Raw genomic sequence first — 72089 nt, forward strand, 5'->3', positions numbered from 1 at the left:
CAGAACAGCAATTATAACGTATACATCAAATTTAAACCACTATCTACCACTAACAATATTGTTTTCATAAGATAGGTCTAAAATAGTATGTTTACTTCAAATTCCGTACACATACCTTACGAAATAGGTAAGATAATCATAAGGTTATTATGCCATATTATGTTTGTGTTTACTTAGATATATTTTGAATTGATTTATATCGTTCAGATTTCAAACGTTTCATATATATCGGTTTTATCGGTTTTATCTAAAACGTTCCTGAAATGTATTGCAGATACCTTATACTGCAGACAATATTTCTTATTTTTGTTTACATACGGAAAGTTATAGTTCGATATTTAATTTGAGATAATAGATTGTTTTATTGTGTTTTTTGACGACGTAAGCGTGCAGTTAAGTCCTTGTGTAGATCAGCTGCAGATATTATTGATATGCTCATAATTATAAATTAACTGTTAACAAAACTTTGAATCTTTGAAATACAAATGATTTTCTACCTTAGGAATAGATTACCTTAGCTGTATTTCGCAAAACGTTTCGAAATTGATGGTCCTCAATGCTCTTTAACTTCGTACTTTATTTGGCTTTTTTAACTTTTTTAATTCGAGCGTCACTGATGAGTCTTTTGTAGACAAAACGTGCGTCTGGTGCAAACACAAAATTTCATTCCTAGTATCTTTGATGGTTTTTTTTTAAACCAAAGAATGATGTTGGAATATTTAAATATTGAAAATTTGAAATATTTCTGTAATGATACCACAAGTCAAAATGAAAAGACTTTTTGCAACGAAGCGGGGCCTATTGGTTGCTTTTTTTAAAAGTTACAATTTGGAGGTTTTAAATATTTAATGTTAAGTTAACAATCAATGTCCGAATCCATTGTATTTTAGTATACTTGACCTTAATTAGTTTTTGCACGCATTTGATTTTTTTTATACAAGTATATGATTGTCACAGCTACATGATTATTTAAAAAAAAAACTGAATTGACAATACGATCGGGAACATTCTCTTTAAAGAATATTTAGATAACACACTTTGATAATTGAAATGATGTAATATCATATGTATCGCAATTTTGATTATGTATTTGGTCACATAGTACTTCAGACTCAATGAAGCGTTGAAAACAAATTCAGTGTTATACATAAGTCATGTGAATGAAGTATATATTGATAATGGGTAGCATACTTTCAAAACATGAAACACGTTCACTTAAGATTACTTCCCAGATGAGAAGTAAGAAAATGTTGGACACATAATAGGTTTCTAATACAGAATAACTGTAGTCAAAGAACTTAAAATTTGTTATATGATTTGAATTCATATTAAATATTTTGCTTTTGTGCAATACACTATGCTGTTTTTGAACTGCCCATCCCCCCCCCCCCCCCCCCATTTTCCCCATAACAAAATTAATAAAAAAAGCTGTAACCCGTTTTTTACGTCTGTGCAATACACTATGCTGTTATCTATTAACCAAATCAAAACGTATAAGTTGCACGTACACATTTTGATGCCCTCCAAGCGACAAATAAGTATGTTTTCCCCTTATACTTCACATTATTATTATATTTTGATGTCAAAATAAAAGTAGTAATGATGATGATATATACTCACCATTTCAAATACAAACTATTAATTTATATCATTTGTCAATATAAATTTACAAACTGTTCAAACAGAATCAACATATCTAATATATCCGAAAGGTAATCTTTATCTACGGCCATTGAATAAAGGTAGAAAATACATAGTAAAATATATAAAATTAAATGAGGTCATAAAGATAACAACATAACATGTGCAATAAAGTTCGTTTACACCAAGTAAGAATATTGCATGTAAATTGATTTCGTTTTACTCACCGTGGCAGAAATGTGTAAACCTGTACAAAATTTGCAGAAACGAAACTTTTGGTGAAAGAGAAATATATCTGGACTATTTTGAGCTAAAATCTACTTGTCTATAAGTTTGCATTAAAATTTGAGGAAAAATGCGCTCCATTATACTAATTTAAGATTTCCAGAAAACCAGGGATTATATTTGAAGTACCTCTGTTCGAAGGTCAGTTATTTTGTTAGAAGATTTTAAAGGTATGATGAAAATTGCATGTAGAAAGCTGACACATGTACAATTCAGGATATACTTGGTTTCTATGAAGTTAATCTTAAGGAAAAGTATTTATTAAGCTGTGAAAATTGCAAAATTTGGTTGAACAGATAGGGACTTTTTATTGGTTGTATGACACCTACAACTTTAATTTTGCGTTAAGGTTGAAATAATTTGCATATATGCTAAGGGCGTATTCATGATTCTCAGTTATACAAGAGAAATTATTTTACACATTACAAAGACAAACAAGTGAGCATATAAAAAAAATTAGAAAATGATTCGGGACACAGATAAAATTTGTCCCTGGAAACTGATTGGAGAATGTGTTAAAGGGACAACAACCCGACCAAAGAGCAGAAATCACCCGAAAGTCACTAATGGATCTTCAAAACAGCCGGAAATCTTGCACCCGGAGTCGTGCTTCAGTTGCCGCCTAAAAAATATGTACTAGTTTTTCTCGTGCTAGCAACATCAGCCGAGATGAACTTTTACAATATAAATTCAAAAAGGTCAACAGGAGGGTGCCTATTGTGTTGACTTACCATCCAAAATTTGACAACTTGTCTCACCTTATCCGCGAAAGTTGGAAAGATATCGAAAAACATCCTAAACTATCCAAGATCTTTCCCGAGCCACCTGTACTGGCTTTCCGCAGGCCCAAAAGCCTTAAAGACTTGCTGGTGAGAGCTGAGTTATCCTCTCAAGCAGGCTCTTCGTCAGTGGGCTCCTGTAAGGGTTGTGGAAACAAACGATGTCTGACTTGCTAATACTTACAAATACTGGATACCCAGACTTTTAAAAGTCACTCCACTGGTACAGAATACACCATATTTTGCAATGTTAATTGCAAGACTACAAATGTTGTGTATCTCCTACAGTGTAAATGTGGTAAACAGTTTGTAGGCGAGTCAGAACAGCCGTTTCACAAACGAATCAACGGTCATCGTAGCGACTACCAATGCAAGCCAGACCTCCCTCTTAGTCGACATTTGAGATCCCCTGGCCACATTAAGATAAGAAAATTAACAACTTTGGCACCAAATGGGATAAATGAAAATATGTAGTTCGATACCATGCAGTGCTTCACATCTTGGTTATATTACTTATTATTACAGTCTCCGTTTCTATTTCTTTACCTTACTCATCTCTAAAATAAATCTGTTGAATATAACAATTTAAATTGCTTAATTTTTTGAGGGATGTATAAGTACCAAGCCACGTCCAACTATTTTACTTTAGTCAAAATTTGTTATTGTATTTTAACGGCCGTTTGTTTTAAACATCGCAGACTCTAATGTAACTACACTACAGTTGTCAAATCTGCAATATTTAGAAATTTAGACCGTTCAGTGCTGTTTATTTGGAATTCTTATTGACGCAATCTTTCTTGTAACATCATAATATCGACACCGTTACAGCTTTAAAATTGTGCTAGTTCACATCGCATATTATTATTTTTATTTAAAGCATATATTTGAACTCTCTGATGTAATTAGTCATATAACCTATGTCATATTCAACAAATGTTTAGAATGGTGCAAGCGTCTTAACTGATGTTCGGTTTGCCTTTTTTATTGTATAAAGGAGTAAGTTCGGTAAGGGCCATATTTGGCCCCAATTATAAAGTTCATAGTTACAAGACAATGAAATGTTTTAAGTTGCCTTAAAGACATTTTAGAAAGATAAACAGAACTATTTTTTGTCAAAGTTTAATTCTAACACGTTGATTTATACATCCAAAAAAGGTCAAGATAAGGGATTTGGTGAAATTCGACAAAATCAGCTAGATTTCAACCAAATAAAGGACCAGGAAACATAGAGCGCAGGCGTCGACAAGCTTAAGATTCAAATAAGACATGTGAAATGTCTTCACAAACATTATTTTAAAAGATCTTTGTTGTCGACGTATGCGCTCTATGTTTCCTGTCCAATAATCTATGGAAATTCACCCATTTTCATAGATTTTTTCGTGAAAAATCAATATGAGTACAACGTGTGACGTCATAATGAAACGCAGAAACGTAAAATTTCCAACAAAATGGTTTGTATCCTAGCTAGTCAATGTATTAGTTATAATTTATTGTGATATTGGTGGTTAAATCCGAATTTGAAATTTACGCTAAAAAAAGGGGCCATTTTAGGACCTTATCGAACATACTCCTTTCAAGATTTAGTAAAAGTCTAATCTAAGGAGACTTAAAGATGATTCATTTAACATCAGAATCTGACTGACGAAGGATATCTGTTATCCAAAATATTTATAAATAATTACATTAATAGTTCCTTTTTATATCATTGGTGTTGTTATGTACACTTTTTAGGCGTTTATATAATTTATTTCATTGTGTACATGTATCGTTACTTGTAACGATCCAGCTCCCACGTAGGAAAAATCGTTGACTATTATTCAGACGTTATATATATATATATATATATATATATATATATATATATATATACAAAGGTAAATTCAAGAAGTGAAAGTCCAATAAAAATGGCAACTTCGAATGCTTTGTACTGTCTCTGGCCTTTTGACTTTTTTAACAAGTTTCAATGATCAGTCTATCGAAACGGACCATGCTTTGGAAGTTTACAAGTTTTTTTTTTATAATAACCCGCGAAAAGACTGGAAAACATGAGTCATATTAACGACTCGATGCAACAATGATGAATGGGTTATTGGTCTAGAATGCTAAATTCAACAATTTTGGTTTTAACACAACGGCTAGTTTGAGATGGTACAGGGAACCGGCCGCAATAATCAAGGTAAGACATTAAATGTCAGCACCAGAACTGGTGTACCTAGTCAAAGAAGGTCTGAATCGAAGTCATAATCCTTATGTTATGATTTTGCCAAATTAAAGCATTTTTTGTTATGATATTGTAATTATTATATTTATTAAAGTTGGCCTAATTTGTTTTGTGTGGCATGATAGTTGTTAACAAAATAATCTTATAACTGTGCAGTTTAGAAATCACTGGAACAATCACAGAATGATTGGAACTTTCCATTTGACATACATAATGATTCCAGAATGATCCAAATAAAAGATGCGTAATTTAAACTTCTACATTTTACTACAATCTTCCGTTGTAACTATCTAGGACGTTCAATTTCTAGAGTGTTCTAGAATATTCCGTGACAACTATATATATACAGACACTAAAGTTAAACTTTCAGACTTAGACATCGATAGACATTAGTATTCACAGCATTTGGATTGACAAAGACTTGCCTTCAAAATTCCTTTGTGAGAACCCTGGTGCTACTGAACTTTGCTAATTTTTCAATAAAACATTTGTGAACGTTTTTTTGTATTGTAGGATCGAATCTAGAATGTGCAATAGAATAACGGACTAATATAACATATTGATTTTACTATTTTTTAATGATATTCATTGAACTATGAAAACAAATGTAACATATTCTAGCATATGAGCGCATAGATGGATTGTGATTAATACAAATCAGTGTGTCTAAAACATTCCTGCAACTTTCTTGTCGAGCATACTAAATTGATAAACAACTGTACAATGTTTCTTACATTCATCACCAATAGTTGCTTGCACGATGGCAAATGTCGCTATTCTCCATATTTCATTATCACATCTGTACTTGTACTTTATATGACAATTATTCCAAATGTTTCTGTTCTTATCCTTTCATCTGCTGTTCACTATTTCTAACAAGTTGTCGATCTATATCTTGTTATGTTATATTAAAAATGCATGTTTCTCTGGTCTTTATTGTTTTGTCTTATTTGCTTTGTTTATATTGTGAGTTTAATCTAAATGTTCCTATTCTAAATGTTTCATTATTTATTTTATTTCTAAATATTGGTAAGTTATCTTATCTTTATCGTAAACTCTAATAATTTCTGTGTTCTTTATATTTTGACAACTTTCCCTCAATTCGTTGTATTTGCATTTTTTTATTCCTTCATTATTTATCGGTTGTTCTCTTAGCTGTCAGACATTTACTACTAAATTAAAGTACGTCCGGTTGCATACGAAAATATGTGTATTTTTTTGTCTGTTTGATTATTATTAAAATCATTAGGTCTTTCCACCTTTCCATGGAAAGACCTATTGAATTTGTTCTGATTATTAGGTCTTTCCACCTTTCCGTGGAAAGACCTATAGGTTTTGTTCTGATTATTAGGTCTTTCAACCTTTCAGGTGAAAGACCTATTGTTTTTGTTCTGATTATTTTTTTTTTTTTTCTTCCGCCAAATTTTTTTTCCTTCACTGTTTTTTTGTTCCCCAAGATGTCGCTTAGATATATGATATATGATATCGAACAGTTAATACGCTTCTGAAACTGACACCGCGTAACAAAAAACTGTACCTTGTAAGAGTTATCTCCCCGAACACTGTTTTTCTTGTGGCCACTACTCCTTCGCAACCGTATAAGAAACCGACAAATTTATTTTTCCAAATTGCTCGTTATATCATTAGGATGTTCTGTTTCATTTCAACTGAAGCTATCCGGAGACTCCATATGAGAGTAATCCCCCCTTTTATATATGATATCAGTGATATGCATTTCTAACTGGTAAACTATAAGTGATAGAGACCTAGGGTCTTTTGATTTAAGATCCTTGGTCCAAAAAAATGAAAATTAGGTCAAGGTCAAAGGTCAAGGTCAAATTCTTAATTTTGATTTTGGCTTATTTTCACCTTTTTTCATTAACCTTATAAGATATCGACAATTTCTTTTCACTAAATTGTTAGTTGCGACATGTCGTAACTTATAAATTTTGGTTGCGAGGGTGCGTAAACAATAAAAGAGAGTTTTCGCCCCTCTTATATTAAGAATTATGCGTAAAGTGATTTTACTCATGAACCATACATATTAAGGAACTAGTGTCTTTTTATTTGAGATGTATAGTCTATGACCTTGAAATTGAGGTCAAGGTCATAGGTAAATTGGACGTTCTAGATTTTGACCTTTGCTTAAAATTCATATTTATACATCATTAAGCCATAGGAACTGACATTTTCAACTGAATTTTAATATTTTCATATCAAAATAGATCTTTATTAGTTGAAAGACCTTCAATTGTTCTTTGAACAATTGGTTTTTAATTATTAGGTCTTTCAACCTTTCAGTTGAAAGACCTATTGTATTTGTTCTGATTATTATTATTATTATTATTATTATTAGGTCTTTCACCTTTCGGATGAAAGACCTATTGTTTTTGTTCTGATTATTATTTTTTTTCTTCCGCCAACTTTTTTTCCCTTCGCTGTTTTTTTGTTTCGCAAGATGTCGCTTAGATAAATGAAATATGATATCAAACAGTTTATGCGCTTTTGAACCTGACACCGCGAAACCCAATACTTTCCCAGATAAGAGTTATCTCCCCGAACACTGTTTTTTTTGTTATCGCTTAAACTTCACAACCATTTAAGAAACCGACAAATTTATTTTTCCAAATGGCGCGTTACATCCTCAGGATGTTCTGTTTTATTTTGACCGAAGCCATAAAGAGATTCCATATGAGAGTTATTTCCCCTTTTGTTTTTGAATTTTGAAATGTATTTTAAACTGGAAAACCATAAGTGATAGAGACCTCGGGTCTTTTGATTTAAGATCCTTGGTCCAAAAAAATGAAAATTAGGTCAAGGTCAAAGGTCAAGGTCATGATCTAAATTTTGACATTCACTTCAAACTGCTTTTTCTTTGAAAAAAGTTAGGGGTAAATTTGAAAAAAATGTGAGCAAACTGTTAGTCGTGACATTATTTATGTTGTGAAATTTTATCGAAAAAATACGCGTAGTATTTTGGGTGTTTTCATGCCACTGAAATGGGAAAATCAACAAATTGACTAATTATAGCTCCAAACTATACAGCTTTCATGATGCGTACATGCAATTTATCTTTGTAAATCATACAATCATACAATGCCCACACACAACTACCCATCTGCCCCCCCCCCCTTTTTTCTTTTAGGAATCTTATTTCTATTCTATTATAAAAATGCTAATCCATCTTTTTTATGAATAAGCTTTCCGAAATGCAAATCTATTCCTGCAAAATGAAATATCTGCTCCATATCATGTACATGTATTTCTGAAAATTAATCGATAAGCGTTTTGTTAAAGTACTATATAACACCAGCATTATTTTTGTGTGCATGCAATGAATGAGTCGACCAGTGGTCAGCGGTCAGTGATTGGACAATAGTCTACCTGTAAAATAAATCGAGAAAATATATTTTCCGTTAGCAGTATATTTCACGTGCAGTCCGCTTAACGTTCCAATCTGGATTGAGAAATTAAAATCAATGACGTAGAAATCAATCCAAAGTTCGTAAATAGTAGTAAAATCCTAGATTCAAACTTCTAAACAAAAAGTCATGTATTAAAAATCCAAAATCTGTGTTCCCGTTGATACGTGTACGAAAAAAGCATGCACGATCCCACATCAATGACCTGTAAGTGAAAGAAAATTAAATCCGTTTGCACATTCTTTATACATAGTTGTGATCAGGACGACGTCTCTCTCTGCAAAGGATTATAATAAACTATCTGTTTGACTATATCAGCTTGGTGACGTCACAATCGCTGCATCCGGTACTACCTAAAATGAAAAAGGGGTTTTCCCCTTTTCGAAATTTTTTTAAATGTGCACGTACATTTCAAACCATGCAGCTGGTCAGGTTCGATTTACTTTACATACAAAATTGAATACAATGCACACACAATAAGATTAATAAGTAAATAAGACACACATCCTGGGAAACCCTATAAAAAAAAAAAAAAAACATTTATAAAGGAAGATGCAAGGATTTTTTTTATAGGCGTGTATATATCCTTCCATGTTCCTACAAATATCATAATTTCAATACAACTAAAATGTTGCACAGACCCGTTTTCACGTGTTCACAGAGGCTAGGTCTCAAGTGTTTAAACACGGGCACTAGGCTCTCAATGCCGTTTTCAAGTGTTCACAGAGACTAGGTCTCAAGTGTTTAAACACGGGCACTAGGCTCTCAATGCCGTTTGCAAGTGTTCACAGAGTCTAGGTCTCAAGTGTTTAAACACGGGCACTAGGCTCTCAGTGCCGTTTTCAAGTGTTCACAGAGTCTAGGTCTCAAGTGTTTAAACACGGGCACTAGGCTCTCAACGCCGTTTTCAAGTGTTCACAGAGTCTAGGTCTCAAGTGTTTAAACACGGGCACTAGGCTCTCAGTGCCGTTTTCAAGTGTTCACAGAGTCTAGGTCTCAAGTGTTTAAACACGGGCACTAGGCTCTCAATGCCGTTTGCAAGTGTTCACAGAGACTAGGTCTCAAGTGTTTAAACACGGGCACTAGGCTCTCAATGCCGTTTTCAAGTGTTCACAGAGACTAGGTCTCAAGTGTTTAAACACGGGCACTAGGCTCTCAATGCCGTTTGCAAGTGTTCACAGAGTCTAGGTCTCAAGTGTTTAAACACGGGCACTAGGCTCTCAGTGCCGTTTTCAAGTGTTCACAGAGTCTAGGTCTCAAGTGTTTAAACACGGGCACTAGGCTCTCAATGCCGTTTTCAAGTGTTCACAGAGTCTAGGTCTCAAGTGTTTAAACACGGGCACTAGGCTCTCAATGCCGTTTGCAAGTGTTCACAGAGTCTAGGTCTCAAGTGTTTAAACACGGGCACTAGGCTCTCAACGCCGTTTTCGAGTGTTCACAGAGTCTAGGTCTCAAGTGTTTAAACACGGGCACTAGGCTCTCAACGCCGTTTTCAAGTGTTCACAGAGTCTAGGTCTCAAGTGTTTAAACACGGGCACTAGGCTCTCAATGCCGTTTGCAAGTGTTCACAGAGTCTAGGTCTCAAGTGTTTAAACACGGGCACTAGGCTCTCAATGCCGTTTTCAAGTGTTCACAGAGTCTAGGTCTCAAGTGTTTAAACACGGGCACTAGGCTCTCAATGCCGTTTTCAAGTGTTCACAGAGGCTAGGTCTCAAGTGTTTAAACCTCTATCTGGCGCGCGCGCTGTACATAAAATAAAATAAAAACTTTCCAAACAAAACATGAAACTTCTCCGGTAACACAATAATATAGACCCCATACCGAAACAAACAAAAGAACAAACAAATACCCCCCCCCCATATAATCAATTTCAAAGGGGGAAAGACCGTGTACAATTGCTTTTTAAAAGCAATTGATTTATATTTATTATTATTAGGTCTTTCAACCTTTCGGTTGAAAGACCTATAGGTTTTGTTCTGATTATTATTATTATTTTTTTTTTTCTTCCGCCAACTTTTTTTTCCTTCACTGTTTTTTTGTTTCGCAAGATGTCGCTTAGATATATGTTATATGATATCGAACAGTTAATACGCTTCTGAAACTGACACCGCGTAACAAAAAACTTTACCTTGTAAGAGTTATCTCCCCAAACACTGTTTTTCTTGTTATCTCTAAGGCTTCGCAACCGTATAAGAAACCGACAAATTTATTTTTCCAAATTGCTCGTTATATCCTCAGGATGTTCTGTTTTATTTTGACCGAAGCTATCCGGAGACTCCATATGAGCGTTATCCCCCCTTTTGTATATGATATAAGTGATATGCATTTCTAACTGGTAAACCATAAGTGATAGAGACCCAGGGTCTTTTGATTTAAGATCCTTGGTCCAAAAAAATGAAAATTAGGTCAAGGTCAAAGGTCAAGGTCAAATTCTAAATTTTGATTTTGGCTTATTTTCACTTATTTTCATTAACCTTATAAGATATCGACAAATTATTTTTACTAAATTGTTAGTTGCGACATGTCGTAACTTATAAATTTTGGTTGCAAGGGTGCGTAGACAATAAACGGGAGTTTTCGCCCCTCTTATATTTAGAATTATGCGTAAAGTGATATTACTCATGAACCATACATATTAAGGAACTAGTGTCTTTTGATTTGAGATGTTTAGTCTATGACCTTGAAATTGAGGTCAAGGTCAAAGGTTAATTGGACGTTCTAGATTTTGACCTTTGCTTTAAATTCATATTTATACATCATAAAGCCATAGGAACTGACATTTTTAACTGAATTTTAATATTTTCATATCAAAATAGATCTTTATTAGTTGAAAGACCTATTGTATTTGTTCTGATTATTATGGCACCCTAAACGGAGTTTGGGTGACATATTGTTATTCTACGTTTCTTTTTGTTTTTTTTATTATTTTTCTTCCACACATTTTTGTCCAGTCTGGAACTCTCATATGAATGGCCACAAGAAGATGGAACTATCCCATTTTGTTAACCACCAAATGAAGATTTGCTTTTTGGGGGTGGTACTTTCAAGATGGCTGCCGTTACCATGGAAACGGAACAAATGTGAAAAAATCCAGTTTTTTGTTTTGGTGAACTTTTTGGATACTATTTAACTCAGAATCATTATATTTTAATACAATGTAGGTGCCCACTATATACAGGTGTTGGATGATTTTGGCACTCATTGGAACTACTATGTTGCCATGGAAACTACTCCAAAAAATTCAAAAATCTCAAAATGTTCCAAACTTAATGAAACTTCACAGTAACGATGAGCAACATTGGAAGATGTGGAATTTGGCGTTGGAATTTCCAAAATCGCTGTTGTTACCATGGAAACAATGCAAAAAGGTCAAAACTTTGAATTTTCACAGAACATTCTAGAACATCAATGTTTAATTTATTCTAGAGACATTAAATGGTATATGATTGTGGAGGGAAAAAATTGCAGCGGGGGTATGACTTTGGAATATTCAAAATGGCCGCCGTTACCATGGAAACAGCAAAAATACAAAAAACTTCAAAATGCTTCAAATTTATTGAAACTTATAACAAATGTTGCTCAGCTAGTGTAGACTTGACTTTTGAGTTTGGAATTTCCTAAATGGCCGCCGTTACCATGGCTACCGCTCACCTGGCAATAGGGGAAGGGTGCCATCCGCTATTGCTTGCAATCGCAAATCTAGTTATTATTATTATTATTAGGTCTTTCAACCTTTCGGTTGAAAGACCTATAGGGTTTGTTCTGATTATTATTATTTTTTTTTTTCTTCCGCCAACTTTTTTTACCTTCGCTGTTTTTTTGTTTCGCAAGATGTCGCTTAGATATATATTATATGATATCGAACAGTTAATACGCTTCTCAAACTGACACCGCGTAACAAAAAACTGTACCTTGTAAGAGTTATCTCCCCGAACACTGTTTTTCTTGTTATGTCTAAGGCTTAGCAACCGTATAAGAAACCGACAAATTTATTTTACCAAATTGCTCGATACATCCTCAAGATGATTTGATTTATTTTGACCGAAGCTATCCGGAGACTCCATATGAGAGTTATCCCCCCTTTTGTATATGATATAGGTGATATGCATTTCTAACTGGTAAACCATAAGTGATAGAGACCCAGGGTGTTTTGATATAAGATACTTGGTCCAAAAAAATGAAAATTAGGTCAAGGTCAAATTCTAAATTTTGTTTTTGGCTTATTTTCACTTATTTTCATTAACATTATAAGATATCGACAAATTATTTTTACTAAATTGTTAGTTGCGACATGTCGTAACTTATAAATTTGGGTTGCAAGGTTGCGTAGATAATAAATGGGAGTTTTCGCCCCTCTTGTATTTAGAATTATGCGTAAAGTGATTTTACTCATGAACCATACATAATACAGACCAAGGGCCTTTTGATTTGGGATCCTAGGTTGATGACCTTGAAATTGAGGTCAAGGTCATAGGTTAATTGGACGTTCTAGATTTTGACTTTTGCTTGAAATTCATATTTATACATCATTAAGCCATAGGAACTGACATTTTCAACTGAATTTTAATATTTTGATATCTAAATAGATCCTTATTGGTTGAAAGACCTTCAATTGTTCTCTGAACAATTGGTTTTTAATTAGGTCTTTCAACCTTTCGGTTGAAAGACGTATAGGTTTTGTTCTGATTATTATTATTATTTTTTTTTTTCTTCCGCCAACTTTTTTTTCCTTCACTGTTTTTTTGTTTCCCAAGATGTCGCTTAGATATATGGTATATGATATCGAACAGTTAATACGTTTCTGAAACTGACACCGCGTAACATAAAACTTAACCTTGTAAGAGTTATCTCCCCGAACACTGTTTTTCTTGTTATCTCTAAGGCTTCGCAACCGTATAAGAAACCGACAAATTTATTTTTCCAAATTGCTCGTTATATCCTCAGGATGTTCTGTTTTATTTTGACCGAAGCTATCCGGAGACTCCATATGAGCGTTATCCCCCCTTTTGTATATGATATAAGTGATATGCATTTCTAACTGGTAAACCATAAGTGATAGAGACCTAGGGTCTTTTGATTTAAGATCCTTGGTCCAAAAAAATGAAAATTAGGTCAAGGTCAAAGGTCAAGGTCAAATTCTAAATTTTGATTTTGGCTTATTTTCACTTATTTTCATTAACCTTATAAGATATCGACAAATTATTTTTACTAAATTGTTAGTTGCGACATGTCGTCACTTATATATTTTGGTTGTAAGGGTGCGTAGACAATTAATGGGAGTTTTCGGCCCCTCTTATATTTAGAATTATGCGTTAAGTGATATTACTCATGAACCATACATATTAAGGAACTAGTGTCTTTTGATTTTAGATGTTTAGTCTATGACCTTGAAATTGAGGTCAAGGTCATAGGTTAATTGGACGTTCTAGATTTTGACCTTTGCTCGAAATTCATATTTCTACATCATAAAGCCATATGAACTGACATTTTTAACTGAATTTTAATATTTTCATATCAAAATAGATCCTTTTTCGTTGAAAGACCTTCAATTGTTCTCTGAACAATTGGTTTTTAATTATTATTATTATTATTAAGGTCTTTCCTTTCTTAAATGGAAAGACCTTACTGTATTTCGTTTGTTTATTATTATTATTATTATTCTTTTTCCTCGTCCGTTTTCAAAGTCCAAAATCAAGAAAAGTACGCAACATATCCAAATGATCTTTGGTATCATGTATCGGAGGTATAATATCTATCTTGTATTAGAATAACCAAGGTTTACTGTTTACCTTATAGGAGTTATCTCCCCAATTACAAAAAACACTGTTATCACTACTCCTCATAAACTATAAGACTTAGCGGCAAATGGTTTTTTTTTAAATGTTCCTTGCCAAAAGTTACAACTTCAAATAACTTTAACCGAAGCGATCCAGTGACCTTTTATAGGAGTTATTTCCCCTTGAATATTTAAATTTTCGATATGCATATAAATCTCATGAACCGTAAGTCATAAAGACTGCGGGTCTTCAGATTTGAGTTCATTGGACCAAAACTAGAAAATATAGGTCAAGGTCAAAGGTCAAGGTCATATTTTAGATTTTCAAAAGTTTTTCATTTCCCTATAACTATTGAACGGTTATAGATACAGAAAAATTAAGCAGTTGAAAATGATTGGTACTTCAAGGGGCAACTTTTTTACATTATGACTATACTGATTTTACCATCATGTAAGGGACATAACTCCCATTGATGGTTTTTAAAAAGCCATTTTTAGGCAAAACTCATTAACAAAAGGTCCTTGACCCATACGGTCTTTTGCAATGACCTTGTGGAGCAATGACCTTGACGAAGGTCACAAGGTCAAAGGTCAAGGTCATCAAATTATGTGTTTTTTGGCACTATTTAAACAGTTTTATGTGTGTTTGAATTCCAACCAATCAATCAATCAATCAATCAATCAATCAATCAATCAATCAATTAATCAATCAATCAATCAATCAATCAATCAATCAATCAATCAATCAATCAATCAATCAAAGCAAGTTTCCGTTTCATGTGTTTAATACGGGATCCAAGGTCTCTTTTTTTCGCTTGTTTTAATTGACACTTTCCAACGTGTTTAACCAACGTGTTTAACCAACGTGTTTTACCAACATGTTTTACCAACGTGTTTAACTAAACAACCAACCAACCAACCAATCAATCAATGCATGTTTCTGTTTCATGTGTTTCATACGGGATCCAATGTTGTTTTTTTTCGCTTGTTTTAATTCAGCCTATCCAACCAACATGTTTAACCAACGTGTTTAACCAACGTGTTTAACCAACGTGTTAAACCAACGTGTTTAACCAACGTGTTTACCTAACCAACCAACGTGTTTAACTAACCAATCAATCAATGCATGTTTCCGTTTCATGTGTTTCATACGGGATCCAAGGTTTTTTTTCGCTTGTTTTAATTGAGCCTATCCAACCAACGTGTTTAACCAACGTGTTTAAACAACGTGTTTAACCAACATGTTTAACCAACGTGTTTAACTAACCAACCAACGTGTTTAACCAACCAACCAATCAATCAATGCATGTCACGTTTCATGTGTTTCATACGGGATCCAAGGTTGTTTTTTTTTGCTTGTTTTAATTGACCTTTTCCAACGTGTTTAATCAATCAACGTGTTTAACCAACGAGTTTCACTAACATGTTTAACCAACGTGTTTAACTAACCAACCAACGTGTTTAACCAACCAACCAATCAATCAATGCATGTCACGTTTCATGTGTTTCATACGGGTCCAAGGTTTTTTTTTTCGCTTGTTTTAATTGAGCCTATCCAACCAACGTGTTTAACCAACGTGTTTAACCAACGTGTTTAACCAACGTGTTTAACCAACATGTTTAACCAACGTGTTTAACTAACCAACCAACGTGTTTAACCAACCAACCAATCAATCAATGCATGTCACGTTTCATGTGTTTCATACGGGATCCAAGGATTTTTTCCCGCTTGTTTTCATTGAGCCTATCCAACCAACGTGTTTAACCAACGTGTTTAAGCGACGTGTTTAACCAACGTGTTTAACTAACCAATCAACTTGTTTAACTAACCAACCAACGTGTTTAACCAACCAACCAATCAATCAATGCATGTCACGTTTCATGTGTTTCATACGGGATCCAAGGTTTTTTTTCGCTTGTTTTAATTGAGCCTATCCAACCAACGTGTTTAACCAACATGTTTAACCAACGTGTTTAACTAACCAACCAACGTGTTTAACCAACCCACCAATCAATCAATGCATGTCACGTTTCATTTGTTTCATACGGGATCCAAGGTTTTTTTTTCGCTTGTTTTAATTGAGCCTATCCAACCAACGTGTTTAACCAACGTATTCAACCAACGTGTTTAACCAGCATGTTTAACCAACGTGTTTAACTAACCAACCAACGTGTTTAACACAACCAACCAACCAAACAATCAATGCATGTCACGTTTCATGTGTTTCATACGGGATCCAAGGTTTTTTTTCGCTTGTTTTAATTGAGCCTATCCAACCAACGTGTTTTACCAACATGTTTAACCAACGTGTTTAACCAACATGTTTAACAAACGTATTTAACTAACCAACCAACGTGTTTAACCAGCCAACCAATCAATCAATGCATGTTTCCGTTTCATGTGTTTAATACGGAATCCAAGGTCTCTTTTTTTTTCGCTTGTTTCAAGAGACCCTATATCAAGTGTTCAATTAATAAACCAATCATCCAACCAACCAACCAACCAACTAATCAATAAATTAATCAATCGATATATATGATATATTTATTTATGACAGTATAATTAAAAGAAAATGGAAGGAAAGACCTATCAATTATTCAAGAAGAATTGAACTTTAATTATTATTTTTTTTCTTCCGCCAACTTTTTTTTCCTTCGCTGTTTTTTTGTTTCCCAAGATGTCGCTTAGATATATGGCATATGATATCGAACAGTTAATACGCTTCTGAAACTGACACCGCGTAACAAAAAACTTTACCTTGTAAGAGTTATCTCCCCGAACACTGTTTTTCTTGTTATCTCTAAGGCTTCGCAACCGTATAAGAAACCGACAAATTTATTTTTCCAAATTGCTCGTTATATCCTCAGGATGTTCTGTTTTATTTTGACCGAAGCTATCCGGAGACTCCATATGAGCGTTATCCCCCCTTTTGTATATGATATAGGTGATATGCATTTCTAACTGGTAAACCATAAGTGATAGAGACCCAGGGTCTTTTGATTTAAGATCCTTGGTCCAAAAAAATGAAAATTAGGTCAAGGTCAAAGGTCAAGGTCAAATTCTAAATTTTGATTTGGGCTTATTTTCACTTATTTTCATTAACCTTATAAGATATCGACAAATTATTTTTACTAAATTGTTAGTTGCGACATGTCGTAACTTATAAATTTTGGTTGCAAGGGTGCGTAGACAATAAACGGGAGTTTTCGCCCCTCTTATATTTAGAATTATGCGTAAAGTGATATTACTCATGAACCATACATATTAAGGAACTAGTGTCTTTTGATTCGAGATGTTTAGTCTATGACCTTGAAATTGAGGTCAAGGTCAAAGGTTAATTGGACGTTCTAGATTTTGACCTTTGCTTTAAATTCATATTTATACATCATAAAGCCATAGGAACTGATATTTTTAACTATATTTTAATATTTTCATATCAAAATAGATCTTTATTAGTTGAAAGACCTTCAATTGTTCTTTGAACAATTGGTTTTTAATTATTATTTTTTTTCTTCCGCCAACTTTTTTTTCCTTCACTGTTTTTTTGTTTCCCAAGATGTCGCTTAGATATATGGTATATGATATCGAACAGTTAATACGCTTCTCAAACTGACACCGCGTAACAAAAAACTTTACCTTGTAAGAGTTATCTCCCCGAACACTGTTTTTCTTGTTATCTCTAAGGCTTCGCAACCGTATAAGAAACCGACAAATTTATTTTACCAAATTGCTCGTTACATCCTCAAGATGATTCGATTAATTTTGACCGAAGCTATCCGGAGACTCCATATGAGAGTTATCCCCCCTTTTATATATGATATAGGTGATATGCATTTCTAACTGGTAAACCATAAGTGATAGAGACCCCGGGTCTTTTGATTTAAGATCCTTGGTCCAAAAAAATGAAAATTAGGTCAAGGTCAAAGGTCAAGGTCAAATTCTAAATTTTGATTTGGGCTTATTTTCACTTATTTTCATTAACCTTATAAGATATCGACAAATTATTTTTACTAAATTGTAAGTTGCGACATGTCGTAACTTATAAATTTTGGTTGCAAGGGTGCGTAGACAATAAATGGGAGTTTTCGCCCCTCTTATATTTAGAATTATGCGTAAAGTGATATTACTCATGAACCATACATATTAAGGAACTAGTGTCTTTTGATTCGAGATGTTTAGTCTATGACCTTGAAATTGAGGTCAAGGTCATAGGTTAATTGGACGTTCTAGATTTTGACCTTTGCTTTAAATTCATATTTATACATCATAAAGCCATAGGAACTGACATTTTTAACTGAATTTTAATATTTTCATATCAAAATAGATCTTTATTAGTTGAAAGACCTTCAATTGTTCTTTGAACAATTGGTTTTTAATTATTATTTTTTTTTTTCTTCCGCCAACTTTTTTTACCTTCGCTGTTTTTTTGTTTCACAAGATGTCGCTTAGATATATGGTATATGATATCGAACAGTTAATATGCTTCTCAAACTGACACCGCGTAACAAAAAACTTAACCTTGTAAGAGTTATCTCCCCGAACACTGTTTTTCTTGTTATCTCTAAGGCTTCGCAACCGTATAAGAAACTGACAAATTTATTTTACCAAATTGCTCGTTACATCCTCAGGATGATTTGATTTATATTGACCGAAGCTATCCGGAGACTCCATATGAGAGTTATCCCCCCTTTTGTATATGATATAAGTGATATGCATTTCTAACTGGTAAACCATAAGTGATAGAGACCTAGGGTCTTTTGATTTAAGATCCTTGGTCCAAAAAAATGAAAATTAGGTCAAGGTCAAAAGTCAAGGTCAAATTCTAAATTTTGATTTTGGCTTATTTTCACTTATTTTCATTAACCTTATACGATATCGACAAATTATTTTTACTTATTTGTTAGTTGCGACATGTTGTAACTTATAAATTTTGGTTGCAAGGGTGCGTAGACAATAAATGGGAGTTTTCGCCCCTCTTATATTTAGAATTATGCGTAAAGTAATATTACTCATGAACCATACATATTAAGGAACTAGTGTCTTTTGATTCGAGATGTTTAGTCTATGACCTTGAAATTGAGGTCAAGGTCAAAGGTTAATTGGACGTACTAGTTTTTTTTTTTTTTCTTCCACCAACTTTTTTTTCCTTCACTGTTTTTTTGTTTCCCAAGATGTCGCTTAGATATATGGTATATGATATCGAACAGTTGATACGCTTCTGAAACTGACACCGCGTAACAAAAAACTTTACCTTGTAAGAGTTATCTCCCCGAACACTGTTTTCCTTGTTATCTCTAAGGCTTTGCAACCGTATAAGAAACCGACAAATTTATTTTTCCAAATTGCTCGTTATATCCTCAGGATGTTCTGTTTTATGTTGATCGAAGCAATCCGGAGACTCCATATGAGAGTTATCCCCCCTTTTGTATATGATATAAGTGATATGCATTTCTAACTGGTAAACCATAAGTGATAGAGACCCAGGGTCTTTTGATTTAAGATCCTTGGTCCAAAAAAATGAAAATTAGGTCAAGGTCAAAGGTCAAGGTCAAATTCTAAATTTTGATTTTGGCTTATTTTCACTTATTTTCATTAACCTTATAAGATATTGACAAATTATTTTTCCTAAATTGTTAGTTGCGACATGTCGTAACTTATAAATTTTGGTTGCAAGGGTGCGTTGACAATAAATGGGTGTTTTAGCCCCTCTTATATTGAGAATTATGCGTAAAGTGATATTACTCATTAACCATATATATATATATTTTATCATGTCATCATTCTCTACTCTTTGTTTGATGATAACTTTTTCTTTATAATGTTAACCTACATCCACACCCATATAGCTTAACAATATTTGTTCAACTGGAACAGAAATTATGGCATGATTAAAGATAGACAAAAAACTAAAGGACATTCAATATAAGGTACGAAATAAAAGAGGTACGAACGGACCTGATACCGAGACAAGGTACGAACTGACGGGAAGGTCTATTAACAGGACAGATAAAACCAGGACAGTTATTTTCGATACGTTTTATCTGTAACTTTTGTTTTACTCAACATATTGTTAAAATTTAAATTGCATAATAAAGAACATGGTATTTACTTATATTATTTGCAAAAAATATAAAAATAAATAATAACTAAGTTAAAAAAAATCTGCCAGGACAGTTTAATTTTATGAAAAAAATGGCTGAAATTGCCGAGAAAAGTTTACTTATAATTGAAATATTTTTCCCAAAACAACTGTCTGGCATAATATTTTTGTACGATTATAAAGATTATGAAATAATCATTCTAAAAATCTATAATTTAATATTTTTTTCAGCTTTTAAAGGTAAAAAAATCTGCCAGGACAGTAGCCTTTCACGTTAGAAATTTTGTTGAAATTATTCCAAATACAAATACAAAGTTAAATAACTTCGTCAAAATAAATGTCTGGTAAACAAATGTTAGTTCAATGGAAAGTTTAGAATATAAGCTTTATGAAAATATAAAATTATATGAACTTTTATGTCATTAACACCAAAAAAATCTGCCAGGACAGTAGCCTACTCCGCTAAATTTTAAGAAACAAATGGCTGAAATTGTCGAGAAGAGTTTACCTATAATTGTTATATTTTCGACAGTACAACTGTCTGGCATAATATTTTTGTATGATTAGAAAGATTATGGAATAATCTTTCTAAAAACCTATGAATTAATATTTTTTTCGTCTTTTAAAGGTAAAAAAATCTGCCAGGACAGACGAATTTTATGTTAGAAATTTTGTTGAATTTGTTCAAAATCAAAATATAAAGTTTAATATCTTCTTCAAAAAAAATTTCTGGTAAACAAATGTTAGTTCATTTAAAAGTTTAGAACATAAGCTTTGAGAAAATATAAAATGATATGGGCATTTAATTCATTAACGACAAAAAATCTGCCAGGACAGTAGCCTACTCCGTTTGAATTATCAGCTGGACATTAGCTTAATATGCTACATGTTTTATAAATGGCAGAAATAAACATTATTTTTAATCATAAATAAAATGGTATATTTATTAACTTGTCTGGCTCTTTTTTGAAATAATAATTAGGACTAAATCATTAAAAATAAAACTATAAAATAAAAACAAATTTGCCAGGACAGTACTATTACATAGGAAGAAGTGAAGAATTCTCAAAGATTTTTTTTATTCTATTCAAAGTGTTCAGTTTGAAATTTATCCGTGATAGAGTCATTAAAGTGAATATTTCTAGAAAACATAATTATATTGGTGTGGTTATTAAAACACTATTTGTTGATTTAATTCGATTTCTATTCATTGTATCAAAGGCAGAAGATATATATCGGAATTATGTTTTGACAGTAATAAAAACTTCAAAGTCACTGATTGACCAGTGTCAAATACTCAAAAGGTGTTTATTCACTAATAAGTAATGTGTTTAGAGCACAGGAAAGTGTCACTTTTTTATCCTCTTACATAAAACTGGAGAGTTTCCAAATGTTGCATTTTTTAACTTCTTTTTGCAATTTACACCTTTACATGTTTTCTAATGAATCAAATTTGCCATGCACAGTCACAATTCAGTACATTCCACAACACTAGTTAACCTTTTTCAAAAAAAAAATCACGAGATAATCTATACTAGTTCTAGTTGTTCTACATGTACCCAACCTGAAAAACTTGTAAAAACAAAATTATAGAGCATTTGCAATTGCGAATATCCCACAATCTATTGCATTAAATTTTATCTTTAAAAGCTTTTCCTAAAATTAAAGTAAATATCTTCATTACCACACACTCGCTTTACGGTTGACATGACAGAATATACAAATACACAGATTCGATGACAGATCGTTAAGTTTAGCACGTGCCAACTAAATATTTAGCTATACGACGACTCATGGGACACTTTTTATGAAATTCATCTATTATCGAATTAATATTTTTTATCTTTTCCCAAAATTTAATGCTAAAACTTAACAACGAATTATAATAACAAAAAGTAATAATCTATCCAACTTTCGATTTTGATTTGAAACAAATTTGTCCATAAGTTGAGACATAATAAGTAACTGTCCTGGCAATTTTTTTTATTCACTTTTTTTTCTTAATTTTATGATTGGGTCTAGCTTTTACTTAATGGTAGTATCAAAATTGTACTTTAGACAATCGCAAAAAAAAACTATTCCAATAATATATTTATAAAAAAATAATTGCGTTGTTAATTTCTGCAATTGATTCAGAAATTTAACGGAGTAGGCTACTGTCCTGGCAATTTTTTTTGGCTTTAAGGAAATAAATGTCCATATTATTTTATATTTTCATCAAGCTTATATTTCAAACTTTTAAATGAACTAAAATTTGTTTACCGGACTTTTATTTTAAAGAAGATATTAAACTTTATACTTTGATTTTGAACAAATTTCAACAAAATTTCTAACGTAAAAGGCTTCTGTCCTGGCATATTTTTTTACCTTTAAAAGACGAAAAAAATATTAAATCATAGGTTTTTAGAAAGATTATTCTATAATCTTTATAATCATACAAAAATATTATGCCAGACAGTTGTACTGAAGAAAATATAACAATTATAGGTAAACTCTTCTCGACAATTTCAGCCATTTGTTTCTTAAAATTTAGCGGAGTAGGCTACTGTCCTGGCAGACTTTTTTGGTGTTAATGACATAAAAGTTCATATAATTTTATATTTTCATAAAGCTTATATTCTAAACTTTCCAATGAACTATCATTTGTTTACCAGACATTTATTTTGAAGAAGATATTTAACTTTGTATTTGTATTTTGAAATAATTTCAACAAAATTTCCAACGTGAAAGGCTACTGTCCTGGCAGATTTTTTTACCTTTAAAAGCTGAAAAAAATATTAAATTATAGATTTTTAGAATGATTATTTCATAATCTTTATAATCGTACAAAAATATTATGCCAGACAGTTGTTTTGGGAAAAATATTTCAATTATAAGTAAACTTTTCTCGGCAATTTCAGCCATTTTTTTCATAAAATTAAACTGTCCTGGCAGATTTTTTTTAACTTAGTTATTATTTATTTTTATATTTTTTGCAAATAATATAAGTAAATACCATGTTCTTTATTATGCAATTTAAATTTTAACAATATGTTGAGTAAAACAAAAGTTACAGATAAAAACGTATCGAAAATAACTGTCCTGGTTTTATCTGTCCTGTTAATAGACCTTCCCCGAACTGACCTCCTACCATTTCCGGTGCATGTTGTACGATTTTGATATTCTTTCGTTATCAACTTATTGATATTTATTATTGAAAAGTGTTGGGTGGTAGACTTCGAGGTGTTTTGAAAAGACTTTTCTGGTATATACCACGTATTTGAAAAAAAGAGACTGAGAGTATCGTCATTTGTCGTTCAACAGTGACACTGACAACAGGTAAACATACATGTACACATCATTTGCCATAATTTCAAATTTGACAAAATAATTTGTATACATGACTTCACTAAAGAAGGATAAACACAATAAAATTGAGAATGGAAATAGGGAATGTGCCGAAGAGACAACAACCCGACCATAGAGCAGACAACACCAGAAGGTCACCAACAGGTCTTCAATGCAAGGAGAAATTCCCGTACCCGGAGTCGTCCTTCAGCTGGACTCTAAACAAAAATATACTAGTTCAGTGATAATGAACGCCATACTAAACTTTAAATTGTACACAAGAAACTAAAAAGTTAAAATAATACAAGACTAACAAAGGCCAGAGGCTCCTGACTTGGGACAGGCGCAAAAATGCGGCCGGGTTAAACATGTTAAACACAAGCATTTGTTTTTAATTTGGGAGGTCGACCTATCAGTGTATTGAAAAAAAGTGCCTGTGACTAGTGTGAGCCTGTCAGGGGGGTCTCATTGGGAGTTCTGATCCTGAATCCCACTTGCTGTTTTGTCAGATTCCTATATCCCGCTTACGCCATGTACACATGTATTTAAGCAATTCTCATTGTTTTGTTATTTCCCATGTACGTTCGACTTGATTTCCTGTTTTTACGGCACAATAATTTGACTTTCACGTGTCACCCTTACAAAAAATCGGCTATCCTGTGTCACGCTTAGACCGAAATGAGACCCACTGTGAGGCTACATTGTAAATTATTTGACCAGATATTTCATAAATTATTTCAGGTCACCGCCACTGATATTATAATTTACCTTTTATAGATGCCATAGGTCTGTACATGTAAATCTGAGTCAGTCAAAACTATTATCACCTGATTTGAACCCTGTACAGTTGTACAAACATGATCACACAATTATGTTTGTTTTCATTCCTGTTACTGTAGTACATGATAGATTTTGTTTATTTTTAACTTGGCATGAACTTGATTGTCCAAATCAATGCAAATCATTATGACGTCTTGAAAGGCTATTAATATTTATACTTTTTTTCTTTGACGCCTGCCTTAAATTGACGTCAAAACACCAAACTCATATTTTCAGAGTGAATTTACAGCTGTATCATTATATAAAAAAGAAGATGTAGAATGATTGCCAATGAGACAACTATCCACAAAAGACCAAAATGACACAAACATTAACAACTATAGGTCACCGTACGACCTTCAACAAAGCCCATACCGCATAGTCAGCTATTAAAGGCCCCGATTATAAGACAATGTAAAACAATTCAAACGAGAAAACTAACGGCCTTATTTATGTAAAAAAATGAACGAAAAACAAATATGTAACACATAAACAAACGACAACCACTGAATTACAGGCTCATGACTTGGGATAGGCACATACATAAATAATGTGGCGGGGTTAAACATGTTAGCGGGATCCCAACCCTCCCCTAACCTGGGACAGTGGTACATGTATAACAGTACAACATAAGAACGAAATATAAAAATCAGTTGAAAAAGGCTTAACTCATCAGTTAGACAAAAAATACAAATGGACCTGGCCGGGTACATTATGTTTATGTTTATTAAAATGTTTAGCCGATTTCTCTGTAATATGCCTCCTTTAAGGAGGGGCAGTAAGGGGGTATCTGTACAAAAGAACATGAAATAAAATTGCCATTTCACGTTGAACTAACAATTAAACATGTCTTGAACGTAGAAATTTATACTGATTTCACGAAACACAGTGAATAACGAACTGCTGCACATGAAATAAAAATGACAAAACACGTTACACGTATTAACCCTTTTTTTGTAACCACCCTCTTTTAGGAATATAAAATATATTTTTTGCATTAAACTCAGTAAAATTTGACGGAACTATCTAAATAAAAGAAAATGGAAATTCTGCAAAATTTGGCATGTTTGGGTGTTTCAAATCAGAGTTTGTTGCGAACATTTATTTTTATATTCTCCTAAAAAGAAATCAGATGACATGGATAAACATTTTTAAAATAGCAGAAAATAATCATCGGCCTCGGATGGAATTGTAAATTATTTTTTCATTACAAGAGGGATTTATTGAAAATTTTGTACAAACACACGCAAACATTGTGTGAGTATTGCATGGCAATACATAGTCCACTTCTGGTTAAAAATTTAATTTTTGGAACAAAATTCTAATTTGAGCTATATATATATATAACATCAAACAGGATGTAAAAGAGGGGCAAAAGATACCAGATGAACAGTCAAACTCATAAATCGAAAAATAAACTGACAACTATATGTACACTATATTAAACAAATATCAAATCAATATCTTTTAGCAAGATGAAAAAAATGTTGAAAACTGATTATTTCAGTATATTTTCCATGTCCAAGCACCATAACTCTGCACAAAATCATCAGACTAGAACAAAATCTGTAAATTGTTATGATAAAACTATAAACCAATTATCAAATCAATATACATTGTATTTAAGCATAACAAAATAAAGGTGGAAAAAAAGATAAACATGTTATGTTATTGTTAACACTGCTACATGTATTAATACTATTTACAGGTATTTCATCAGTTTGTGTTGTTGGAGTGGCAACTTTAGGTTCTTGACTACATTTTGACTACATTGGAAGCTGAATGTAAAACTGGTTACATTTATTTTGTAACGTAAAGTTAACATTGTGGTAAGCTTATTAAGATTTCAAAGCACTTAACCCCCATATCTGGTCCATGACCATGTTAACTAAAGAAATTTCATCCCGAAAATTTAAAAATTGGTTATAAAAAATATATAGTGCATAAACTCACCATACATGTACGTCATGTATGTACAAGCAACCCTGAATTTTATTTAAAGGTCCTCATTCGCAGATTTTATTTGCCAGGTGTGTGGTACAGCCTCAAGTACTAGTTAGTCTCTTGTTTTAAACAGTAATTGTTATAGATGTTAAAAAAAAGAAAAATTGAAATAAAAGTAAATTGATTTTTTTTTTAAATCTTGGTTGAAAATAATAAAATTTGAAAAAGATAAACATGATAAAGTAAAGTACCGTGTACTGATAACACCTCTTTTTACAGGTATTTCTTCAGTTCTAACTTGTTGGAGTGACAAAGGTTTTTGCTTACATTTGAATCCAACTATAAAAGATCATTTATATCAAGAACTGATATAGTTGTGGTAAGTTAATACAGCTTTTTCAGATGTTGAAGGAACATTTGATTTAGTTATATAGTTTACAAAAATTCAAATACAATTATTTGTTTGTTTCAAAACTTTCTAAAAGTGAAATTGTGAAATACTTTTTGTTACCAGTCTGTTTTGATTCTAATTTGTAAAAGTAATCTTAAAAACATTGATGTATTATTGACTTGAAAGTAAAAAGTTATTAAAAAGGAAAGAGAAACTAGGCAGCCACTGTGATGATTCCTTTTTAGCTCACCTGGCCAGAAGGGCCAAGTGAGCTTTTCTCATCACTTTGCGTCCGTCGTCGTCGTCCGTCGTTGTTAACTTTTACAAAAATCTTCTTCTCTGAAACTACTGGGCCAAATTAAACTAAACTTGGCCACAATTATCATTGGGGTATCTAGTTTAAAAAATGTGTGGCGTGACCCGGCCAACCAACCAAGATGGCTGCCATGGCTAAAAATAGAACATAGGGGTAAAATGCAGTTTTTGGCTTATAACTCAAAAACCAAAGCATTTAGAGCAAATCTGACAAGCAGTAAAATTAATTATCAGGTCAAGATCTATCTGCCCTGAAATTTTAGATGAATCGGACAATCTGTTGTTGGGTTGCTGCCCCTAAAATGGTAATTTTAAGGAAATTTTACTGTTTTTGGTTATTATCTTGAACATTATTATAGATAGAGATAAACTGTAAACAGCAATAATGTTCAGCAAAGTAAGATTTACAAATAAGTCAACATGATCGAAATGGTCAATTGACCCCTTTAGGAGTTATTGCCCTTTATAGTCAATTTTAACCGTTTTTCGTAAATCTTAGTAAAAGAGATGATTTCAGCTTTCCAATTGTGAACTTTCCATTTCTAAGTAGCAACATTCCAGCAGCCCCTGCATACGGGGTATATATCTCCCAATTGATACGATATTCCCGTGCTTGCATTTCCTATCATGATTTTCTTGATAGAGGTTTGCTGCTCACAAGGAAGCTATTAAACCAAGAGTTCCAAATAGTGAAGTTGAAATCATCCCTTCGTAAATTTTACGGACGCCATCACGAGTTGGTTGACCGTTATGGAATAACCGTTTCACAAATGATATCGGATATGTTCCTTACGTCGTAACTACAATCCCCTTCCCTTTCATGAATATGACCTACCGAATTAGACTATTTACCGGATTTGTAATCACATAAGCAACACGACGGGTGCCACATGTGGAGCAGGATCTGCTTACCCTTCCGGAGCACCTGAGATCACCCGTAGTTTTTGGTGGGGTTCGTGTTGTTTATTCTTTAGTTTTCTATGTTGTGTCGTGTGTACTATTGTTTTTCTGTTTGTCTTTTTCATTTTTAGCCATGGAGTTGTCAGTTTGTTTGAGATTTATGAGTTTGACTGTCCCTTTGGTATCTTTCGTCCCTCTTTTACAAAAATCTTCTCCTCTGAAACTACTGGGCCAAATTAAACCAAACTTGGCCACAATCATCATTGGGGTATCTAGTTAAAAAATGTGTGGCGTGACCCGGCCAACCAACCAAGATGGCCACCACAGCTAAAAATAGAACATAGGGGTAAAATTCAGTTTTTGGCTTATAACTCAAAAACCAAAGCATTTAGAGCAAATCTGACAAGCAGTAAAATTAATTATCAGGTCAAGATCTATCTCCCCTGAAATTTTTAGATGAATCGGACAATCTGTTGTTAGGTTGCTGCCCCTGAATTGGTAATTTTAAGGAAATTTTGCTGTTTTTGGTTATTATCTTGAATATTATTATAGATAGAGATAAACTGTAAACAGCAATAATGTACAACAAAGTAAGATTTACAAATAAGTCAACTTGACTGAAATGGTCAGTTGAGCCCTTTAGGAGTTATTGCCCTTTATAGTCAGTTTTTAACCATTTTCGTAAATCTTAGTAATCTTTTACAAAAATCTTCTCCTCTGAAACTACTGGGCTAAATTAAACCAAACTTGGCCACAATCTTCATTGGGGTATCTAGTTTAAAAAATGTGTGGTGTGACCCGGCCAACCAACCAAGATGGCTGCCATGGCTAAAAATAGAACATAGGGGTAAAATTCAGTTTTTGGCTTATAACTCAAAAACCAAAGCATTTAGAGCAAATCTGACATTGGGTAAAATTGTTTATTAGGTCCAGATCTATGTGCCCTGAAATTTTCAGATGAATCCGACAACCCGTTGTTGGGTTGCTGCCCCTAAAATGGTAATTTTAAGGAAATTTTACTGTTTTTGGTTATTATCTTGAATATTATTATAGATAGAGATAAACTGTAAACAGCAATAATGTTCAGCAAAGTAAGATTTACAAATAAGTCAACCATGATCGAAATGGTCAATTGACCCCTTTAGGAGTTATTGCCCTTTATAGTCAATTTTTAACCGTTTTTCGTAAATCTTAGTAATCTTTTACAAAAATCTTCTCCTCTGAAACTACTGGGCCAAATTAAACCAAACTTGGCCACAATCATCATTGGGGTATCTAGTTAAAAAATGTGTGGTGTGACCCGGCCAACCAACCAAGATGGCCACCACAGCTAAAAATAGAACATAGGGGTAAAATTCAGTTTTTGGCTTATAACTCAAAAACCAAAGCATTTAGAGCAAATCTGACAAGCAGTAAAATTAATTATCAGGTCAAGATCTATCTCCCCTGAAATTTTCAGATGAATCGGACAATCTGTTGTTGGGTTGCTGCCCCTGAATTGGTAATTTTAAGGAAATTTTGCTGTTTTTGGTTATTATCTTGAATATTATTATAGATAGAGATAAACTGTAAACAGCAATAATGTACAACAAAGTAAGATTTACAAATAAGTCAACTTGACTGAAATGGTCAGTTGACCCCTTTAGGAGTTATTGCCCTTTATAGTCAGTTTTTAACCATTTTCGTAAATCTTAGTAATCTTTTACAAAAATCTTCTCCTCTGAAACTACTGGGCCAAATTGAACCAAACTTGGCCACAATCATCAGTGGGGAATCTAGTTTAAAAAATGTGTGGTGTGACCTGGCAGACCAACCAAGATGGCCGCCACGACTAAAAATAGAACATAGGGGTAAAATTCAGTTTTTGGCTTATAACTCAAAAACCAAAGCATTTAAAGTAAATCTGTTTATCAGGTCAAGATCTATCTGCCCTGAAATTATCAGATGATTCGGGCAACCTGTTGTTGGGTTTCTGCCCCTGAATTGGTAATTTTAAGGAAATTTTGCCGTTTTTTGTTATTATCTTGAATATTATTATAGATAGAGATAAACTGTAAAAAGCAATAAATGTCGGCAAAGTAAGATCTACAAATAAGTCAACATGACCGAAATGGTCAGTTGACCCCTTTAGGAGTTATTGCCCTTTATAGTCAATTTTTAGCCATTTTTCGTAAATTTTAGTTATTTTTTACAAAAATCTTCTCCTCTGAAACTACTGGGCCAAGTTCATTATAGATAGAGATAATTGTAAGCAGCAAGAATGTTCAGTAAAGTAAGATGTACAAACACATTACCATCACCAAAACACAATTTTGTCATGAATCCATCTGCGTCCTTTGTTTAATATTCACATAGACCAAGGTGAGCGACACAGGCTCTTTAGAGCCTCTAGTTTTTTTTTAACTTGTCCAATCACAAAAAAAATAATTAAATACAGTCGACTCTCGTTATGTCGAAGTCAGCCGGACCAGAAAAATATTTCGAGATACACGTAGTTCGACTCAAACGAACACCGGAAGTTCGACAATCTAAGGGACACAACTCTTGCTTAGCTTGGTAAAGCTAAAATAAATCCGGGTGAATATGACGAGGGGATCGATATTCTAGTATCAGATCGATGTATTTGTATGTCACAGTCTTTTATTATTATAATGACTGTTATTTTTACTTATTCAATTGTTTCATAAAAAAAAAATCCTATGGCTTTTCCAAGAGAGTAATTTCCAATCGACAGTTTCGTAATTCAGGTCGATAATAGCTGACAAAATTGTTTATTCTCGGATACAAGAGATTTAAGAAAATTTTGATTTCTATTCATTTTGTTTTATCTCACTCTTTGTTTTCAAAAGAACATATAATAAGATTAAAGACGCCGTTTGAGTAGTTTTTAGGTGATCATCCACGGAAGCCATAATCCTCACTTTATACACACCCAAGCTCATTAGTGTAAATCACAAATTAATTGTTTTGTAAACAATTAAAATACTTTTTCATGAACATTAACAATTTATCACTAATTATTTATAAAAATTCTACAAAAGATAATCTTAGGAAAACACTCATGGAAATAGCATGTCATAAATCAATACAGTTGTCAGTGACCGGAAATTTAATTACACGTGTATTGTCAGATTAACTCTTCAATCCATTTAAATCCCGGAGGTCATGTTTTGACATATGTGTATTAGTTCGAGATAAAAAATGATTTTTGAATGCTTTTGTTAACCTTGGGACCGTAAATTTAGTTCGACTCAACCGAAATTTCGACTCATCCAATTTCGACTCATCAGGAGTCAAATTACATACTTTTGTATGGAATAAAGTTCGGGACCACGTGAAAACTTCGACTCATCCGAAATTTCGAGTCAACCGAGTTCGAGACAACGAGACTTAACTGTACATGTAAAACGATACATACATTTTTTATTAATATTATGACATGAAATCAAACCTAGAAAAATTGTCAATTTACTTACACCATTGCATGTGCTTGCTGGTGTATCATGTGAATTGATATTTATGTTTACATCATGATGTATTTGCTATACAATTCTTTGAAGATCTTCTTGAAGTTACTTTTATGGTGTCTATTCTATTTATATATACTTTATTCTGATAAACCGCTTTATCATTCATAACTCTAATACTATTGCACAAATTTTCTTAGCTTAGGTTGTTAAGATGTACTCATAAGTTCCCTGAACTTATGAATATTACAATGGTTTGTGAATTTTTTATCTAAGTATTTACATGATTTATTTATACAATGAATTGATATTCCAGGAATTTTACTCTATTTTTATTCATTCTAATTCTCTAATAGTTGATATCATGGTTTTTGTTTTATTTTTTAGACAATGCCACGTAGAGGTAGTAAAAAAAGTGATTTGACAAAAAGGAAAGAGCAAAGAGATAGAATGAGAGAGAGAAGAGTTAAGCAGACTGATGACAAGAACCTCATCTCCACGGTCAATCAGAGCGGCACCTCTCTAAACTGTCCGATACTTAATGATCAGAGCGTCATCTCTCAAAACTGTCCTATCAATAATGATCAGAGCGTCATCTCTCAAAACTGTCCTATACATAATGATCAGAGCGTCATCTCTCAAAACTGTCCTATACATAATGATCAGAGCGTCATCTCTCAAAACTGTCCTATAAATAATGATCAGAGCCTCAACTCTTTAAACTGTCCTATACAACAAGATCAGAGCGTCAACTCTATAAACTGTTCTATAAATATTGATCAGAGCATCAACTCTATAAACTGTTCTAAAAACAATGATCAGAGCATCAACTCTATAAACTGTCCTACAAACAAAGATCAGAGCGTGAACTCTATAAACTGTCCTATACAACAAGATCAGAGCGTCAACTCTATAAACTGTCCTACAAACAATGATCAGAGCGTCAACTCTATACACTGTCCTATACAACAAGATCAGAGCGTTAACTCTATAAACTGTTTTACAAGCAATGATCAGAGCGTCAACTCTATAAACTGTTTTACAAGCAATGATCAGAGCGTCAACTCTCTAAACTGTCCTTTTGAACAAGATCAGAGCGTCAACTCTATAAACTATCCTACACACAATTTTCAGAGCGTCAACTCTATAAACTGTTCTACCAACAATGATCAGAGCGTCAACTTTCTAAACTGTTTTACAAACAATGATCAGAGTGTCAACTCTCTAAACTGTCCTTATGATACTGAAACAATCAAATTAAATCCATCAATCAAATCAGAATCAAATCGATCAATCAAATCTGAATCAACTATATCAATAAAATTAAACAAAACAACTAAATCAATCAAACTAAATGAATCAATGAAATCAAAAGTAGATCCTGAATCATCTACATCAAAACTAGATTATGAATCAGTTGAATCAATTAAAAATAATCTGGATAATGAATCAGTTAGAATAAATCTGGATTTTGAATCTGTTGAAACAATTTATGCTTTTGAATCAAATGGAACAAATCGGGATCATGAAGTGGTTAATAGAACTCTGGATAATGAAAAGGTTAAAACAAATCTGGGCTATGAATCAAGGAAACCAAAACAGAGTTCGAAAAGCACATACAATTTAAAAGAAACTATGGTTTCAAATTTAAATGATACAATCCAATTGGGTACAAACTTGGAAAAAAAATCAAGTGATGCAAAAAATGAACACACAAATAGTCTTGAATTCTTGAAGAATATTGGGAGCATAATTAATGAAAAAGAAAATATACAGATGGATTTTAACGATTTTTTAGAATTTGAACAAGATGACAATTTGCTGAAACTATATAGTCAAAGGAACAAAAGAACAATACCTGAAAACAGTATAGAGGCTCGTAGATCACTTTTTGATAATTGGGTAATTCAAGGTAGTTTTCATCAAGGAGATATCAGATTTGGAATTAACAGTGGGAAGCAATGTGTTGCAAACTGTTTATCAGCTCTGGCCCATAGTAAATTTAAAGATCTAAATGATTGGAATCAGATTTATTTAGACAATGTTTTGATAGATGGAAACAAAATATATAGCCGTATTCATGGTGATAATATTCATTTACTTGTATCAGACCTACCAGACATGATTGACATGTCAGGAATGTTACTGAAAATATCAAGAAAAGAATCAATAACAGCTGTTGTAGATACTTCTGGAACTATAAATTTTAGTGAATTTGGAAATTCTTTACCTTTAGACCAAGCTTTACAAGAGTCTCTCGTAGACTATGATGCTTGCTTTATATGTGCATATGACACTACTTTTTTAGCCTTGAAACATAATCAAGATTTACTTTTGTTTGATTCTCATGCATGAAATAAGCTTGGCTTTAAGGACAGCGATGGTAAAAGTTTACTTTTAAAGTTAAGTAATCTGGATCACCTATACCAATACTGTTGCAACATGATGGCTGGTGCAAGTCAAAATCAATGGTTTGAAGTGACAGGAGTCAGTATTTGTATTTTTGGACAAGAACCTAAGATCAAAACTAACGATGAACTTTCCGGAAGTCATAAACCATTAATCACCAGTGAATTTAGATTGTCTGAAATTTTAGAAACTGTAAACAAAGATGAGATTCCTAAAAGTCAAGAAAATGTTACTCAGATCAGCAATATATCACCAGAAATACTCCAGTTGAACATTTGCAGTAATGACATTGAGAACGTTAATGAAGTACACATTAATGAGGTTATTAATGATGATGAATCTGATATTGAGATATTATCTACAGCAGAATGTTTTTATGATTTCATACCCTTGAAGACTTTTTTAAAGAGGAAGCTTTGTAAATTTGTTAATATACGAAGCAAGAAAATATCCAAACAGAATTCTACAAATTTTTATAACATAGGCCAACCAACTGCTTGCAAGACTATCACAGGTGATGGAAATTGCTTATTTAGAGCCATTTCATATTCACTCTCTAATAGACAAGAATATTTTGGAGACATACGAAGGGCAATAGTTGATCATTTGTTAAGAAATGCAGAAGTTTTCAAGTCATTTTTACAGCCAAGATTTAAAACTGTAGAAGAGCATATACAAACTCTCAGAATGGAAGAAAATAATGTATGGGGAACTGAACTGGAAATAGTAGCTTGTGCTGACCTCCTTAAAACAGACATTTATACTTTTTTTAATGGTACATGGATTAAATATTCTTCATCTCAAATAAACAGCAATAATTGTGTTAATGATCAAGCAATTTATCTTCAACATAATGGAGATATCAATCATTATGAAGTTGTCACAGCTGTAAAACAAAAGACTATATCACCAAATGGATTACAATCTAGACAAGAACATGAGTATGACATTTCAAGGAAATCTGAGGTATCAACAAAGAAAATGAAAATTGACGAAAATCAAATGAATGACTCCCTCAACAATACTGATTCAAAAGTCTTAAAAAATGAAAAAGAAAGGATCAGGTACATGACAGATGATAAATTTAGAGCTAGAAAGATAGACACATCTAAAAGAAAATATCAGGAGAATGAAGGAATACGTTCAAAAAAAATATGTTCAGGTATTAAAAAATATGAAGAAAATGAAACATACAGAGAGAATTTGATACAAGCAGGTATTCAGAAATATGAAGAAGATGAAGATTACAGAAATATCTTAATACAAGCAGGAATTGAGAAATATAAAGAAGACAATGAGTACAGGGAACAGCTGAAACAAGCTAGTATACACAAGTATAAAGGAAATGAAAAGCACAAAGAACATGTAAAACAAGAAAGTACACACAAGTATAAAACAGATGAAAAGCACAAGGAACATGTCAAACAAGAAAGTATACACAAGTATAAAACAGATAAAAAGCACAAGGAACATGTCAAACAAGAAAGTATACACAAGTACGCAAATGATGATGCACACAGAATTAAGATTAAACAACAAACATCAGTACGTCGTGAAAATCTTCAGGTAGAAAACAAGCAAATAAATGAGGTAATTAGAAAATTTAAAGTTGAAATTAACAAAGGTCCAGAATGTGTGTGTGCTTGTTGTTTGAGGTTGTTTTTTGAAAAACAGGTTCAGATCTGCAAGAAAGAGTATTATGATAATTCCATATTTGATTTAGTTACAACAGATAAATACCAACACAAATGTACAGATGATTGTAAGACAAATTGTGCTTTTGAAGGAACATGTAGAACAAGTCTGTGGATCTGTTATACTTGTCATCGTAAAATGTTGAAAGGTAAAATACCTGCAGACTCCTTTTCAAATGGTCTATTACTAGAAGATGTTCCAGTAGAGTTAAAACAGCTTAATTCAATCGAGCAACAACTTATCGCCCAGAACATTCCTTTTATGAAAATAATGGCTTTACCAAAAGGAGGACAAAAAGGGGTTCACGGACCTGTAGTGTGTGTGCCATCTGATTTAAAAAAAGTAACTTCTATATTACCCCGATCTGAAGATGAAAGTCTATTACTGAAAGTTAAGTTAAAGAGAAAGCTTAGCTACAAAGGATATGACAAATATCAATTTGTAAGACCAAACCATTTAGAGCAAGCTCTTTTGTATTTAAAGGATCAAAACATATGGTATAAAGATGTGGCAATCAACAAAGAATGGTTGAATCCAATTCCTGAATTAAATGATGATCAAGTAGTAGATGATGAATCGGAATCTGATGATACTGAGCTAGTGAGGGAAAACATAAAAGAGGAAGAAAAAATTCAAACAACATCCTCTACAACAGGTAATGAAAGAGAAATTGAAAGCGAACCTGCTAGCTATATTGATGATAGACTACGTGGTGTTCAGTTAGATACTTGTTTACAACCTGCTGATATTGGACAAGAGGCTTTAGATTTATGCTTTGACCAAGTTTTTAACATTGCTCCAGCAGAAAATAACAGTCCTCTTAGTGTTCTCCAAGAATCAGGAATTGAAGCTAAAACTTTTCCTGTACATTTTCCAACCGGTAAAAATACATTTGATGAAATCCGTGAAGAAAAACTGACAATTGGAAGGTACTTTAATCTTCGATTGATGAGTGTTGAAAATAGATTTGCAAGGGATACATCCTACATATTTTTCAGTCAATATTTAACAGAACTCAACAGTGTGATTTCAAATGTACAGATATCTCTCAGAAAAGAATGCCCTTTTTCTAAAGAGGGAAATAAAATAACTGGAGAAATGCTGTGCAATAAGGAAACCTTGAAAGAGTTGTTTAAAAAAGATGAAGCTATTAAATATTTAAAACCTATTAGAGGAACTCCCCCATACTGGCAAAGCTCACAGAAAGATATATTTGCAATGATCAGACAGTTAGGTGTGCCAACATTCTTCTGTTCTTTTTCTTCAGCAGACTTCAGATGGTCTGAAATTGTTAATACAATTTTAAAACAACAGGGTGACATAAGAAATACTGAAAATATGACATGGGATGAAAAATGTAAAGTTCTTTGTAGCAATCCTGTTACAGCAGCAAGAATGTTTAATAATAGATTCAATACATTTCTAAAGGATGTTATCATGTCAGAAGCTGAACCAATCGGGAAAATAATTGACTATTTTTACAGAGTTGAATTCCAACAAAGAGGTTCTCCTCACACCCATTGTTTGTTTTGGGTAGAAAATGCTCCAAAATATGGTGAAGATAGCAATGAAGAAGTTATGAATTTTATTGACAAGTATGTTACATGCGAGATACCAGATGAAAAGGTAGATAAAGAATTACATGACATTGTTATGGCAGTACACCAACACAGCAAAAATCATTCAAAAACCTGTAAGAAAAAAGGAACAGTATGTCGTTTTAATTTCCCAAGACCTCCTTCAACTAAAACATTCATCTCTGAACCAAGTAAACCAGATAAGGATACTAAAAAAGACGAAAAAGTAGCAAAAGAAATATTGTCTGGATTGTGGAAAGTTATAAAAGAGCATGAAAATGAAAACTTAGATGTATCTGAAATTTTCAATAAGTCAGGTCTTACTCAAGAAAGCTTTGAACAGTATTTTCGTTTCATCACCAATCGAAACACAGTAGTTCTTAAACGTGAGCCAAATGAAATTTACACCAATCAGTATAATACACATCTTTTAAGGGCTTGGAATGCAAACATGGACATACAGTATATTTTGGATGCATTTTCCTGTGTTGTATACATTATAAGTTACATAAGTAAATCTGAGCGAGAGCTAGGATTACTCCTCCAACAAACCAAAAATGAAGCTGAAGAAGGAAATTTAAATGCACAACAGACTTTGAAAAAAATTGGAACTTCATACCTTCATCATAGAGAGGTTAGTGCACAAGAAGCTGTTTTTAGAGTTACTGGATTAAGACTAAGAGAATGTTCTAGAAAAGTAGAATTTATACCTGTTGGTGAAAACCCATGTAGAATGAGCATTCCTCTGAAAGACCTTGAGAAACAACAAAGTTATAAATCTTCCAACAGGAAAAGGAGTAATAGTGACAGTGAAGATGAAAATGATGATGAAAATAAAATTTGGATGAACAATATAGTTGATAGGTATAAAGGTAGACCACACATTGATTTGTTTATCAAAATGTGCCTTGCAAGTTTTGGTTCAGAATACAGTGTGTTACGAGAGTCACAGTTACCCCAGAAAATTAATAAAGAAACAACCTTCAAACTTGATGGAAACCTTGGACATATTAGAAAGCGCACAAGAACCTCACCTGCAGTTATCAAATATCCACGTTTCTCACAGGAAACTTCTCCTGAGAAATACTTCCAAAGCATATTGCAACTATTTTTACCATACAGGCATGATGAACAGTTAAAACCTCCACTATTTAATACATATGAAAATTTCTTCACTTGTGGTAGAGTTAAGTTTACAGGGGATAATACTTTGACTTCTGTAAAGGAAGTTGTTATCAAAAACATGGCAGATTTTGTGAAAACTGGTCAAGAGTTAGAGGATGCAGAAAATCAATTGCATGAAACAGATCCAAAAGAAGATGCATGGTGTGAATTATGTCCAGAATCAGAACTGAACAGAAGAGAATGTATTGATGAAGGGAAAGTAACAAGTGTGATTGAAGAAGATTTGTCAGAAGCAACAATACCAGATTTGAATAATGCAAAAAGCTCATCATCTGTTGGAACTAATCTGCTGTCAGTTTCCCTCACAAAAAATGAAATTATTCCAAGACTCAGAAGTTTGAATGTGAAGCAGAGACGAATTCTCTATAAAGTGAGAGATTGGTGCATTCAGAAAGAAAATGGAAAAATACCAAAGCCTTTACATGTATTCATAACAGGAGGAGCTGGAACGGGTAAAAGTCACTTGATCAAGTGTATACAATATGAAGCAACTCGAATATTAGCACAAACTTCAGAGAATCCAGATGATCTAACAGTATTGTTAACAGCTCCAACTGGTACAGCTGCATTTAATATCCATGGATTGACGATTCACAGTGCTCTTGGAATTTTCAAATCACTTTCAGCTGATCATGCAACTCTAAGTGAAGACAAAATAAATTCACTCAGAACAAAGTTAGAAAATTTGCAAATCCTGATCATTGATGAAATTTCAATGGTCAACAAGAAATTGTTGTTTTTCATTCATGAGCGACTTAGACAAGTGAAAAAAAGACCAGATAATTGTTTATTTGGAGGTGTTTCAATAATTGCTGTTGGCGATTTTTATCAGCTGCCACCAGTAAGAACAAAAAGGGTAGACAAATTATATGTAAACGACCCCTCTAATCCCTCAAATCATCTTTGGAATGGTTTATTTGAAATTGCTGAATTGGATGAAATTATGCGTCAACGCGAGGATAGCTTATTTGCAGAACTTTTAAACAGGTTACGTGTTAAACAAAAAAATGAAAATTTGACTTCTTTTGATATGGAAACTTTAATCAGATGTTTAGGTGATGGACACGATGAAGCCTTGCACATATACTCTACAAATGCAGAGGTTGATACTTTTAACAAGGAGATGATATTGAAGTTATGTACAGAACCAAAACTAATTGAAGCAGAAGACTATGAAAAAAACAAAACATCAGGAAAATTGACCCTGAAAAAAGTCCATTGTACAAAGTCAGATGTCTGTCTTCCAATATCTATTCTTTTAGCTGAGGGAGCAAGAGTAATGCTTATCAAGAATGAGGACACATCAGATGGTTTAGTAAATGGAGTAATGGGAACAGTAATTTCTATAAAAGACTACTCAGTTAATTCACTCCCAAGTGCCATATTTGTTTTCTTTGACAATGAAAGAGTTGGAAAAAATGCAAAGTTGCAAAAAATCATCTGTGGAAAACGCTGTGTTGGTTTAAAGCCTTCAAGTGAAGACATTCCTTTAAGCACCTGTGTACGTAAACAGTTCCCATTGAAACTAGCCTGGGCTTGCACTATTCATAAAGTTCAAGGATTGACAGTTGAAGAATGTGTTGTTGATTTAAATAAATGTTTCACTTATGGTCAAGCATACGTTGCCCTTAGCAGAGTTACCTCAAAATCAGGTCTTCATATTAAAAGCATAGAAACTGAAAACTTGACAAGAAAATTTTCTGTGATCCTGATATTGTAAAGGGTGTTGCAGAAATGACAAGATTTTTACCTGAAGTTGAGGATGAAAGAGAGGAACAGACAGATATTGTCCAGATAATGTATCACAATATTCAAGGTTTGCAGACTCATGCAGAAGATCTCAAACAAAATCCAGACTTTATAGGTGTCGATTACATTTGTCTTGCTGAAACCTGGGCTAATCAGGAATTTGCTTGCTTTGAAATGATTGGATATGATGGTTTTCATTTGCCGCGATCTCAAGCTTTTGAAAATGACAACTCTTACTATTCATCTTTAAAGGAAATGCAGCATGGTGGTGTGTGTGTATTTTATAAGCACTCATCGGAAACTGAACTATGCAACTTGGCCTCAAACTTGGAATGTATAATTTTCAAGATAAAAACTGAAAATATTTTAGTTGCTACGATCTACAGAACTCAGAAGTATAATGTCGGAAAATTTTTGGAGAACTTGGAGACGTTAATCTGTAAGATGCAAGAATTATCAGAAAAAATTGTAATTATTGGTGATTTTAATCAAGATATTTTAAAAGGATGTTATACAGTATTAAATTTCATGCAATCAAAAGGTTTCAACCAGCTTGTCAATAGTCCAACAACAGAGGGTGGTACACTAATTGATCATGTGTATGTCAGAGGATGTCCTGATATATCAGTTGCAATAATGCCCACATATTACAGCTACCATGAGGCACTTAGAATAGTACTTAAAAGTTGAAGACCCAACAAAGATTTGTATATGAAAATGTTAACAGAAAAACAGTTTGTTTTAATTTCGATTTCAAACATTTAAAAAAAATATTTTAATTTTGATTTCAAACACAGAAAAAATATAAAAATAATGCCTCCTAAAGTCCAACCCTTCGTCCCCGTCGTAGGAGGCGGATATCAGCACTAACGCATAATTTAGTGCTGATAACAAACAGGGCCCTGGCAGTGACCAGTGAACAATGTTTGGTCTTGCTGAATATGCATGAAATATTTGCAACAGCATGTTTAGCAGACAACAATCAGTGTAGGTGTTCTATTTATTAATTTAATGCTTTTTTCATAATGCTGTGTTTTAGTCTCACCTTTTCAATCAATGACTAAAATTTGAGGATTCAAAAATTGTGGCTCTTTCAATAATGATATTAAGCATCAGCAAATCATTTTTTTTAAATGGAAAAAAGTTTTAATGAATATCATATTTTTTTTCAGAATAAAAATCAACATTTCCAAGACAGTTTTTCTTAGCAGTGAGAAGAGGGATTTAAATCTCAATTGTTTTAGCTCTTGTGCATTGTTTTATATATAAAATTGCAAATGCCATGAGATGAAATAGTTGATAATGATCAGTCAGCAATGAATAAAAATGTGAATCAGGTGTTTTTAGAGAATTGTTAGTTGTGACAGGTTTTTTAAACTTGAGCTGAAAAGGTACGTAGACATTTTATGGGATATTTGCCCCTTTTATATCTAGTATTAGCTGTATGGTTATATAACTCATGAACAATATATAGTAGAGACTTAGTCTTTTGATTTGAGGCCCGTTTTTATGACCTTGAAATTGTGGTCAAGGTTTAAGTTTGATTTGTCGTTACCTTTGCTTTAACTTTAAATTTCTGCATGATAAAGCTATGAAACTTTGTGCTGTTTAAAAGTTGTAAGCCATATGATTTTGAAAAAAAACTACTGGAAATAAATTTGGTAAACAGGAAGTGGCTACTTTTTCTACCTTAATGCAAAAGTATATATTTTGAAATTCGGAATACACAAAGCTATCATCTAGCACTAAAAATTACATTTCTAAATGAGGTTTGCTTCTTTCAACATTTAAATATATGTTATTGGGTTGAAAGACCTACAATTGTTCTCTGAACAATTGGTTTTTAATTAGGTCTTTCAACCTTTCAGTTGAAAGACCTATAGGTTTTGTTCTGATTATTATTATTATTATTATTATTATTATTATTTTTTTTTTTCTTCCGCCAACTTTTTTTACCTTCGCTGTTTTTTTGTTTCGCAAGATGTCGTTTAGATATTTGAAATATGATATCGAACAGTTTATACGCTTTTGAAACCAACTCTGCTTAACCGAATACTTTCCCATATAAGAGTTATCTCCCCGAACACTGTTTTTATTGTTATCTCTAAGGCTTCGCAACCGTATAAGAAACCGACAAATTTATTTTTCCAAATTGCTCGTTATATCCTCAGAATGTTCTGTTTCATTTGGACCGAAGCTATCCGGAGACTCCATATGAGAGTTATCCCCCCTTTTATATATGATATAAGTGATTTGCATTTCTAACTGGTAAACCATAAGTGATAGAGACCTAGGGTCTTTTGATTTAAGATCCTTGGTCAAAAAAAATGAAAATTAGGTCAAGGTCAAAGGTCAAGGTCAAATTTTAAATTTTGATTTTGGCTTATTTTCACTTACTTCATTAACTTTATAAGATTTCGACAAATTATTTTTACTAAATTGTTAGTTGCGACATGTCGTAACTCATAAATTTTGATTGGAAGGGTGCGTAGACAATAAATGGGAGTTTTTGCCTCTCTTATATTTAGAATTATGCGTAAAGTGATATTACTCATGAACCATACATATTAAGGAGCTAGTGTCTTTTGATTCGAGATGTTAAGTCTATGACCTTGAAATTGAGGTCAAGGTCAAAGGTTAATTGGACGTTCTAGATTTTGACCTTTGCTTTAAATTCATATTTATACATCATAAAGCCATAGGAACTGACATTTTTAACTGAATTTTAATATTTTCATGTCAAAATAGATCTTTATTAGTTGAAAGACCTTCAATTGTTCTTTGAACAATTGGTTTTTAATTATTATTATTTTTTTTTTTCTTCTGCCAACTTTTTGTTCCTTCACTGTTTTTTTGTTTCGCAAGATGTCGCTAAGATATATGGTATATGATATCGAACAGTTAATACGCTTCTGAAACTGACACCACGTAACAAAAAACTTTACCTTGTAAGAGTTATCTCCCCGAACACTGTTTTTCTTGTTATCTCTAAGGCTTCGCAACCGTATAAGAAACCGACAAATTTATTTTTTCAAATTGCTCGTTATATCCTCAGGATGTTCTGTTTCATTTGGACCGAAGCTATCCGGAGACTCCATATGACAGTTATCCCCCCTTTTATATATGATATAAGTGATTTGCATTTCTAACTGGTAAACCATAAGTGATAGAGACCTAGGGTCTTTTGATTTAAGATCCTTGGTCCAAAAAAATGAAAATTAGGTCAAGGTCAAAGGTCAAGGTCAAATTTTAAATTTTGATTTTGGCTTATTTTCACTTACTTTATTAACTTTATAAGATTTCGACAAATTATTTTTACTAAATTGTTAGTTGCGACATGTCGTAACTCATAAATTTTGATTGGAAGGGTGCGTAGACAATAAATGGGAGTTTTTGCCCCTCTTATATTTAGAATTATGCGTAAAGTGATATTACTCATGAACCATACATAATACTGACCTAGGGTCTTTTGATTTGGGATCCTTAGTTTATGACCTTGCAATTGAGGTCAAGGTCATAGGTAAATTGGACGTTCTAGATTTTGACCTTTGCTTTAAATTCATATTTATACATCATAAAGCCGTAGGAACTGACATTTTCAACTGAATTTTAATATTTTCATATCAAAATAGATCCTTATTGGTTGAAAGACCTTCAATTGTTCTTTGAACAATTGGTTTTTAATTATTATTATTATTATTATTTTTTTTTTTTTTTTTCTTCCGCCTAATTTTTTTTCTTGCGTATTATTGATGTTTCAAAAGATGTCGCTTAGATATTTGGAATATGGTATCGTATAGTTTATACGCTTTAAAAATTTACAACTGTGTAACAAAATACTTTACGTTGTAAGAGTTATCTCCCCAAACACTGTTTTTCTTGTGGCCACTACTCCTTCGCAACCGTTAAAGATTACGACAAATTTATTTTACCAAATTGCTCGTTACATCTTCAGGATTAGGATATTCATTTGGACCGAAGCTTTACGGAGACTCCATATGAGAGTTATTCCCCCTTTTCCCTTTAATTAAGTGATATGCATTTCTAAATGGTAAACCATAAGTGATAAAGACATAGGGTCTTTAGATTTGGGGTCCTTGGTCGAAAATAATAAAAATGAGGTCAAGGTCAAAGGTCAAGGTCATATTCTAAATTTTGATTTTGGCTTATTTTCATTTATTTTCAAATACCTTATGACATATCGACAAATAATTTTTCATAAATTGTTAGTTGCGACAAGTCCTTACTTGTATATTTTGATTGAAAGGGTGCGCAGACAAAAAATAGGAGTTTTTGCCCATCTTACATTTAGAATTACGCGTAAAGTGATATTACTAATAAACCAAACATATTAAAGACCTTGGGTCTTTTGATTTAAGGTCCTTGGTTTGTGAACTTGAAATTGAGGTCAAGGTCATAGGTTAATATGACGTTCTAGATTTTGACCTTTGCTTTAAATTCATATAAATACATCATACAGCCATAGGAACTAACATTTTAAACTGATTTTTAATATTTCAATATCAAAAAAGATCTTTTCTAGTGGAAAGACCTACAATTGTTCTCTGAACAATTGGTTTTTAATTATTATTAGGTCTTTCCACCTTTCCGTGGAAAGACCTATTGAATTTGTTCTGATTATTATTATTATTAGGTCTTTCCACCTTTCCGTGGAAAGACCTATAGGTTTTGTTCTGATTATTATTATTATTTTTTTTCTTCCGCCTAATTCTTTTCTTGCGTAATATTGATGTTTCAAAAGATGTCGCTTAGATATTTGGAATATGATATCATATAGTTTATACGCTTTAAATACTGACAATGGCGTATCAAAATACTTAACGTTGTAAGAGTTATCTCCCCAAACACTGTTTTTCTTGTGGCCACTACTCCTTCGCAACCGTAAAAGATTATGACAAATTATTTTACCAAATTGCTCGTTACATCTTCAGGATTAGGATTTTAATTTTGACCGAAGCTATCCGGAGACTCCATATGAGAGTTATTCCCCCTTATGTATTTGATATAGGTGATATGCGTTTCTAACTTGTAAACTATAAGTGATAGAGACCTAGGGTCTTCAGATTTGAGATCCTTAGTCCAAAAAAATGAAAATCAGGTCAAGGTCAAAGGTCAAGGTCATATTCTAAAATTTGATTTTGGCTTATTTTCACTTATTTTTAAATACCGTATGACATATCGACAAATATTTTTTCCAAAATTGTTAGTTGCGACATGTCCTTACTTGTATATTTTGGTTGAAAGGGTGCGCACACAAGAAATGGGAGTTTTTGTCCATCTTACATTTAGAATTACGCGTAAAGTGGTATTACTCATTAACCAAACATATTAAAGACCTAGGGTCTTTTGATTTAAGGTCCTTGGTTTGTGACCTTGAAATTGAGGTCAAGGTGATAGGTTTATACAACGTTCTAGATTTTGACCTTTGCTTTAAATTCATATAAATACATCATAAAGCCATAGGAACTAACATTTTAAACTGATTTTTCATATTTCAATATCAAAATAGCTCTTTACTAGTGGAAAGACCTTCAATTGTTCTCTGAACAATTGGTTTTTAATTATTATTATTTTTTTTTTTTTTTTTCTTCCGCCTAATTTTTTTTCTTGCGTATTATTGATGTTTCAAAAGATGTCGCTTAGATATTTGGAATATGGTATCGTATAGTTTATACGCTTTAAAACTTTACAACTGTGTAACAAAATACTTTACGTTGTAAGAGTTATCTCCCCAAACACTGTTTTTCTTGTGGCCACTACTCCTTCGCAACCGTTAAAGATTACGACAAATTTATTTTACCAAATTGCTCGTTACATCTTCAGGATTAGGATATTCATTTGGACCGAAGCTTTACGGAGACTCCATATGAGAGTTATTCCCCCTTTTCCATTTAATTAAGTGATATGCATTTCTAAATGGTAAACCATAAGTGATAAAGACATAGGGTCTTTAGATTTGGGGTCCTTGGTCGAAAATAATAAAAATGAGGTCAAGGTCAAAGGTCAAGGTCATATTCTAAATTTTGATTTTGGCTTATTTTCATTTATTTTCAAATACCTTATGACATATCGACAAATAATTTTTCATAAATTGTTAGTTGCGACATGTCCTTACTTGTATATTTTGATTGAAAGGGTGCGCAGACAATAAATGGGAGTTTTTGCCCATCTTACATTTAGAATTACACGTAAAGTGATATTACTAATAAACCAAACATATTAAAGACCTTGGGTCTTTTGATTTAAGGTCCTTGGTTTGTGAACTTGAAATTGAGGTCAAGGTCATAGGTTGATATGACGTTCTAGATTTTGACCTTTGCTTTAAATTCATATAAATACATCATAAAGCCATAGGAACTAACATTTTAAACTGATTTTTAATATTTCAATATCAAAATAGATCTTTACTAGTGGAAAGACCTACAATTGTTCTCTGAACAATTGGTTTTTAATTATTATTATTTTTTTTTTTTTTTTCTTCCGCCTAAATTTTTTTCTTGCGTAGTATTGATATTTCAAAAGATGTCGCTTAGATATTTGGAATATGATGTCGTATAGCTTATTTACTTTAAAAATTTACAACTGCGTAACCAAATACTTTACGTTGTAAGAGTTATCTCCCCAAACACTGTTATTCTTGTGGCCACTACTCCTTCGCAACCGTAAAAGATTACGACAAATTTATTTTACCAAATTGCTCGTTACGTCTTCAGGATTAGTATATTCATTTGGACCGAAGCTATACGGAGACTCCATATGAGAGTTATTTCCCCTTATGCATTTGATATAAGTGATATGTGTTTCTTACTGGTAAACCATCAGTGATATATGCCTAGGGTCTTTAGATTTGAGGTCCTTGGTCCAAAAAAATGAAAATAAGGTCAAGGTCAAAGGTCAAGGTCATATTCTAAATTTTGATTTTGGCTTATTTTCTCTTATTTTCAACAACCGTGAAAGATATCGACAAATTCTTTTTACTAAATTGTGAGTTGCGACATGTTGTAACTTATAAATTTTGGTTGGAAGGGTGCGTAAACAATAAATGAGAGTTTTCGCCCTTCTTATATTTGAAATCATGCCTATAGTGATATAACTCATTAATCATACATATTACAGACCTAGGGTCTTTTTGTTTGAGGTCCTTGGTTGGTGACCTTGAAATTGAGGTCAAGGTCAAAGGTTAATAGGACGTTCTAGATTTTGACCTTTGCTTTAAATTCATATTTATACATTATAAAGTTATAGGAACTGACATTTTAGATTGATTTTTAATATTTTGATAATAAAATAGATCTTTACTTGTGGAAAGACCTTCAATTGTTCTTTGAACAATTGGTTTTTAATTATTATAATTTTTTTTTTTTTTTTTCTTCCGCCTAAATTTTTTTCTTGCGTAGTATTGATGTTTCAAAAGATGTCGCTTAGATATTTAGAATATAATGTTGTATAGTTTATACGCTTTAAAAATTTACAACTGCGTAACAAAATACTTTACGTTGTAAGAGTTATCTCCCCAAACACTGTTTTTCTTGTGGCCACTACTCCTTCGCAACCGTAAAAGATTACGACAAATTTATTTTACCAAATTGCTCGTTACAGCTTAAGGATTAGGATATTCATTTGGACCGAAGCTTTACGGAGACTCCATATGAGAGTTATTCCCCTTTTTCATTTGAATTAAGTGATATGCATGTCTAACTGGTAAACCATAAGTGATAGAGACCAAGAGTCTTTAGATTTGAGGTCCTTAGTAAAAAAAAATGAAAATTAGGTCAAGGTCAAAGGTCAAGGTCATATTCGAAATTTTGATTTTGGCTTATTTTCACTCATTTTCATTCATCTTATAAAATATTGACAAATTATTTTTACAAAATTGATAGTTGGGAAATGTAGTAACTTATAAATTTTGATTGAAAGGGTGCGTAGACAATAAATGGGAGTTTTCACACCTCTTATATTTAGAATTATGTGTAAAGTGATATTACTCATGAACAATACATATTAAGGAACTAGTGTCTTTTGATTTGAGATGTTTAGTCTATGACCTTGAAATTGAGGTCAAGGTCATAGGTTAATTGGACGTTCTAGATTTTGACCTTTGCTTTAAATTCATTTTTATACATCATAAAGCTATAGGAACTGACATTTTCAACTGAATTTTATCATTTTCATATCAAAATAGATCCTTATTGGTTGAAAGACCTTCAATTGTTCTCTGAACAATTGGTTTTTAATTATTAAGTCTTTCCACTTTTCTGTGGAAAGACTTATTGTTTTTGTTCTGATTATTATTATTATTATTATTATTATTAAGTCTTTCCACTTTTCTGTGGAAAGACTTATTGTTTTTGTTCTGATTATTATTATTATTAGGTCTTTCCACCTTTCCGTGGAAAGACCTATTGTATTTGTTCTGATTATTATTATTTTTAGGTCTTTCCACCTTTCCGTGGAAAGACCTATTGAATTTGTTCTGATTATTATTATTAGGTCTTTCCACCTTTCCGTGGAAAGACCTATTGAATTTGTTCTGATTATTATTATTATTTTTTTTTTTTTTTTTTTTCTTCCGCCTAATTTTTTTTCTTGCGTATTATTGATGTTTCAAAAGATGTCGCTTAGATATTTGGAATATGGTATCGTATAGTTTATACGCTTTAAAAATTTACAACTGTGTAACAAAATACTTTACGTTGTAAGAGTTATCTCCCCAAACACTGTTTTTCTTGTGGCCACTACTCCTTCGCAACCGTTAAAGATTACGACAAATTTATTTTACCAAATTGCTCGTTACATTTTCAGGATTAGGATATTCATTTGGACCGAAGCTTTACGGAGACTCCATATGAGAGTTATTCCCCCTTTTCCCTTAAATTAAGTGATATGCATTTCTAAATGGTAAACCATAAGTGATAAAGACATAGGGTCTTTAGATTTGGGGTCCTTGGTCGAAAATAATAAAAATGAGGTCAAGGTCAAAGGTCAAGGTCATATTCTAAATATTGATTTTGGCTTATTTTCATTTATTTTCAAATACCTTATGACATATCGACAAATAATTTTTCATAAATTGTTAGTTGCGACATGTCCTTACTTGTATATTTTGATTGAAAGGGTGCGCAGACAATAAATAGGAGTTTTTGCCCATCTTACATTTAGAATTACGCGTAAAGTGATATTACTAATAAACCAAACATATTAAAGACCTTGGGTGTTTTGATTTAAGGTCCTTGGTTTGTGAACTTGAAATTGAGGTCAAGGTCATAGGTTAATATGACGTTCTAGATTTTGACCTTTGCTTTAAATTCATATAAATACATCATACAGCCATAGGAACTAACATTTTAAACTGATTTTTAATATTTCAATATCAAAAAAGATCTTTTCTAGTGGAAAGACCTACAATTGTTCTCTGAACAATTGGTTTTTAATTTTTTTTTTTTTTCTTCCGCCTAAATTTTTTTCTTGCGTAGTATTGATGTTTCAAAAGATGTCGCTTAGATATTTGGAACATGATGTCGTATTGTTTATACGCTTTAAAAATTTACAACTGCGTAACAAAATACTTTACGTTGTAAGAGTTATCTCCCCAAACACTGTTTTTCTTGTGGCCACTACTCCTTCGCAACCGTAAAGGATTACGACAAATTTATTTTACCAAATTGCTCGTTACCTCTTCAGGATTAGGATATTCATTTGGAATGAAGCTATCCGGAGACTCCATATGAGAGTTATTTCCCCTTATGCATTTGATATTAGTGATATGCGTTTCTAACTGGTAAACCATCAGTGATATAGGCCTAGGGTCTTTGGAATTAAGTCCCTTGGTCCAAAAAAATGAAAATAAGGTCAAGGTCAAAGGTCAAGGTCATATTCTAAATTTTGATTTTGGGTTATTTTTTCTCATTTTCAACAACCGTGAAAGATAATGACAATTTATTTTTACTAAATTGTGAGTTGCGACATGTTGGATCTTATAAATTTTGGTTGGAAGGGTGCGTAAACAATAAATGAGAGTTTTCGCCCATCTTATATTTAAAATCATAACTAAAGTGATATAACTCATTAACCATACATATTACAGACCAAGGGTCTTTTTATTTTAGGTCCTTGGTTGGTGACCTTGAAATTGAGTTCAAGGTCAAAGGTTAATATGACGTTCTAGATTTTGACCTTTGCTTTAAATTCATATTTATACATTATAAAGTCATAGGAACTGACATTTTAGATTGATTTTTAATATTTTGATAATAAAACAGATCTTCACTTGTGGAAAGACCTTCAATTGTTCCTTGAACAATTGGTTTTTAATTAGGTCTTTCTACCTTTCCGTGGAAAGACCTATTGAATTTGTTCTGATTATTAGGTCTTTCCACCTTTCCGTGGAAAGACCTATTGAATTTGTTCTGATTATTATTATTATTATTATTTTTTTTTTTTTTCTTCCGCCTAATTTTTTTTCTTGCGTATTATTGATGTTTCAAAAGATGTCGCTTAGATATTTGGAATATGGTATCGTATAGTTTATACGCTTTAAAAATTTACAACTGTGTAACAAAATACTTTACGTTGTAAGAGTTATCTCCCCAAACACTGTTTTTCTTGTGGCCACTACTCCTTCGCAACCGTTAAAGATTTTTTTTCTTGCGTATTATTGATGTTTCAAAAGATGTCGCTTAGATATTTGGAATATGGTATCGTATAGTTTATACGCTTTAAAAATTTACAACTGTGTAACAAAATACTTTACGTTGTAAGAGTTATCTCCCCAAACACTGTTTTTCTTGTGGCCACTACTCCTTCGCAACCGTTAAAGATTACGACAAATTTATTTTACCAAATTGCTCGTTACATCTTCAGGATTAGGATATTCATTTGGATCGAAGCTTTACGGAGACTCCATATGAGAGTTATTCCCCCTTTTCCATTTAATTAAGTGATATCCATTTCCAACTGGTAAACCATAAGTGATAGAGACCTAGGGTCTTCAGATTTGAGGTCCTTGGTCCAAAAAAATGAAAATGAGGTCAAGGTCAAAGGTCAAGGTCATGTTCTAAATTTTGATTTTTGCTTATTTTCACTGATTTTCAAATACCGTATGACATATCGACAAATAATTTTTCATAAATTGTTATTTGCGACATGTCCTTACTTGTATATTTTGGTTGAAAGGGTGCGCAAATAATAAATGGGAGTTTTTGCCCATCTTATATTTAGGTTTACCCGTAAAGTGATATTACTCTTTAACCAAACATATTAAAGACCTAGGGTCTTTTGATTTAAGATCCTTGGTTTGTGACCTTGAAATTGAGGTCAAGGTCATAGGTTAATTGGACGTTCTAGATTTTGACCTTTGCTTTAAATTGATATTAATACATCATAAAGCCATAGGAACTAACATTTTAAACTGATTTTTCATATTTCCATATCAAAATAGATCTTTACTAGTGGAAAGACCTTCAATTGTTCTCTGAACAATTGGTTTTTAATTATTTTTTTTTTTCTTCCGCCTAATTTCTTTCTTGCGTAGTATTGTTGTTTCACAAGATGTCGCTTAGATATATGAAATATGATATCGTAAAGTGTATGCGCTTTAAAAACTGACAACTGCGTAACCAAATACTTTACGTTGTAAGAGTTACCTCCCCAAACACTGTTTTTCTTGTGGCCACTACTCCTCCGTAACCGTAAAAGATTACGACAAATTTGTTTTACCAATTTGCTCATTACGTCTTCAGGATTAGGATCTTAAATTGACCGAAGCTATCCGGAGACTCCATATGAGAGTTATTTCCCCTTTTGCATTTGAGATAAGTGATATGCATATGAACTCGTGAACCTTTAGGCGTATAAACCTAGAACCGCTTTATTTGGTGTCCTGGGGTCCCAACTTAAAAAATGAGGTCAAGGTCAAAGGTCAAGGTCATGATCTAAATTTTGACATTCACTTCAAACTGCTTTTTCTTTGAAAAAAGTTAGGGGTAAATTTGAAACAAATGTGAACAAAATGTTAGTCGCGACATTATTTATGTCGTGAAATTTTGTCGAAAAAATATGCGTAGTATTTTGGGGGTTTTCATGCCACTGAAATGGAAATATCAACAAATTTACTAATTATAGCTTCAAACTTTACAGCTCTCATGATGCGTACATGCATATTATCTTTGTAAATAATCCAATACCCACAACTACCTATCTAACACCCCCCCCCCCTTTTTTTTTTAGGAATCCCATTTCTATTTTATTATAAAAATGCTAATCCATCTTTTTTATAAATAAATTTCTTTCTGAAATACAAATCTATTCATGCACAATAAAATATCTGCTCCAAATCATGTACATGTATTTCTGAAAATTGATCGATAAACGTTTTATTAAAGTACAGTATAACACCGGCATTAATAGCATTTTTGTGTGCATGCAATGAATGAGTCGACCAGTGGTCAGCGGTCAGCGATTGGACAATAATTTACCTGTAAAATAAATCGAGAAAATATATTTTCCGTTAGCAGTACAAATCACGTGCAGTCCGCTTAACGTTCCAATCTGGATTGAGAAATTAAAATCAATGATGTAGAAATCAATCCAAAGTTCGTAAAAAGTAGTAAAATCCTAGAATCAAACTTCTAAACAGGCATTAAAAAACAAATCTGTGTTCCCGTAGATACGTGTGCAAAAAATGCATGCACAATCCGACATCAATGACCTGTAAATGAAAGAAAATTAAATCCGTTTGCAAGCACATTCTTTATACATAGGTGCATGTGCTCAGGACGACGTCTCTCTCTGCAAAGGATTATAATAAACTATCTGTTTGACTATATCAGCTTGGTGACGTCACAATCGCTGCATCCGGTACTACCTAAAATGAAAAAGGGGTTTTCCCCTTTTCGAAAAAATTATAATGTGCACGTACATTTCAAACCATGCAGGTCAGGTTCGATTTCCTTTAAATACAAAATTGAATACAATGCACACACAATAAGATCAATAAGTAAATAAGACACACATCCTGGGAAACCCTATAAAAAAAAACATGTATAAAGGAAGATGCAAGGATTTTTTTTATAGGCGTGTATATATATCCTTGCATGTTCCTACAAATATCATAATTTCAATACAACTAAAATGTTGCACGGACCCGTTTTTACGTGTTCCTAGAGGCTAGGTCTCAAGTGTTTAAACACGGGCACTAGGCTCTCAATGCCGTTTTCACGTGTTCACAGAGGCTAGGTCTCAAGTGTTTAAACACGGGCGCTAGGCCCTCAATGCCGTTTTCACGTGTTCCTAGAGGCTAGGTCTCAAGTGTTTTAACACGGGCAATAGGCTCTCAATGCCGTTTTCACGTGTTTCTAGAGGCTAGCTCTCAAGTGTTTAAACACGGGCACTAGGCTCTCAATGCCGTTTTCACGTGTTCACAGAGGCTAGGTCTCAAGTGTTTAAACACTAGGCTCTCAATGCTGTTTTCACGTGTTCCTAGAGGCTAGGTCTCAAGTGTTTAAACACGGGCGCTAGGCCCTCAATGCCGTTTTCACGTGTTCCTAGAGGCTAGGTCTCAAGTGTTTAAACACGGGCGCTAGGCCCTCAATGCCGTTTTCACGTGTTCCTAGAGGCTAGGTCTCAAGTGTTTAAACACAGGCACTAGGCTCTCAATGCTGTTTTCACGTGTTCCTAGAGGCTAGGTCTCAAGTGTTTAAACACAGGCACTAGGCTCTCAATGCTGTTTTCACGTGTTCCTAGAGGCTAGGTCTCAAGTGTTTAAACACGGGCGCTAGGCCCTCAATGCCGTTTTCACGTGTTCACAGAGGCTAGGTCTCAAGTGTTTAAACACGGGCGCTAGGCCCTCAATGCCGTTTTCACGTGTTCCTAGAGGCTAGGTCTCAAGTGTTTTAACACGGGCAATAGGCTCTCAATGCCGTTTTCACGTGTTTCTAGAGGCTAGCTCTCAAGTGTTTAAACACGGGCACTAGGCTCTCAATGCCGTTTTCACGTGTTCCTAGAGGCTAGGTCTCAAGTGTTTAAACACAGGCACTAGGCTCTCAATGCTGTTTTCACGTGTTCCTAGAGGCTAGGTCTCAAGTGTTTAAACACAGGCACTAGGCTCTCATTGCTGTTTTCACGTGTTCTTAGAGGCTAGGTCTCAAGTGTTTAAACACGGGCGCTAGGCCCTCAATGCCGTTTTCACGTGTTCCTAGAGGCTAGGTCTCAAGTGTTTTAACACGGGCAATAGGCTCTCAATGCCGTTTTCACGTGTTTCTAGAGGCTAGCTCTCAATGCCGTTTTCACGTGTTCACAGAGGCTAGGTCTCAAGTGTTTAAACACGGGCATTTGGCTCTTAATGCCGTTTTCACGTGTTCACAGAGGCTAGGTCTCAAGTGTTTAAACACGGGCATTTTGCTCTTAATGCCGTTTTCACGTGTTCACAGAGGCTAGGTCTCAAGTGTTTAAACACGGGCATTTGGCTCTTAATGCCGTTTTCACGTGTTCACAGAGGCTAGGTCTCAAGTGTTTAAACACGGGAATTACGCTATCCAAATCCTTTTCAACGTGTTCCGTGAGGCTTCAACTCTATCTATCAATGAATCAATCAACTGATTAATCGACCGACCGACCAACCAACCAACCAACCAACCAACCAACCAATCAATCAATCAATCTATCAATCAATTGATTAAGCAATTAATAAAAAATCAATCATGTTTCAGAGGGGAAAGACCGTTAACAATTGTTTTTTAAACAATTGATTTATATTTATTTTTTTTTTTCTTCCGCCAAATTTTTTTCTTGCGTAGTATGGTTGTTTCATAAGTTGTCGCTTAGATTTTTGGAAGATGATATCGCATAGTTTATACGCTTCAAAAACTGACAACCGCGTAACCAAATACTTTACGTTGTAAGAGTTGTCTCCCCAAACACTGTTTTTCTTGTGGCCACTACTCCTTCGCAACCATAAAACATTATGACAAATTTATTTTACCAAATTGCTCGTTACATCTTCAGGATTAGGTTGGCTGTTTATACCGAAGCTATATGGAGACTCCATATGAGAGTTATTCCCCCTTATGTATTTGGTATAAGTGATTTGCATTTCTAACTGGTAAACCATAAGTGATAGAGGCCTAGGGTTTTCGGATTTGAGGTCCTTGGTCCAAAAAAATGAAAATAAGGCCAAGGTCAAAGGTCAAGGTCATATTTTAAATTTTGATTTTGGCTTATTTTCACTTATTTTCAATTATCGTATGACATATCGACAAATAATTTTTCATAAATTGTTAGTTGCGACATGTCCTTACTTGTATATTTTGGTTGAAAGGGTGCGCATACAATAAATTGGAGTTTTTGTCCATCTTACATTTACAATTACGAGTAAAGTGGTATTACTCATTAACCAAACATATTAAAGGCCTAGGGTCTTTTGATTTAAGGTCTTTGGTTTGTGACCTTGAAATTGAGGTCAAGGTCATAGGTTAATAGGACGTTCTATATTTTGACCTTTGCTTTAAATTCATATTAATACATCACAAAGCCATAGGAACTAACATTTTAAACTGAATTTTCATATTTCAATATCAAAATAGATCTTTACTAGTGGAAAGACCTTCAATTGTTCTCTGAACAATTGGTTTTTAATTATTTTTTTTTTTCTTCCGCCTAATTTTTTTCTTGCGTAGTATTGTTGTTTAATAAGTTGTCGCTTAGATATTTGGAATATGATATCGTATAGTTTATACGATTTAAAAATTTACAACTGCGTAACAAAATACTTTACGTTGTAAGAGTTATCTCCCCAATCACTGTTTTTCTTGTGGCAACTACTCCTTCGCAACCATAAAAGATATGACAAATTTATTTTACCAAATTGCTCGTTACATCTTCAGGATTAGGATTTTAATTTTGACCGAAGCTATCCAGAGACTCCATATGAGAGTTATTCCCCCTTATGTATTTGATATAGGTGATATGCGTTTCTAACTGGTAAACCATAAGTGATAGAGACCTAGGGTCTCTTGATTTGAGATCCTTGGTCCAAAAAAATGAAAATAAGGTCAAGGTCAAAGGTCAAGGTCATATTCTAAAATTTGATTTTGGCTTATTTTCACTTATTTTCAAATACCGTATGACATATCGACAAATATTTTTTCCTAAATTGTTAGTTGCGACATGTCCTTACTTGTATATTTTGGTTGAAAGGGTGCGCATACAATAAATGGGAGTTTTTGTCCATCTTACATTTAGAATTACGCGTAAAGTGGTATTACTCATTAACCAAACATATTAAAGACCTTGGGTCTTATGATTTAAGGTCCTTGGTTTGTGACCTTGAAATTGAGTTCAAGGTCATAGGTTAAAAGGACGTTCTAGATTTTGACCTTTGCTTTAAATTCATATAAATACATCATAAAGCCATAGAGACTAACATTTTAAACTGATTTTTCAAATTTCAATATCAAAATAGATCTTTACTAGTGGAAAGACCTTCAATTGTTCTCTGAACAATTGGTTTTTAATTATTTTTTTTTTCTTCCGCCTAAATTTGTTTCTTGCGTAGTATTGTTGTTTAATAAGTTGTCGCTTAGATATTTGGAATATGATATTGTTTAGTTTATACGCTTTAAAAATTTACAACCGCGTAACAAAATACTTTACGTTGTAAGAGTTATCTCCCCAAACACTGTTTTTCTTGTGGCCACTACTCCTTCGCAACCGTTAAAGATTACGACAAATTTATTTTACCAAATTGCTCGTTACTTCTTCAGGATTAGGATATTCATTTGGACCGAAGTTTTACAGAGACTCCATATGAGAGTTATTCCCCCTTTTCCATTAAATTAAGTGATATGCATTTCTAAATGGTAAACCATAAGTGATAAAGTCATAGGGTCTTTAGATTTGAGGTCCTTGGTCCAAAAAAATAAAAATGAGGTCAAGGTCAAAGGTCAAGGTCATATTCTAAATTTAGATTTTGGCTTATTTTCATTTATTTTCAAATACCTGATGACATATCGACAAATAATTTTTCATTAATAGTTAGTTGCGACATGTCCTTACTTGTATATTTTGGTTAAAAGGGTGCGCAGACAATAAATGGGAGGTTTTGCCCATCTTACATTTAGAATTACGTGTAAAGTGATATTACTCATAAACCAAACATATTAAAGACCTAGGGTCTTTTGATTTAAGGTCCTTGGTTTGTGAACTTGAAATTGAGGTCAAGGTCATAGGTTAATATGACGTTCTAGATTTTGACCTTTGCTTTAAATTCATATAAATACACCATAAAGCCATAGGAACTAACATTTTAAACTGATTTTTCATATTTCAATATCAAAATAGATCTTTACTAGTGGAAAGACCTACAATTGTTCTCTGAACAATTGGTTTTTAATTATTATTTTTTTTTTTTTTTTTCTTCCGCCTAATTTTTTTTCTTGCGTAGTATTGTTGTTTAATAAGTTGTCGCTTAGATATTTGGAATATGATATCGTATAGTTTATACGCTTTAAAAATTTACAACCGCGTAACAAAATACTTTACGTTGTAAGAGTTATTGCCCCAAACACAATTTTTCTTGTGACCACTACTCCTTCGCAACCGTAAAAGATAACGACAAATTTATTTTACCAAATTGCTCGTTACATCTTTAGGATTAGGATTTTAATTTTGACCGAAGCTATCCGGAGACTCCATATGAGAGTTATTCCCCCTTTTGTATATGATATAAGTGATATGCATTTCTAACTGGTAAACCATAAGTGATAGAGACCTAGGGTCTTTTGATTTAAGATCCTTGGTCCAAAAAAATGAAAATTAGGTCAAGGTCAAAGGTCAAGGTCAAATTCTAAATTTTGATTTTGGCTTATTTTCACTTATTTTCATTAACCTTATAAGATATCGACAAATTATTTTTACAAAATTGTTAGTTGCGACATGTCGTAACTGATAAATTTTGGTTGAAAGGGTGCGTAGACGATAAATGGGAGTTTTCGCCCCTCTTATATTTAGAATTATGTGTAAAGTGATAATACTCATGAACCATACATATTAAGGAACTAGTGTCTTTTGATTTGAGATCTTTAGTCTATGACCTTGAAATTGAGCTCAAGGTCATAGGTTAATTGGACGTTCTAGATTTTGACCTTTGCTCGAAATTCCTATTTATACATCATTAAGCCATAGGAACTGACATTTTCAACTGAATTTTAATATTTTCATATCAAAATAGATCCTTGTTGGTGGAAAGACCTTCAATTGTTCTCTGAACAATTGGTTTTTAATTATTATTATTATTAGGTCTTTCAACCTTTCAGTTGAAAGACCTATAGGGTTTGTTCTGATTATTATTAGGTCTTTCCACTTTTCCGTGGAAAGACCTATTGATTTTGTTCTGATTATTAGGTCTTTCCACCTTTCCGTGGAAAGACCTATTGAATTTGTTCTGATTATTATTATTATTATTTTTTTTTTTTTTTTTCTTCCGCCTAATTTTTTTTCTTGCGTATTATTGATGTTTCAAAAGATGTCGCTTAGATATTTGGAATATGGTATCGTATAGTTTATACCCTTTAAAAATTTACAACTGTGTAACAAAATACTTTACGTTGTAAGAGTTATCTCCCCAAACACTGATTTCCTTGTGGCCACTACTCCTTCGCAACCGTTAAAGATTACGACAAATTTATTTTACCAAATTGCTCGTTACATCTTCAGGATTAGGATATTCATTTGGACCGAAGCTTTACGGAGACTCCATATGAGAGTTATTCCCCCTTTTCCCTTAAATTAAGTGATATGCATTTCTAAATGGTAAACCATAAGTGATAAAGACATAGGGTCTTTAGATTTGGGGTCCTTTGTCCAAAATAATAAAAATGAGGTCAAGGTCAAAGGTCAAGGTCATATTCTAAATTTTGATTTTGGCTTATTTTCATTTATTTTCAAATACCTTATGACATATCGACAAATAATTTTTCATAAATTGTTAGTTGCGACATGTCCTTACTTGTATATTTTGATTGAAAGGGTGCGCAGGCAATAAATAGGAGTTTTTGCCCATCTTACATTTAGAATTACGCGTAAAGTGATATTACTAATAAACCAAACATATTAAAGACCTTGGGTCTTTTGATTTAAGGTCCTTGGTTTGTGAACTTGAAATTGAGGTCAAGGTCATAGGTCAATATGACAGTCTAGATTTTGACCTTTGCTTTAAATTCATATAAATACATCATACAGCCATAGGAACTAACATTTTAAACTGATTTTTAATATTTCAATATCAAAATAGATCTTTTCTAGTGGAAAGACCTACAATTGTTCTCTGAACAATTGGTTTTTAATTATTATTTTTCTTCTTCCGCCTAAATTTTTTTCTTGCGTAGTTTTGTTGTTTCATAAGATGTCGCTTAGATATTTGAAATATGATATTGTATAGTTTATACGCTTTAAAAATTTACAACCTCGTAACAAAATACTTTACGTTGTAAGAGTTGTCTCCCCAAACACTGTTTTTCTTGTGGCCACTACTCCTTCGCAACCGTAAAAGATTACAACAAAATTATTTTACCTAATTGCTCGTTACATCATCAGGATTAGGATATTCATTTGGACCGAAGCTTTACGGAGACTCCATATGAGAGTTATTCCCCCTTTTCCATTCAATTAAGTGATATGCATTTCTCAATGGTAAACCATAAGTGATAGAGACCTAGGGTCTTCAGATATGAGGTATTTGGTCCCAAAAAATATAAATGAGGTCAAGGTCAAAGGTCAAGGTCATATTCTAAATTTGATTTTGGCTGATTTTCACTTATTTTCAAATACTGTATGACATTTCGACAAATAATTTTTCATAAGTTGTTAGTTGGGACATGTCCTTACTTGTATATTTTGGTTGAAAGGGTGCGCAGCCAATAAATGGGAGTTTTTGCCCATCTTACATTTAGAATTACGCGTAAAGTGATATTACTCATTAACCAAACATATTAAAGACCTAGGGTCTTTTGATTTAAGGTCCTTGGTTTGTGACCTTGAAATTGAGGTCAAGGTCAGAGGTTAATATGACGTTCTAGATTTTGACCTTTGCTTTAAATTCATATAAATACATCATAAAGCCATAGAAACTAACATTTTAAACTGATTTTTCATATTTCAATATGAAAATAGATCTTTAATAATGGAAAGACCTACAACTGTTCTCTGAACAATTGGTTTTTAATTAGGTCTTTCAACCTTTCTGTTGAAAGACCTATTGTATTTGTTCTGATTATTAGGTCTTTCAACCTTTCAGGTGAAAGACCTATAGGGTTTGTTCTGATTATTATTTTTTTTTTTTTTTTTCTTCCGCCAACTTTTTTTTCCTTCGCTGTTTTTTTGTTTCACAAGATATCGCTTAGATATAAGGTAAATGATATCAAACAGTTAATAGGCTTCTGAAACTGACACCGCGTAACAAAAAACTTTACCTTGTAAGAGTTATCTCCCCGAACACTGTTTTTCTTGTGGCCACTACTCCTTCGCGACCGTATAAGAAACCGACAAATTCATTTATCCAAATTGCTCGTTATATCCTTAGGATGTTCTGTTTCATTTCAACGGAAGCTATCCGGAGACTCCATATGAGAGTTATCCCCCCTTTTATATATGATATCAGTGATATGCATTTCTAACTGGTAAACTATAAGTGATAGAGACCTAGGGTCTTTTGATTTAAGATCCTTGGTCCAAAAAAATGAAAATTAGGTCAAGGTCAAAGGTCAAGGTCAAATTCTAAATTTTGATTTTGGCTTATTTTCACTTATTCTCATTAACTTTATAAGATTTCGACAAATTCTTTTTACTAAATTGTTAGTTGCGACATGTCGTAACTTAAAATTTTTGATTGGAAGGGTGCGTAGACAATAAACGGGAGTTTTTGCCCCTCTTATATTTAAAATTATGCGTAAAGTGATATTACTCATGAACCATACATACTACTGACCTAGGGTCTTTTGATTTGGGATCCTTGGTTAATGACCTTGAAATTGGGGTCAAGGTCATAGGTTAATTGGACGTTCTAGATTTTGACCTTTGCTCCAAATTCATATTTTCATATCATAAAGCCAAAGCAACTGACATTTTCAACTGAATCTTAATATTTTCACATCAAAATAGATCCTTATTGGTTGAAAGACCTTCAATTGTTCTTTGAACAATTGGTTTTTAATTATTATTATTATTATTATTTTTTTTTTTTTTTCTTCCGCCAACTTTTTTTTCCTTCGCTGTTTTTTTGTTTCACAAGATGTCGCTTAGATATTTGGTATATGATATCGAACAGTTAATGCGCTTCTGAAACTGACACCGCGTAACAAAAACCTTTACCTTGTAAGAGTTATCTCCCCAAACACTGTTTTTCTTGTGGCCACTACTACTTCGCAACCGTATAAGAAACCGACAAATTTATTTTTCCAAATTGCTCGTTATATCCTTAGGATGTTCTGTTTCATTTCAACGGAAGCTATCCGGAGACTCCATATGAGAGTTATCCCCCCTTTTATATATGATATCAGTGATATGCATTTCTAACTGGTAAACTATAAGTGATAGAGACCTAGGGTCTTTTGATTTAAGATCCTTGGTCCAAAAAAATGAAAATTAGGTCAAGGTCAAAGGTCAAGGTCAAATTCTTAATTTTGATTTTGGCTTATTTTCACCTTTTTTCATTAACCTTATAAGATATCGACAATTTCTTTTTACTAAATTGTTAGTTGCCACATGTCGTAACTTATAAATTTTGGTTGCGAGGGTGCGTAAACAATAAAAGGGAGTTTTCGCCCCTCTTATATTAAGAATTATGCGTAAAGTGATTTTACTCATGAACCATACATATTAAGGAACTAATGTCTTTTTATTTGAGATGTTTAGTCTATGACCTTGAAATTGAGGTCAAGGTCATAGGTAAATTGGACGTTCTAGATTTTGACCTTTGCTTAAAATTCATATTTATACATCATTAAGCCATAGGAACTGACATTTTCAACTGAATTTTAATATTTTCATATCTAAATAGACCCTTATTGGTTGAAAGACCTTCAATTGTTCTTTGAACAATTGGTTTTTAATTAGGTCTTTCCACCTTTCCGTGGAAAGACCTATAGGTTTTGTTCTGATTATTATTATTATTTTTTTTTTTCTTCCGCCTTATTCTTTTCTTGCGTAATATTGATGTTTCAAAAGATGTCGCTTAGATATTTGGAATATGATATCGTAAAGTGTATGCGCTTTAAAAACTGACAACTGCGTAACCAAATACTTCACGTTGTAAGAGTTATCTCCCCAAACACTGTTGTTCTTGTGGCCACTACTCCTTCGCAACCGTAAAAGATTACGACAAATTTATTTTACCAAATTGCTCGTTACATCTTCAGGATTAGGATTTTAATTTAACCGAAGATATCCGGAGTTATTCCCCCTTATGTATTTGATATAGGTGATATGCGTTTCTAACTGGTAAACCATAAGTGATAGAGACCTAGGGTCTCTTGATTTGAGATCCTTGGTCCAAAAAAATGAAAATAAGGTCAAGGTCAAAGGTCAAGGTCATGTTCTAAATTTTGATTTTGGCTTATTTTCACTGATTTTCAAATACTGTATGACATATCGACAAATAATTTTTCATAAATTGTTATTTGCGACATGTCCTTACTTGTATATTTTGGTTGAAAGGGTGCGCAAATAATAAATGGGAGTTTTTGCCCATCTTATATTTAGGTTTACCCGTAAAGTGATATTACTCTTTAACCAAACATATTAAAGACCTAGTGTCTTTTGATTTAAGATCCTTGGTTTGTGACCTGAAATTGAGGTCAAGGTCATAGGTTAATAGGACGTTCTAGATTTTGACCTTTGCTTTAAATTGATATTAATACATCATAAAGCCATAGGAACTAACATTTTAAACTGATTTTTCATATTTTAATATCAAAATAGATCTTTACTAGTGGAAAGACCTTCAATTGTTCTCTGAACAATTGGTTTTTAATTGTATATATAGTTTGTAACATGTCATTTACCTAAAAATTAAAAATATTCTTGCATTAATAAAATATGAATAATTGTCTATCTATGGCGTTGATTATACTTGTTTTAACCAATATAAATAACGGTACAATACAACGATCATAAAGCTTTGCTTTTTGAAAACATTTAATGAGCAACACGACGAATGCCACATGTGGAGCATGATCTGCTTACCCTTCTGCAGCACCCGATATAGCACCAAGTTTGGAGTTCGTGTTGCTCAGTCTTTAGTTTTCTATGTTGTTTCGTGTGTACTATTATTTGTCTGTTTGTCTTTTCAATTTTTAGCCATGGCGTTGTCAGTTTATTTTCCATTTTATGATTTTGATTGTTCCTCTGGTATCTGTTGCCTCTCTTTTTGACGTCAACAATGATCAGATATTTAATTAATTAGCTTATTTGATAATTTGTTTTCAGTTTGTAAAAATGTTAATGCATGTATAATATAACATTGTATAGTGCATTACAATTATTAAAGTTGATTAAACATTCACAAACATAATCAATGTCTGATACCTTTTTTCTTCGTGTATGAAACAGATTGAAACAGAAAATTTAACTACTGTACAATACTAGTTCGTCAATGCAAGAAACTTGCTTTTTGAAAATATCAGTAAAGCTGAAATTTGGAAATGCGACCCATCGAGGGCATTGCAACTTTTAAAGTTGATTAAACTTTACAAACTTTAACATGTTTAACCAATGTCTGAATACAAAATTATACCTATGTTTTCTCTACATATGCAAAATATTAAAACAATGACCCCAAATATAGCATTCAACGTGGATATATTGTACTTTTATAACACGACAATCCAGCGATCAACACTTAATATATAGTGTCGTTGATACATTAGTGATAATTTTCATTTCCATACATCACATACAGTAACATTTACTAAACACATCGTTGTGTATATGAAAGAATTTAGTAAAAGTTTTAAGTTTAACTTTGACATTTATTAACTGTTTACATGTTAGTGTATAATATGGTTAGACAGACGTGCGTGTCGTCTACATAAAAGACATCAGTGGCGCTAGATTGTATGTCATAGTATGCTAACTTTTAACGGCATAGAATGAGCTATAACTTTACCGGTTGGTTCGTTACAATGCGCATTCTAACTGTTAAGTTATATTTGTTCGACACTTTATTCTTTCAATACACAATACAATCTCGAATACAATGTACCTAATAACTGATTTGTTTGACACTTTTTTTCTTGTAATACACAATACAATCTCGAATACAATTTTTAACTAATTCATTATACAATATTGACCAATGTTAAATGTTACTTAACATGTAATTTTGTATGTTTTTAGTTTCACCTGAAAGAACATTGTTACATACATGTACTTTTCCGTGGTTGTTGCATATGTTGATTACATATTTGTATTGATTTTTATATAATTTTTGTTTAAATGAATTGTGCGCTTCCGTGTACTTTTTGTCTAGCCAAGGGAGTCAATGTGCTTTTGCATCATTCATGTATAGGCAATGAACTCAGAGCTGTCTTGCATCATTTTTTCCTGTAGCTCAACTAGACCTGTGCATTTAAAACGCAATGCAAAAACAATCTTTAAAGAACATATTAGCGAAAGAGTAGGAAATTGATAGCATTTGCTTGGTTTGTATCAACAACCTTACACTTGCAGATTTCTACTATTTCGTTGGTTTCTAAAGTATCAAAATAAATTTCGAATTCGAGTTTTTTCTTAAAAAAAAGCCAATACCAAAGTGATTTTGACGCGTTTTCCATTTCACTATGCCAATTGAGATCAAATTGATCTTTCATACTTTGAACAACTGTGTTTACCAAACATCCCTTGTTTATAGAAGCTTCATCATCAATGAATGTAGTAGATTTAGAACTATTTCATCGTTTTGTTTAAGGGAGTATTGTTTTATGTTAGATTCGTGTTAATCGGTTTTTAGTTTTCAAGTTGTGTTACAATGTAAAAAGACTGTTGTTTTTTCATTTCATCGTTTTTTTTTGTTTTTTTTTTTTCGCCATGGTGTAGAACGCTACATGCGGGGGAGGTGTATTTTGTTTTTGCCATTGTAAGATAACTTGTGCAAAAGCAAACATGAAGGTATCGACAGACAGTAGAATAATTTACCTCTGTAAAGATAAAAATGAACATGATTGTGCGTCTTTATACATCACATACAGTCACATTTACTATAACAATGACTTTTATTAACTGTTTACATGTTAGTGTATAACTTGGTAAGACAGACGGGCGTATCGTCTACATCAACGTTAACAGCGGTGCTAGACTATATTTCATAGTATGTTAACTTATCTTTTAAACAGCATAAATTGACCTATAATTTTACTGGTTGGTAAATCGCATGTTGCAATGTGCATTCTAACTGGTTGGTTATATTTGTTCGACACTTTTTTTCTTTCATTACACAATAAAATCTCGAATACAATTTTAAACTTACTTATTATCCAATATTGACCAATGTTAAATGTTACTTAACATGTTAATTTGGATGGGTTTTTTTCAACTGAAAGAACATTGTTACATACAGCTTTAAAAGGTTTACTATTGCTTTTTTGTTTGTTTGTACTAAATCAAAGTCCCTCGTTGCATAGGTTGGAGGAACTTAATGCTTATAGTTAAATTTCCGTTTAACTCATTACGTATAATTCCCAGACACACTTTTGAGAACGTACAGTTGGGTGCAGACCACGCATTACATGTAGACGGGCCGAAAAAGTTAACGCGGCGTTTACCCGCGTGCACTTCATGTTAACGCCGCGTTAACTGTGCGTTAACTCCGAAATTGCAGTAGACATAAAAAGTAAACATGCGTTTACTTTCGCGTTTACCTCCGCGTTAACGCAAAAACGGCGCGTCTTCTAATTTTGTAAAGAGTAAACGGTTTACTTTCCCGTTTACCTCCGCATTAACGTGAAAAAATGTGCGTCTTCTATTTTCGTCAAAAGGAAACGCACGTTTAATGTTTGTAGTAAACGCGCGTTAACGCAGATTGTCATCGTATCCTGGATATACTGACTTAAAATATCAAGTGATAGGGGACATACAAAATTGTATGACCAACTGGTCATTTCCGATTGACAAAATGACGATTACAATTGATTAAAAAGGTTATCACACATCTGTAATTAATTGAAAAATAATTATAGTAAATTTCTTTTTCTTCACAAATAACTAGTTCAAGTATGTTTATTTAAATAATTTAATCATCACCAAAATCAAACAGTTTCTCGTTTTAGCATCTTATACAGGTTGCCTCGTAAAACAAAATTATTTGATCTCATTAGCCAAAACTGAACATATTTACTCTTTATCAAGTTATCTATATAGTAGTAATTCAGTTATATTGTTATGTCATAATGGACTGCAATTTAGGAACCAGCATGACCTCTTTTTATTTAAAAAATTGAACAATAAACAAATTTCAGTACTTTTCTTACCCAGACTGACTCACATAATAAAATTAAAAAGAACCAAAACTGACCATATTAGCACTTTATTATGTAAATCTATATAGGTGCATAGTAAATGAGTTTAATTTTCATATAAGTATTTGAACAATATGACTAAAGAAATTTGTTTGCATCAATTTAGAGTGCCAGCATGTCCTCTTTTTACTCAAAATATTGAATCGTAAACACATTTCAGTAGTTTTCATACCTCCGACTAGCTCGTATTTTAAAATTATTAGTAAATGAGTTTTATTTTCACGTAAGGATGGATTGTATAAAACAAATTATAGCAATATTGGAACATAATGATTGACAAATATTGAATCGTAAACAAAATTCAGTGGTTTTCATACTTCTGAGCAAGGAGGTTATGTAACCTCCTTGTTCTGACTGACTTGTGTAATAAAATATTTTGTCCGCAACAACCAAAACTGACCATATAAGCACTTCATTATGTAAATCTATATAGCGGCATAGTAAATAAGTTTTATTTTCATGTAAGGATGGATTGTATAAAACAAATTATAGTAATTTTGGAACATAATGACTAAAACAAATTGTTCACATCAATTTAGAGTGCCAGTATGTCCTTCTTTTTATTCAAAATATTGAATGGTAAACAAAATTCAGTAGTTTTCATACTTCAGACTGACTCGTATAACATAACATGTTGATCCAAAAATCAAAAACAGACCATAATATCACTTTATTATGTAAATCTATATAGCCACATAGTAAATGAATTTTATTTTGAAAGGGTAGCAATATTTGAATAAAATGACAAAAACAAAGTTTGTTCCCATGAATTTAGAGTGCCGGCATGTCCTTTTTTTTAATTCCAAATATTGAGTCGGTGACAAAATTCAGTGTTTTCATACCTCAGATTGACTCTTCTAATAATATTATTTGTCCGCAACAACCAAACTGACCATATAAGCATTTTATTATGAAAATCTGTATAGCCGCATAGTAAATCAGATATATTTTCATGTAAGGATGGACTGTATAATACAAAGGATAAAAATATTTGAATAAAAGGACTTTAAAAGTTTGTTCATATCAATTTAGAGTGCCGGCATTTCTTTTTTTTTAATTCCAAATATTGAATCGTAAACAAAATTCAGTAGTTTTCATACGTCAGACTGATTCGTATAATAAAAGTATTTGTCAACAACAACCAAAACTTAATATATTAGCTCTTATTATGTAAATCTATATAGCCGCACAGTAAAAGAGTTATATTTTTATGTAAGGATAGATTGTATAATTCAAAGGGTAGCAATTTTTGAATATAATGACTAATTTAGATTTAAATTGACGAGATGGTACAAATGTAAAGCTGCTTTTGTAACACTTTATTAATATCCCTTTCATTACACTGTACAATTTTCGTTTGGTCATTTATCAAAACAGAAGCTTAAATCATGTAAATCCAAGGCGAACAAGGTGAGTTACGATTTAAAATAATGTATTAAATGCACCAAGTTATGGTTAGGAATTCGAAAAGACAGTTAAAAATGGGGAAAGAAGCAACGTAATGTTTACTTACTTACTTACGTACTGCCCGGTATGCAATCGGCATGTAGGGCAGCAACAAAGATTCTCCATTTCTTTCTGTCTTTGGCCATCTTTTCTACTGTTCCCCATGTTTTGTTCATGGTCTTCAGTTCTCCTTCTACAGTACGTCTCCATGTGTTTGTTGGTCTTCCTCGCTTACGCCTTCCTTCTGGAGTCCAATGTAATGCTGTTCTAGTGATGGAGCTACTATCCCTTCTTATCACATGTCCAATCCATTTCCAACGCCTTCTCACTAATATTGTACCCATGCTATCTTAATGACACTGGTTTAGAAGATCTTCATTAGATATTTTGTTTGGCCAGAAAATGCGCAGGAAGCTCCTCAAGCTTTGGTATGGAAAACTGACAGTTTGTTAAGATCGACTTCTGTCATCCCCCAGCATTCTGATCCGTTTAACATAGTAGATAGTACACAACTCTGGTACAGTTTTAGTTTGGTCTTCTTACTGTACTGTGATGATTTCCATACATTGTTAAGTGATCTAAATATATTCCTGGCTTTGTTCAATTCCTGCACCGCCATCGTTTCTTATTGTACTTCCAAGGTATGTAAACGTTTCTGTGATGGGGAGATCTTTTCCATCTACTAGGATAGGAGTAGGGTTATTGATGTTTAGGGTCATGACTTCAGTTTTGGTTTGGCTGATTTTAAGTCCAACTTGACTAGCAAAAGTATTTAGGCGGTTTGTCTTCTCTTGTAAATGGTGGCGGGTATGCGATAAAAGAGCTATATGTTGATGAAATGTTCCATCTTATTTCTCTTGGAGCATCTTCCGTTGTTTTTCCTCATTACCCAGTCAATGACGACATTGAAAAGAAGAGCAGACATCATACATCCTTGCCTAACTCCTATTTTTACCTCAAACCAAATGTTGCTTTGCCCTACACTGCAAGTGAAATTGTTGCAGAAACTTTTTATGAGCTCAATTATTTATTTTGGAATTCAATATGATCTGAGTATTCGCCAAAAGGTCTTTCTGTTGATACTGTCAAAAGCCTTCTGAAAATCCACAAAGTTGATGTAGAGCCGTCTTCGCCATTCTGTACATTGTTCGATGATGTTACGTAAAGCAAATATTTGATCGATGCACCCTCTACCTTTACGGAATCCTGCTTGCTCCTCTCTTAGCTGTTTATCAACTGCTTCTTTTATTCTTTGGATAATAATTTTAGCCATGATTTTACTTGGGATTGACAATAGAGTTATACGTCGCCAGTTGTTACAATCACTTATGGCTCCTTTCTTGGCTAACTTTATTTTTATGCCTTTGGTCCAATCGTCTGGTATTATTTTTCCTTCCCATATTGAAGTAAATAGAGATTGAATAATTTCAGCTGCAGTTCTGGGTCGACTTTGAAAAGTTCTGCATTAAGATTGTCCTGCCCTGGTGATTTTCCATTTTTTAATGCTTTTATTGCTGTTATTATTTCCTGTCTTTCTTGTAAGTTGGTATTTATATCCAAATCTTGAAGTGCCTCAATTATAATTGCTTCCTCATCTGGAGCTGGTCTGTTGAGTACTCCTTTAAAGTGTTCTGCCCATCTGGCTTTCGGATTTTGTCTAATGCTTAGTCCGTTTCTGTGTGTGTTACATTTAAATGTTGTGTCGTTGTTCTCCTCTTATATTTAATGTTTCCCTCAGTTTTAGTTTGTTAAAATGTACCCCGATTTCGTTTTTTGTCCATAGATTTACAAGTTTTGAACAGCGGTATACTACTGTTGCCTTTATTTTCTGCTCTTCTTCTGTTGTCAATACCCTCCAATTTTTGTCTTTTATATGGACATCATTATTGCTTCGAAATTTACCACAGATTGCTCTTGTTATCTTGTAAATGTTCCCCCTGTTCACCCTTTTCGGCTGCTTCTTCTGCTTGTTTAGCAAGGTCTTCTATGCAAGCTCTTTTGTCTTCTCTAGCCTTTCGCTTAACATTTTTGTCTAAAACTCTACAGCTTGTTTTGTGTCTTTCTTGTAGCCTTTCTGATTTTGTGTCCAGTATTTTCTTATTCATATGGCGTCTTTCTTCTATAACCTTCCAAGTATCTTGTGTTATCCATTTCTTCATCTTTTTGCCCTGCTTAAAACCCAGACAGTCCTGGCTAGTTGTTTCAAATATTGTTCTTATTTTATCCCAGTTGACTTCTGTTGATTCTGATGGGATCATGTCAGGATTACCTGTCAGAGCTTGAAATTTATTCTTCAATTGAAGGATGAATGCATTCTTTACTTTATGATCTTGTACTTTTTCAATATCATAACGTGTAGGAACAAGTGTTTTACGTCCTGTACTTCTCAATTTCATCTCAATATTTGCATGAACAAGGTGATGGTCACTACCAACATCTGCTCCCCTCTTAACTTTAACATCTAGTAATGAACGTCTCCAAGTACTATTTATCATAAGGTGGTCGATCCTACCATTTGGAGAACACCATGTTAACTTATGTATATCTTGATGTGGAAAGCGTGTACCTCCTACAACCTGCACTAAACTAAAGGTGTGTTTGATTCCATATGTAATAATAATACTATATCTTAGGAAGAACGTAGGGAACAATATGTTTGTTTGGTATTGGGGTTTTTTTTACAGAAACAAATATTTGTACTGTAATTGATATTTGAATCTATGTCTGTGCATACTGATATGTATATAAGTTAATTCACACATCACGTTTCTTATACATCAGTACTCACCACATGTGCTTTATACTTTTATAATCCATACGTAAGTCACAGAATCGTTTCAACTTTTGTTCATTCACATTATTCAATAATTTCCAATTATAACTATAACTATATTTTTTTCAATCAAATGTATAGTTTTCACGTTAAATCAACACATGTATAATGTAAGTCAGTGAACCGGATATACGTTAATTATAATATATTTCAGTGCCAGTTATGAGTATCAGGTAAAATCAATTGTATTGGTTATTTTTTAAATGTATATTTATGAAAAACTATGGGAAGTTTAAACTCATTTGATATTTTCCCTGGTCAAGTGAGGCAGTTAAAAACAGGGGTCCATAAGTATGCGACCTGGGCTACTTAGGTATTTATATATCAGGAAATAATTGAATAAAAATATTTGTTATCGTTAAAAAAAAATTCTACTAGTCTTTCTCCATTATTATTTATAGTACCACATCCATGTTTACCTATTATTCTGTCCATATCAGTGTTGTTGTTTCACACTTTGGCATTCAAATCACCCATCACCAATAGAAGATCATAACGTGGTACCAATCTCACTTCTGCTTGAATTTGCTCGTAAAAGGTGTCTTTTGCAGCTTCATCCCTGTCATTTGTTGGTGCATATCATTGTATAATGGTCATGTTGGTCTGCACTCCTTTCAATTTTTGCTGTTATCAATCTACTATTAGCAGGTTTCCATTCAATAAATACCTTCTCAGTGCCTTTCTTGAGAATGATGGCTAGTCCTTCAAAATGATGGTTGTTATCTCTGCCTGAGTAAAGAACTGTTTCTCCTGTGTCAGTTTTCATTTTACCAGAGCCTGTCCATCTGCATTCACTAGCTCCCAAAATGTGCAAGATATATGGTCTCATTTCAGATGTGACCTGTGCAAGTTTCCCAGTTTCATACATAGTACGTAAATCTCAGAATCCTATTCTTGTTTTTGCTTTATCGCTCAGCACTTCATTCCTGCCAGTATCTTCCTTGCGGCTTTCACCACTGGCAATCATACTATTTACTAGAAGGCCTATTCGCACAGCGGTTGTGTTTGATTCCTTTGTTGCTGTTTCCGTAACTTAAATCTTTTTATAGAATAGGGTTGTTGGCTCTATGCCAAACCCCTGCTTGGAGGTCCAGGGCCAACGTAATGTTTATGCCCCATTATATAGAAATATATTTCCGATGTGTTGGATAATCTTTCTTTCCGCCTCGATATTTGTACATGAAACTTTTGAAAAGAAAATATATAAAATCTACTAATCAGTAAA

The 72089-nt window shown here is 32.9% G+C and overlaps 3 protein-coding genes across 3 annotated transcripts; 2 read left to right on the forward strand and 1 right to left on the reverse strand.

Moving 5' to 3' along the window:
• Window positions 1-23340: 23340 nt before the first annotated feature.
• LOC139503045 (uncharacterized) lies at window positions 23341-40818 on the forward strand. The gene is made up of 3 exons (XM_071292718.1): window positions 23341-23543; window positions 26080-26200; window positions 31776-40818. Exon 3 carries the CDS (start codon window positions 33831-33833, stop codon window positions 39972-39974), a length of 6144 nt encoding a protein of 2047 aa, XP_071148819.1. The 5' UTR covers window positions 23341-23543; window positions 26080-26200; window positions 31776-33830; the 3' UTR covers window positions 39975-40818.
• On the forward strand, window positions 31779-33743 carry LOC139504064 (putative uncharacterized protein DDB_G0282133). Its single transcript, XM_071294123.1, has one exon. The coding sequence runs from the start codon at window positions 31779-31781 to the stop codon at window positions 33741-33743; it is 1965 nt and encodes a 654-aa protein (XP_071150224.1).
• A 29111-nt stretch (window positions 40819-69929) lies between the features above and the next one.
• LOC139504066 (uncharacterized) lies at window positions 69930-70526 on the reverse strand. The gene has a single exon (XM_071294124.1). It carries the CDS (start codon window positions 70524-70526, stop codon window positions 69930-69932), a length of 597 nt encoding a protein of 198 aa, XP_071150225.1.
• Window positions 70527-72089: the final 1563 nt, after the last annotated feature.

This window comes from Mytilus edulis, chromosome 14 (assembly GCF_963676685.1).
Source record: "Mytilus edulis chromosome 14, xbMytEdul2.2, whole genome shotgun sequence".
Lineage (NCBI taxonomy): Eukaryota > Metazoa > Mollusca > Bivalvia > Mytilida > Mytilidae > Mytilus > Mytilus edulis.

Bases quoted from the DNA above. Each gene is read 5' to 3' on its own strand.
- LOC139504066 (XM_071294124.1), bottom strand. From the start codon at position 70,526: ATGATAAATAGTACTTGGAGACGTTCATTACTAGATGTTAAAGTTAAG.
- LOC139503045 (XM_071292718.1), top strand. From the start codon at position 33,831: ATGATGGCTGGTGCAAGTCAAAATCAATGGTTTGAAGTGACAGGAGTC.
- LOC139504064 (XM_071294123.1), top strand. From the start codon at position 31,779: ATGCCACGTAGAGGTAGTAAAAAAAGTGATTTGACAAAAAGGAAAGAG.